Source organism: Trichosurus vulpecula, chromosome 3, assembly GCF_011100635.1.
Source record: "Trichosurus vulpecula isolate mTriVul1 chromosome 3, mTriVul1.pri, whole genome shotgun sequence".
Taxonomy (NCBI): domain Eukaryota; kingdom Metazoa; phylum Chordata; class Mammalia; order Diprotodontia; family Phalangeridae; genus Trichosurus; species Trichosurus vulpecula.
Genome location: NC_050575.1, coordinates 201227249 through 201299337, shown reverse-complemented (window position 1 = coordinate 201299337; position 72089 = coordinate 201227249).

Below are 72089 nucleotides of genomic sequence, written 5' to 3'. Positions count from 1 at the left end.
AGTGCTCTATCCACTGTGCCACTTAGCTGCCCTTAATCAATCTCATTAGGGCAGGATTAACAACATTAATCCACATCTCTACAATCCCCTAAGGTCAGAAAACACTTTCCTCACAACAACCCTGTGGGAGGAGGCATTACCAGGGCTATAATCCCCATTTTACAGGTAAGCACTATTGAGGCTCAAAGAGTTAAGTGATTTGCCTGAGGTCACACAGCTAGTAGTGTCCCTAACAGGATTTGAATCCAGGTTTTCCTGACTGAATGAAGGCCACCCCTTATCCACTCTGCTGCCCTCCTTCAGGTAGACAGAAGGCTCCTTACACTCTGCTGCCACTCAGAAGGCATCATCAGAAGTCTGAGAAGCAGCAGCCAGTGATGAGCACAGCGGGACCCACACAGCTTGCCATCCTGGCAAGGAGCACGTGCGGCAGGTTTGTTTGCCTTTAACTAAACCTCAGAATTTAAAATGCCGACAATACCCTTTGCAAATAGGAAAATTGCATTTCTGAACTACCCAGGGTGTAATTATATCATTTGGGTTTTAAGACAGGCTAAAATGTGTCCTCCTAGCAGGAAATGAGCTATGCTAACCCTAATTATGGTTCAACACAATTCACTTAATTCAGGCAAAGAAAATTACCCAGTGTGGTGATGGGTTAGGCAAGCATCTTCTGGTAATGATGGGCCACCAAGTCAGAGGGCACAAATTTAGACTTGATTTAGATTTAGAGAATCATAGGGGGAAAAACCAATGGAAAGGATCTCAGAGACCATCTAATCCAATCACTGCTAAGTGGTGGACAAACTACTTCTCCTCTGTGGGCCTCAGTTTCCTTCTCAGAAAAATTAAGGGTTTAAGCAGTGCACTATAAAGTCCATTCTGGCTCTAACATCCTATGATAACAACTCTGCTTCATTTTGCCAAAGAAAAAGAGAAAATCAAGACAAGAAGTGACTTGAACGAGGTCATAAAGAAGTCAAGTGAAAAGAAGTGAAGCCAGAGTTAGAAATCAATTGCCGGGACAATAGTCCTTCCAATGCACCACAGAGAGTTCCCCGTGGCTAACGGCACAGGGTCTTTTTTTTTAGTCTCTGCCTAAAAACTTATTTTAGTGAAAGCTTCTAAGAGATAAAAATTACGATTTAAATGAAGTAGGAGTTCTTAACCTTTCTTGCACCATGGATTTCTTTGGCAGTGTGGCTAAATCTATAGACTCCTCAAAAAAAACTTAAATGCAAGAAATGAAGTACATAGAATTATAAAAGGAACCAACTTTGTTGAAAAAGTTATCAAAATATTACAAAAACAAGTTCCTGGTACCCTTTTTTATTTCTTAGAGCAATGAGAGATTAAAGCTAGGAAAGACCCCAGGGATCATTTGATCCAACTTCCCTACTATACCAGATAATGAAACTAAAGGTCAGAGAGACAATGCTCAAGGTCACCAGAGAGAAAGTGATGGAACTGGGAGTAGAACCAGGTTTCCTGCATCTTAGTGCAGAGCTCATTCTAGTATGATGCACTGTCTCCCTTCAACTTTCATGGGGATTGTTGACCAGGAAGGTTTGTCTTAGATGGTAGATCTGACTAGTAAACCACTGTGAGCGATCTTTGAAAGATGTAGCAGACAGAAGGGATGTTATAAGGGTGGAGAAAGGCAAACCCCCAGATTTCCAAAAAAAGTGAGGAAGGACTCTGTAATACAGGCAAGTGACCTTGACTTCAATTCCTGGGAAAATTCTAGCACATAATATTGAAGGGATGGTTGGTGAACAACAAGAAAAAGGAAGCTGTGATCTAGAAGAATCAAAATGACTTGGTCAAGAATAGGTCACATCCAAGTGGTCTAGCCTCACAGGAAAGCAATTTGGACCCATGCACCAAAAGTAGACATCAGCTATGTATATCCTTTGACTCACTGATACCATACATCAAGCCCGAAAAGATCAAAGAAAGAAGAAAAGGATCCATATATACAGAAATATTTGGAGTGGTTCTTTTTTAAAAATTATTTATTTAATATTTTTAGTTTTCAGCATTGATTTTCACAAGATTTTGAATTACAAATTTTTTCCCTATTTCTACCCTCCCCCCCACTCCAAGATGGCATATATTCTGATTGCCCCATTCCCCAATCAGCCCTCAATTCTGTCACCCCACTCCCCCCCATCCCCTTTTCCCTTATTTTCTTGTAGGGCAAAATAGATTTCTATGCCCCATTGCCTGTGTATCTTATTTCCCAGTTGCATGCAAAAACAACTTCTTTTTTTGAACATCTGCTTTTAAAACTTGGAGTTCCAAATTCTCTCCCCTCTTCCCTCCCCACTCACCCTCCCTAAGAAGGCAAGCAATTCAACATAGGTCACACATGCATCATTATGTAAAACCCTTCCACAATATTCATGTTGTGAAAGACTAACTAAATTTTACTCTCTCCTATCCAGTCCCCCTTTATTCCATTTTCTCCCTTGACTCTGTCCCTTTTCAAAAGTGTTTGCTTTTGATTGCCTCCTCCCCCTATCTGCCCTCCCTTCTATCATCCCCTCTTTTTTATTCCCTTGCTCCTTCTTTCCTGTGGGGTAAGACACCCAATTGAGTGTGGGTGTATGTTATTCCCTCCTCAAGTCAAATCTGATGAGAGTAAGATTCACTCTTCCCCCCATCACCTGCCCCCTCTTCCCTTCCAATGGAACTGCTTTTTCTTGCCACTTTTATGCAAGATAATTTATCCCATTCTATCTCTCCCTTTCTCCCTCTCTGAATATATTCCTCTTCCATCCCTTAATTTAATTTAATTTTTTTTAGTTATCATCTCTTCATATTCAACTCACCCTGTGCCCTCTGTCTATGTGTGTGTGTGTGTGTGTGTGTGTGTGTGTGTGTGTGTGTGTGTGTATTCCCTTTAGCTACTCTAATACTGAGGTCTCATGAATTATATACATCATTTTTCCATGTAGGAATGTGAACAAAACAGTTCAATTTTAGTAAGTCCCTTATGATTTCTCTTTCTTGTTTACCTTTGCATGCTTCTCTTGATTCTTGTGTTTGAAAGTCAAATTTTCTATTCAGCTCTGGTCTTTTCACTGAGAAAGCTTGAAAGTTCTCTTTTTATTGAAAATCCATATTTTGCCTTGGAGCATTATACTCAGTTTTGCTGGGTAGGTGATTCTTGGTTTTAATCCTAGCTCCATTGACCTTTGGAATATCGTATTCCAAGCCCTTTGATCCTTTAATGTAGAAGCTGCTAGATCTTGTATTATCCTGATTGTGTTTCCACAATACTCAAATTGTTTCTTTCTGGTTGCTTACAGTATTTTCTCCTTGATCTGGGAGCTCTGGAATTTGGCAACAATATTCCTTGGGAGTTTTCTTTTGGGGATCTTTTTCAAGAGGCAATTGGTGGATTCTTTCAATTTCTATTTTACCTTCTGGCTCTAGAATATCAGAGCAGTTCTCCTTGATAATTTCTTGAAAGATGATATCTAGGCTCTTTTTTGATCATGGATTTCAGGTAGCCCAATAATTTTTAAATTATCTCTCCTGGATCTATTTTCCAGGTCAGTGTTTTTTCCCACAAGATATTTCACCCTGTCTTCCATTTTTTCACTCCTTTGGTTCTGTTTTATAATATCTTGATTTCTCATCAAGTCACTAACTTCCACTTGCTCCAATCTAATTTTTAAGGTAGTATTTTCTTCAGTGGTCTTTTGGACCTCCTTTTCCATTTGGCTAATTCTGCCTTTCAAGGCATTCTTCTCCTCATTGGCTTTTTGGAGCTCTTTTGCCATTTGAGTCAGTCTATTTTTTAAGGTGTTATTTTCTTCAGTATTTTTTGGGTCTCCTTTAGCAAGTCACTGACTTGTTTTTCATGGTTTTCTTGCATCACTCTCATTTCTCTGTTTTCCTCTACTTCTCTAACTTGCTTTTCCAAATCCTTTTTGAGCTCTTCCATGGCCTGAGACCAATTCATATTTTTCATGGAGGCTTTTGATGTAGGCTCTTTGACTTTGTTGACTTCTTCTGGCTGTATGTTTTGGTCTTCTTTGTCACCAGAAAAGATTCCAAAGTCTAAGTCTGAGTCTGAGTTCGTTTTCGCTGCCTGTTCATGTTCCCAGCCAACTACTTGACCCTTGAGCTTTTTGTCAGGGTATGACTGCTTGTAGAGTAGAGAGTACTTTGTCCCAAGCTTGAGGGGCTGTGCTGCTATTTTCAGAGCTACTTCTACACAGCAAGCTCTGCCACACCAGTGCTCCTTCTCCCCCAAGAACAGCCAGCCAGGATTGCCGCCCAGATCCAGGCAGGGCAAAGCAGGCCTCGAACTCCCACTCTAATCCACCACTTAATTCCTCCCACTAGGTGGGCCTGGGGCTGGAAGCAACTGTAGCTGTAGCTCTGGAAGCAGCCTCAGAGGTGCACCCCCTATGCTGCCCCCCGGGGTGGTGGCCAATGCTGAACTCCTTTCACTCTGTCCCAGAAACTTTTCCCACTAACCTTCTTTGTTGTCTTTGCTGTTTGTAAATTGAGAAGTCTGATAACTGCCACAGCTCACTGATTCAGGGCTCTACTCCTGTTCCTCCTGGCTCCTGTTCTGGCTGGCCTGGCTCGGCCCACGCTGGGCTCTGTTCTGCTCCCAGCTCCTTTCAATAGACCCCTCCCAGCGACCATCCAGGCTGTCCTGGGCTGGAGCCCTGCTTCCCTTTGCTATTTCGTGGGTTCTGCAGCTCTAGAATTTGTTCAGAGCCATTTTTATAGGTGTTTGGAGGGACCTGGGTGGGGGGAGCTTAAGCAAGTCCCTGCTTTCCAGCTGCCTTCTTGGCTTCACCCCCAGGTTCTTTTTCTTGTAGCAAATAATTGGGAACAAAGGAGTGCTCACTATTTGGGGGGAATTTTCTGAACAAATGAAGATATACAAATATAATGGAATATTATCTGGCAATAGGAAATGATGAAAGAGACAATTTTAGAGAAACCTGGGATATAAAGTGATGCAGAGTGGAGTGAACAGAACAAGGAGAACAATTTATACAATGACAACATTATAAACAAAACCAACTTTGAAAGCCTTGAGAATATGATGACTCATGAGAAATACAGAGGAGGGATAAGAGAGCATGCTACCCACCTCCTGACAGAGGAGTGATAGACTCACAGTACAGAATTAGACATACATTTTTAGATGTGAAAAAATGTATGGAATTATTTTACCTGACTATACCTATTTGTAACAAGAACTATATTTTTCTTTTCTTTTTTTTTTAATGGGGAGGGAGATTCAGGGAGCAGATAGGATTTAGCAATCAGGTCACCTAAAAAAGAAGAAAAGATGGTCATTGAAACATTTTTAAAACAGAAGAAAAGTGAAGTTCAGAAGAAAACAGACGGAAAGGGCATCTTTGAAAGTATTGAATTTGTTGAATGAAATGAACAAAAATTGAATGAAAAAAGAATGAAAACTGAATGAAAAAATGTTGAATTTATTATATACTTTTTAAAAAGAAGGTTGTATATTAACATTTTACATTTTCGCAGATAATCCTCTTTCTCTGTTTCACTTTCTATATGGAAATGTTGTTTTATGGTGTTAAATTTAGAATAAAAAATTGTACAAATAATATTATATATGTATACATACATATATGTGTGTGTGTGTGTGTGCATACACACACACACACACACACACATTTATTTGTAAAGAACAGGTCACACCAGATTGACCTCTCTTCTCTTTTTTGACAGAGTTAGTAGCCTGAAGCAGGCCTGCATAACCTGCAGCCTGCTGGCCTCCTGAGAGCACACCAAAGGATTTTTGGTGGCCCGGGAAAAACGTAGAAAATGTTTTCCTCTACATTTTTTGTGGGTCGCCAAACATCCTTTGGTGGGCCACAGGTTGTGCAGGCCTGGCCTGAAGGATCTGGGAAATACTATGAAAATAATTTACCTGGAATTTAGAGAAGCATTTGACAAATCATTTATGCTTGTGGATAAGATGGAAACATGTGGGCTAGATGATAATATAGTTAGGTGGATTTGGAACTCATTGAAAGGCTGGACCAAAGAGAGGTCATTAGCTGTTCAGTGTCAATTTGGAAGGATGTCTCTAGTGAAGTGCCCCAGAAATCTATCCTTGGGCCTGTGTTAGTTAACATTTTTAACTATGACTTAGATAAAAGTAGAGATGGCTTGTTTACCAAGTTTGCAGGTGACACAAAGCAGATGAGAGCTGATGTTATATGACAATATTAGGATCCAAAAAATACTGGCAAGATAGAAGACTGGGCTGAATCTAAAGATGAAATTTACTCTCATGCTCGAATGAAATGAGTCTGTGATCTCTTTGATTCAGGAGTTCCCTCTGGTGATGCAAATTACAACCCATCCAAGACTGCCGATTTTATGAAAGTCTCTCCTATGTTTTCCTCAAAGTTCATTACAGGGGAATCTACCCAACATGCTCTAAGTCTTCCTTGTTTCCTTCCAGCATTCCAAGGACACCAGTAGGGCCGTCTCTACTATTCATTTGCCATGGCTCAGTCTTATCACATGAACAGACCATATTCTCTTCCTGAAATGTAATAGGGATAAATAGAAAATATTATACTTGGGTTCAAAAATACAACTTCACAAGTTGATAGTGGGGTGTGGCTAGATAGTAGTTCACCTGAAAAAGATCTGGAGGGTCTTCTTCTTGCCTCTGTCGCCCTGCTCTGTCTTTAGGTACTTAGAACTCCCAGTGGAGAAGGTAACTTTGCACTTCTTTGGCTATTATGCCTTTCCCTAAGTCAAGCCAGGTAGAGCAGGCAGCTCCCTGCCCTTGGGGGTGTGAATTGGGTTTTGGGGAAATCTTGGGATCAGAGAAGGAAGAATACAGGAGGATCAGCCAAGACATAACATGGCAGCTGAGAAGAGATAAAGGTTTGGGACCTCTTGAAGCTCAAGATGACATTTTACTTTGCGTCTCATAGTTTGTAACGTGAATTGCAAGCTTCAAAGGAGATGAATTTATGGCAGAGGCCAAAGAGATGGGTTTATGATTTAGGAAGTTTTACATAGTGGAACTCACGGCACACCCCACAGAGCCAGTGGGGGATGGGGAGGGGGAGAGAAGAAGATCCCAAGAGGAAAAATTTCCCTAATGATTAGTGCTATTCCAAGGTAGAATATGCTGGCTCAGGAGAGGATGGGGTCCCCCTCACTCAAGGTCTTCAAGCAAAAGCTGGATGGCTTCATGCCTGCCATGTTTCGGAAGGGTTTCTTGCTCAAGTATAGATTAGACTGGATGGCCTTTGAGGTCTCTTCCATCTTTGAGATTCTGTGACTGTGGGTACAGCCCCCTGGCTACACTCTCTCTGCTAAACAGCACACAGTCAGCAGGGTTAACGTGATTACTGTGGGTAGGCAAACTGGACAAAAGTTAATTTGGACACCTGGCTCATTGGGTCTGGTTGTTGACACTGATCACGTTAACTGGATAAATGCCAAATGTCCAATTCACTTTGTATAGAGAACACAGGCACCTTGTTGTCTACCATGCGCAGTTTCTTTACACACAAATTCCTGTTCATTTGAACAAGGAAGACAATCAACCCAGGGGAGGCACCGTGCCATGGTGGAAGTTGGAGTCAGGAGAACTGGGCTCCAGTCCCAAGTCTGTCACTAGCTTGTTATGTGATCTTGGGAAAGCCCCCTCCCACCATGGGTCTCAGTTTCCTCCCCTTCAGTATAAAATGAGGGTTGGACTAGATGATCTCTGAGGGCCCTTCCATCTTGAAATGTGAAATTCTATAATTCTATGACATTCTGTCTAGAAAAATCTGCCTGAGTTACCTTGTTTGACCATCTGTACTGATCAAATTAACCAGATGACCGCCAAATGTGCACTTTGCTTTATGCCTTGCAAATGCAGCTCCTGCCCATGGACAAAAGTAGTCAGAGCAGCAGAGCACGGGGAATGCAAGTGGCCAGTTTAAGCAGAAGGACTATTTTAAAGCATCAACAGCATGTGATGCTCTGTGTTAGGCACTGGGGGAGATGAGAGGGTAAGGAAGAGCTTATACTCTAGTAGGGGGAGATGAGATGTGGCCCCAGTTCAATGCAATCAAATTAAAATATAAGTGTATAAGAAGAACACGAAGTACCAGTATTGGGCTGGAAGAGAGACAGATCACTTCCAGCGGAGGATGGAGGAGGGAGGAAGACAGGAAAAGTTCCTTGAGAAAGGTGCCATTTGAACTGGGTCTTGAAGCATAGGCAGAATTTCAACAGGCAAGGAGAGGGAAGAATAGGTTGGAGGAGTGGGGTGAAGCTCTCTAGGTACAGAGAACAGTGTTAGCAAAAATGTAGAAACAGGAAAGCATGAGATATGTTTGGGGGAGAGTTTGTTGGATTAGGAAGTATTCCAGAGTCAGGCAAAAATATTCATTCTCTCTGGCTGGCTTAAATGTATAGGCATCTCTGAGGCTTATAGTGAAATGAGCAATTTCTCAGGAGTAAGAAGACCTGGGTTCAAATTCTACCTCTCACAACCTTAGGTTCCTTAGGCAAGTCATTTAACCTCTCTGGAACTCAGTTTTCTTCTCTGTAAAGCAAGGGGCTTATAAAGTAGAGGATATTTGAGTTCCTTTGTGTATCTCTGTGAATCCTAAGTTTGTTTTTGTTTTAAAGTTTATATATATTATATATATACATATATATTATATATATACACATATATATTATATATATACATATATATATTTAAAACCTCATTAATTAAAATTCACTAATTTGGAATTTGTGAGTGTTTCTCTTGGGGAAACGGTTGATCCAGCAACTAATAGTGCAAATAAAATTGGGCTGGAGCATGTTTAAACTTCTTAAGAGGATAAATTGTGTGGAATGGCTTAAGCAGCATTCACTGTATGCTGTTAACCGAGAACAATATGAAGCTTTTCACCAAAGCAGACTTGGTATGGTGTCTAATGAGAAATATTTTGTTAGCAAAAAGTTGGCATTGGTGTGCCATGATCATCATCAGTGCCTCAGTTCTGTCATCTGCCAAACACAAAGTGGGACCAGGTTATAGAAACACCAATTTAGAATTGCTAAATTGGGGGAGGGGAGGAAACCATTAGATTATCTAGTCCAACCTTTTCATCTGGCAGGAGAGACCCAGGAAAGTCATAGGATTCACAAAGATTAAAGATGGATGATCTCTGGGCTCTCTTTTAGCTCTGGCATTCTGTGTTCACGCAGTCATAGATTTAGAGCCGGCGGGATTCTTAGAGGGTATCTAGCCATCCAACCGACGACGATTTATTAAGTATGTAATTTGTGCCAGGTGCTGTGCTAAGATGCAGAGAAAAAGCAGAAGCGAGGGACTCCTATTCTAAAGGGACAGCCACCCCTTAAATTTTTTAGATGGGAAAACTGAGGACCAAAGAGGTTAGTTAAATTATTTGGCCAAGGTCACAAAAGCAGGAAGTTGTAGAGCTGGGATTTGGTGGCCTTTAGCTAATTAGTTGTTCTACCCTTAGCTAAGCTGGTGCCCAGACAACAGACACACCGTCTGTCACTGGCCCATAGGAAACATTCCAGCTTGGTGAGACCTGCCAAAGATTATCCCAGGCTGCCTCGACTTTCAAGGACTTTGGGTCACCCCCATGTTATGATGAGGCAGTAGTGTAGGAAATAAATAGAAGTGCTTTTATCACATCTGGGTTAATGTTGCTATTTATTTCATGCTCAAATGTCTTAATGTTTTTAGGACTCTGCTAACAAAGTATAGGCTCCTGAGGGCAGGGAAAATGTTGTACACTTCTTTTGCACACTCCACTATATTAACTAGCTGACTACACAGTAGATATTCAGTTGGAGGCATTGAATTGAATGGAAATCAAAAGTGTGGATTGACCACTTCTCCTGCTCATTTCAGAATTTGCAGAAAGGAAGGAAGGAAGGAAGGAAGGAAGGAAGGAAGGAAGGAAGGAAGGAAGGAAGGAAGAAAAGAAGGAAGGAAGAAAAAAAAGGAAGGAAGGAAGGAAGGAAGGAAGGAAGGAAGGAAGGAAGGAAGGAAGGAAGGAAGGAAGGAAGGAAAAAAGAGAAAGAAAAAAAGAAAAATGGTGCCAGGTCAGAAATGATTGGCACTGGACTTCAAAGTCCTGAGCTCATCTGCTTTGAAATCCAAGCACACACACAGCATGTGGCCAGGCTGAGAGAAGCCTGGCTTTGTTCTATTCTCTCCTACATATTCTGCTGATCCTTCCAAACTCCTCAGCCCTTCAGGATGCAAAGTGTCTGCTATCCTCCTTTTTTTTTCCTGCAGAGGACTTGCTGAGGCATTTAAAACATTCCTTCTACCCAGGGGATCTGTCATCTCCCTCTTGCAACTCTAGCCTGGATCCAGTCCCAGAGATAAACCATAACTCTTGAAAAAACCAAGGTGGCCCATTATTTCTGTTAGAAACCACCTCTGGGTCTTAACTCGAGTGTTGACTTGATAGACCCCGGCTGTCATGTGGGGCGCTGCGTAAAATAACCGTCAGTAGGTTGACTTTTGTAATGTGTAAGCTGGGACTCATCAGACAGAGTCACGTAAACCCTTTCCTGGGATCCTGTATCATGCCAACGACTCAGTGAGAGCAATATTTATAAAAGCAGCAGTAATGTTTTACACGGAGGCATGTTTATACCCATGGCACACTTTATATTTTGACTCAAGTTAAAATGTCAGGAAGTCAAATGCACAGCTAGACCAGTGATTCCTAAGGTTTTGCAGTGTCTCATGTGCCTCCACTTTGACCCAGGCAACTGGAATTGCTAAAAACACAAAAGCAATTTCAGGCCCCAAATTTAAATCACAGCCCCAGGTGCATAATCGTGCCTAATAAATATTTGTTGGATTGGACTTTAAAAAGAAATAAAGGATTTGGAGCACAGGGAATAGAGCTGAGGGTAAAGGATGATGAATTTACAATCCAGTCCACATCTTAGCTGGGTGGCTTCTGGTAAGTCCTTCCCACTCTGTGAGACTCAGTTTTATCGTTTATAAAATGGAGTTAATAATCCCTTCCTTGCCTACTTTATAGGGCCATTGTGAGGATCAGCTGAGAGAATGCATGTAAAGTGCTTTGTAAATTGTAGAGAGCTGTGGCTATGGCAGCTTTAGAGAAGTTTTGTGGCAAGTGGGGATCAAAAACATCAAACCAGGATAGGATGTCACAGCTTTCCAAAGCTTGGATACCACTGGTACAGAAAGTGGGAGAGAAGGCAAAATGGTGAAATGGAAAGACTTGTATCAGAAGGCCCAAGTCCAAACCCAGGTTCTGCTGCTCATTATCTGACATTGGATGAGTCACTCTCCATTTTGGAACCTCAGTTTCCTCATCTGTAAAAACGAGGGGGCTGGGCTAGATCTCTAAAGTCTTGTCCAGTTCTAAATTCTATAAGCCAATTACATCTCCTTAAGAAGAAAAACATGAGCTCTCGAGTGAAGGCAAAACCAGTTTTCTGTACCAAAATGAAACAACCTCACCTACCACCCCCCCCCACCTAATCCTGGTAGGGCTACTTCCTCAAGGTCTCCTGTCTCCCCCTCATTAAATGTAAATAAAAACCTTTAGTCACAGCTCCATGGAAACACTCTCTCATGCATGAAAGACTATTAAGAATAGCAATATAACAATGAACTCACTCAGGAATAGAATAAAGTTGGTTTTGCCACAAGCACAATTACTTGAACAATTCAGAAATTAGTTTTTATTGCAATCGTCCAGCTAATTTTGGTCAGGTAAGTAAAATAGCAGAGACCCTGAGGCTTAAGTGAATAGAAGACAGGCCTTGGAGAAGGACGACCTAGGTTCTAGTCCTATCTCTGACCCACTCTAATTGTGTAACCATAAGAAAATCACTTAATCTCCCACTGCCCTAGGCAATGTTAAAATGATAAATTACAGATGAGTGGCCAATCTGCATGGTGTGGGGAATTTCCACACCAGAACTTCCACCGATGAACCCAGAGGTCCAGATCCTTGCATTCCAAAATAAAATCAAAGTAAACCATTGCAAAAGATAAAATAGATGAGTGTGATTTCAAGAAACTGAAAAGTTTCTTCCAGTGAGTGGCTGAGGCAGGAGGGTCTTCCTGATGTTAACTGCAGCACTCTATTACACAGAACCACCTAGCTGTTTTAGAACAAAGACCCAGAGCTCGAGCTCTGGATAGGACATGGGAGACCCGGACGCTTCCTTCTACTTTATCATTAAATTGCTATGTGACCTTGGACAAGTGCTTAGCATCTCTCCAGCTCAGTCCCTCTATAAGCCTCCTATCTGCCTCGCCAGTATGTTTAGAGGACTAATTAAATGAGTGAGATACAGAAAGTGCTTTGGCAAGCACTTTGCACACAGGAGCGATCATTATTGCAGTCAGTGCCATAAGATTTTAGATAATTGTAGATCTTTGTGTTCTCACCTGTCTTTCAGAGTAAATCATAGCCTTGTCACTGATCTGCCCATGCCACTTTGGAGACCTCTCTGTCCCTAGATGCTCTCTGAAGTTGTCGCCACGGACTGCCTTTCTTCAGGTGATCCAATCATTTCTTCTGGCGACCCAGTCCAGGGTCTCTGTGGCACCTAGGACGGAAGAGAAGAGGCATTTAAAAATACTCCTCAATTTCTGTTCTTCCAAGCATGAATCTCTAGAGGGATAGATAGTTGAGGTAGCCTCAGTTACTTCTGAGGAAAAGGACCATAAATTATTATGTCTCTACTGATCTCTCAAAGCATCTTTAGCAAGAAGGACATTAGCCTTCTACTGCGTTGATGTTGCTTGTCCTTGTTCTCAAAGAGGACCATGACATCAGGAGGATGGTTTCTTGACTTGCAAATGAATTGGATTTAAATGAGGCAGACCTGTCAAAGTCAACAGGCTCCCTCTCTCCTCCAGAGTCGTTGAAGTTCAGTGGCAAGAAGAAGGTCAAGACGACTGATCATGGCCAGGATGTAGTGGGTGACCTTGGCCTTTCTAAATTGAGGTGTTTCCCAGGAGTCAGTCTGTCTGAGGCCACACCCATTCAATGACTTAAGGCTGGGTAAGAGTTGAGATTAAAAAATGATTCAATGGAAGAGGAGGAGGGGGAGGAGGAGAAGGAAGTAGAGGAGGAAGAGAAGGAGAAGATTCCCCAACTTTTGCTGGAATTGGCAGGTTGGGTCCCAACTACTACTACTCTCAGATAATATGGTTACTCCTTCCCACAAATACACATAACATCTGTGGGAGGAGTAAGCTTAAACATAGACTATAATAATGGTGTCTAGGGTCAGCTGGTAGATGGAGTGGACTAATTGGGCTGGCTAGTTTCCAGGGAAAGGGAAGAGATATTTAAAACATTCAGTTCCTCAAGTTTTTGAATTTCAAATTTTCTCCCTCTCCTTCTCCTCCCCATTCCCCACCCAAGATGGCATGCAATTCAATATAGGTCCTACATATACCTTCACACTAAACATATTTTCACAATAGTCAAGTTGTCAAGAACTATAAGCAATGGAATGAACCATGAGAAAGAAGAAACAAAGCAGAAACAAAAACAAAAGTGCTTACTACGTGTCCAGCACTGTGCTAAGGGCTGGGGGATAAAAGACAAGCCAAATAGAGTCCTTCTGCTAAGTGGTGCTTAGCCAGCGGAGGCCCAGAGAATCAGTCTGACTTTCCCCAGGTCATAGGAATACTTAGTAGGTGGCAGAACTGAGATTCAAGCTCAGGGCTTGTGCTTCCCAAACTAGTCCTGTTTTCTACAACCTCTTCCCACCATCCTGCCCGGGGTAGAGAGAAGCCAAAAAGGAGACTGAGGAGCGGGGAGCTAGAGCTGAAAGGGACCTTTGTGGCCAGCTAGTGTAACTCCTCTGTTTTACAGATGTGGAAACTAAGGATCCAAGAAGTTAAATAAGACACAGCTAGCATCAGAGAGGGGATTTGAACCAGGTCTTCTCCCTGACTCCAGGTCCAGCTCAATCCACTATGCACTGTTACCTCTCATTCTGAGTCACAGTAAAGAAGAATGTCCTAGCAACTAAAAGATGTTCAGCATTGGAAGGGACTGCCTCAGGAGGTGGTGAAGTCCCCATTCCTGGGAAGGTTCAGTATGAGCATCTGTCAGGGATATTACCAGACCAGATGAGAGGGTGACCCCCAGGGTGCCTTCCATCACTAAGATTATATGAAGAAATCAAATAAACTCCATACCAGATAGAAAACACAGAGCCAGAAAAGCAACTGATGTTCCTTTATCTCCACATCTAGCCAGAGAAGGGTTTAAAACATCTCTCAGGGTAAGGAGAGTTTAAGGCAGTTCGGTGGCATGGTAGATAGAGCACCTGGGCCTGGAGTCAGAAAGCTCACCTTCCTGAGTTCAAATCCGGCCTCAGACAGTTACCCACTGTGTGACCCTGGGCAAGTCACTTAACCCTGTTTGCCTCAGTTTCCTCATCTGTAAAATGGGCTAGAGAAGGAAATGGCAAAACTACTCCAGCATCTTTGCCAAGAAAACCCCAAATGGGGCCATGAAGAGTCAGACATGACTGGAAAAGACTTACGAAGGAGAGTTTAAAGACAGACAGGAATTATAGTAGAAAGAGTAAAGTGGATGTTGATAAAGGCCATCTAATTAGCTTAGCTTCAGCGCTGGCATGCCTGCAAGGCTGAGAGACAGATGGTGAAATTCAAATGTTTATCTAATAATAGTCAGCAGTGAAAACTCTTCTTTTTCCAAAAGTTTTCTTTTCAGAGGTCAGAAAACTCAGGCTCTCATCCCAGCTCTATCACTTAGCTGTGTGACCTTGGACCCATCACTTTGCTTCTCAGTTGAAGTTTTCTCACCTATGAAACAAAGCTAACAAAACCTTCCCTAACTATTTCACGGGGATATTGGGAAGATGAAGAGATAATGTGTATAAAGTGAGTCACAGAATCATTAAAGTTAGAAGTGACCTGAGAAGTCATCCAATTCCCCCTCCCCTCATTTTACAGATGAGGAAATGGAGACCCAGAGAGGTCACATGATCGGCCCAGAGTCACACCATTAGTAAAAGTCTGCAGCAGGATTTGAAGCTAAGGCTTTCTTTTCTTCAGGATTTCAATTTTAATTTTTCTTATTCAAAATTTGACAGTCATCAATAAAGCCAATCATTTCCATATATAAAGAACAGAAAAAGAGGATTGTATATGAAACCGTGAATCTCTATGTTGTTGCTGCTGTTCATTGTTTTCAGTCATATACAACTCTTTGTGACCCCATTTAAGGCCATCTTTTGTCTCAATTCCTCCCTAGCCCTTAATCGCTGAATGGGTGTTTTCCCAGACAAACATACCTGGGAAAGACCTTAGTTTAAAAAGGCAACGCCTCCTCCTGTATCCCAGGCGATCGCCAGTCCTCCTGACCTATGTCTTGCCACCGGACTCCAAGGACTCTGGAGGAGAGAGAAATCCAATTCACTTGCAAGTCAAGACATCACCCTAGTGATGTCATCGGTTCTCTTTGAGAACAAAGGATTAACCACAACAACAATCTCATAGGGTTGTTGTAAATAGAAAAATAAATCACATGTAAGATCTCTTAGTTAACCTTAGAGTACTAAATAAATGTTAGTTATTGTTATTATTATGTTAACTCTCTAGAAGTATCTGTCCTATCTGGCTTTCTGTTATGCCAACAAGGTCTACTTTATGAGAAACCAAAATCTCCCTGAATCCCTGGTGCCAGGTATGGACAAATACCTTTTCCTTTTTAATTTTTTAATTTTCAAAATTTTATTAATTTTTTAAACAAATACACAATAAGAAAAGAAAAGGAAACATTGCCACGTGCACAGCAGAACATTAAGAGAAGATTCAAAATATACAGCAATATATTTCCATTTCAAGAAAGCCTATAAAATAAATACTACACATCATGTCCATCTTTTCTTTGCTTCCTTGTAAGTTTTCTTTTGTTCTCTTCTGTGCACTTTTAACTTTGTTCATCCCCCCCCCCTTTCTTCCCATCTCCCCTTCCCCCAAGAAGGCTACAATTAAGCATGAATATATTTATATGTGTGTGTATATACACACACATACATACATAAATATATACACAAAGAGGTATACATGCATATATACATACATACACTTATATACATATATACTTAGATATCTATAATCGTATTCATATATAGACATAACACTCATATGCATCTATGTAAGCCTGTATTATACTTATTTTTCCTTGGTTTCTCTGGGAGTAGATGACTTCATAAGTCCAAGTATTTCCGCATTTTTCTAAGTCCACCAACTCATCATTTCCTATACCACAGCAATATTCCAACCTTATACTGTCTAGTTATTCTAAACAGTCTAAAATAATCTCATGATATGGTGGACATATAGTGTAGTTTACCTATTTTTCTCTATTTTAGTTCCAAATTCATCTGAGATCATGATTACTACGTCTACTTTTTCCACTAATAAATTCTACTCCTGACCTTTATTTTATGTTTGTGTGTATCTCTTATTTCCTATCCCTCCTGACTCCTCTACTTTACTTCTACCCACTACCTTGCCCTCCTGTTACTCCTTCTCCAAGAATCCCTCCCTTATCTTCTTATTCCTGTCAATCTAAACATCTTTCTATTATTCCCTACCCCCTTTCTGTTCCCTCACCCTTCCCTCTAAAAATCCTTCTCTTATTCTTTCCCTACTCCCTATCCTCTTAGCCTTTTATTTCTTTCTGAATTTAGAAGACTTTTATACCCTTCTAAGATATGTATATATATATATATATATATATATATATATATGTATATATGGTTCCCTCTTTAACTCATTCCTGATAAAAGTAGAGTTCCAGAGCTACTAGCCCTCCTCCACCATCTAATTCTTCTGTGTTTCTTCCTCTTGTACTTCATTTGTATAAAATAATTACTCTCTTTACCTATTTCTAAATGGTTTTGCTTTTGAAATCATATCATACTCATATACCAATCTTTCTTATGAACTACCCAATTACTAATAATAATCTTAGACATATGATTTACATTTCCTTATATAAAAGGTAAACAGTCTATCCTTACTGAGTCCCTTGTAATTAGTCTTTGATACGTATCTTATATTTCTCTTGGATCTTATATGTCAAATCTTCTATTAAGCTCAGGGTTGTTGTTTTTTTTTAAACAAAATCTTTAAAGTCTGACTATTCATTAAATATTTATTTTTCTTCTGTTCAGGATTATGCTTAACTTTGCTGAGTGTAATATTTTTGGCCACAACCCCAGTTCTTTTGCTCTTCAATATATAGTGTTCCAAGCCCTGCGGTCTTTTAGTGTCACTGTTACTAGGTCTTGTGTGATTCTAATTGTGAAACCTCCATATTTAAATTATTTTTTCTTGTTGCTCATAATATTTCGTCCTTGAGCTGCGGGGTTTGGAATTTGACTATGATATTTCTGTAGCTTTCCCTTGTAGAATCTCTTCCAGGTGGTGTTTAGTGAATTTCTTCTATTTCTACTTTCCCCTCTTGTTTTAATGCTTCAGGACAACTTTCTTTAATTATTTCTTGTATTATTGTATCAACATTCTTCTTCCCCCCACACTTAATAGTGTTTTATTTTTTCCAGTTACATGTAAAGATAGTTTTCAACATTGACTTTTGTAAGATTTTGAATTCCAAATTTTTTTCTCCCTCCCTTTCTCTCCCTCCCCCTCACAAAGACAATCTGATATAGGCTATACATGTACAATCATATTAAACAAATTTCCACATTAGTCATGTTGTGAAAGAAGAAAGTTTGTTTTTTTGATTGTAGCTTTCAGGTAGCCCAATTATTCTTATGTTTTCTCTTCTTGATCTGCTCTCTAGATCAGTTGTTTTTCTTATGAAATGTTTAACATTCTCTTCTATTTTTTCATTCTTTATATTTTGTTTTATTTTTTCTTGGTTTCATATAACTTGGCTGACTTCGCCTTGCCCAATTCTAATTTTCAAGGTGTCATTTTCTTCCTTAAGATTCTGTATCTCCTTTTCTAATTGGTTGACTTTCTTTTCATTACGTTTTTATTTTTCTTGAATTGTTCTTTTTTTAAAAAAAAAATTTCCTCAATCTTTCTCGTTTGATTTTTAAGTTCTTCTACGAATTCTTTTTGGGCAGGCGACCATTTGATGTTACTCTTTGGGGTAGGAGATGATTTTTTTGCTTTGGTATCCTCCTCTGAAGATGAACTCCAGTCTCCTCTATTCCCATAGTAACTTTCTATGATTGGATTCTTTCTCCTTTACCTGCTCATTTTTTTTTATTTGTAGTAACTTATTTTTTGTAATCACCTCTAGTCCTGGGGTATGGGGGATGGTGCCTCTGGCCTCCTTCAGTTCTCCTGAACCAAGAACTCCACCTGCCTGTAGGTGCCGACAGCCAGCACATCCTCGTCTCACTGCCTCTGCACTCACCAGGCATGTTCTGGTTCCTTCTCACCCAGGGCCCCATCTTGCAACACAGCTGGGTCTGGCATTTCTTTTCATTGGAGGTTTCCTCAATCTCCCCAGGCTCAGATGCTGGACTCTCCACACTGTCTGGGAGGTGAAAGTTCCTGTGGCTGGGGCCAAGGATACCTCCTAACCCAGCTAACCCCAGGGCTCACTGCACGCTGTTTAAGCAGAACTAGCCTAGAGGTGTTTACTTTTCATAGGGACTGACCTCAGTCCTGAGACTTTTCTTCAGATGTTCTGCAATTGTCCCGGGAGGAACACTGTTCTGCCCTAACTCTTGTTTATTTTTACCACTATATGTTCACTCCAAGGCACTATTTTTCTTGTTTGGGGGGTGGGGGGTGGGGAGAATCTGGAGAGCTTGTATTTTTCTGACCTACTCTGCCATCTTCCCAGAATCCTCTCCCTCCCTTTTTCTCTTGATTCAGTGACACACAGTTGAAATTTCCTCCCCAGATAACCAGATAAATAGGAGATGCAATGTGTCATAATAGATAAAGAGCTGGCCTTGGAATTAAGAGCATCTGGGCTTTAAGACCCTGCACTTATTGGCTGGCTAAGAAAGTCACTTACCCTCCCTCAAAGCCCTAGGCAAATTTCTAAGGCTACAGAAGCTGCAGGGCCTACTTTGGTAGGGGAAGTTTCCTCATTGGAAGTTCCTTCTATCAACTCAGTCACAGGTTGGGTCTGCCCCACCCCCAATGAGATAACTAAGGGACAAAATAAAATTAAACAAAATTAACTAATGCAAGGTATAGAATGGAGAGTTACCAGTGAGAAGATCCAAAGCTCACTTTTTTATGGGCTACATTAGGCCACATCCAGTTACTTTGCAACTGTTCAATTAATTAGTACTGCCATATGATTTATTTTTTGTAGAGTGTTTAGCCAACTAAAACACTATAAAAATGTTAACCGTTATTTTTATTCTGTTATGTGATCCTAAAATAACCCCATGAAGTATTAATACAAGTAGTATCACCTCCATTTTACAAGTCATCAAGTTAGAGCTTGGTGGGACCTTCAACACCATCTACTCCAACCTTGTCAGTTGGAAGATGAAGAAATAGGCCAAGGGAGGTTAAGTGACTAGCCCAAAGTCACATGGTTAGAGCTGGGATTTGAATCCAGATCCAGGGTGCTTTCTACTTTACCAGGAGGAAAGTAAGGTTCAGCAGGGTAGAGGGTTGGTCCACGATCAGAAAACTAGTAGTTGGTCTCCTAGTTATTCTTAATCAGTTAAATTGGGAGAATAGGATAAGAAATGGACATTTTAACTGGCAAGACCAGAAAACTTGGCCATTTTCCTTCCAATTGACACGGCACATTAAGACCTAATTATATCACCAGGCTACTGCAAACTCAAATGAATTAAAGCCAGCAAAGTGGCTTTGAACTCTTCCGATGAAAGGTGACTGATAATTGCAAAGCACTTTTAAAAAGAGGCTTTTAAAACACAATTGCCCTCTATTAATCTGAACTCCAACAGACCTGTAGTTCATGAACAGTTAAAACCATTTAGTAAATATGTGTTTTTTTTTTTCCTTTTCTGTGCTGTCCATGTATGCGGCATCAGTTCCCATAAAGGTGTGGTTCAAACAGCTGCCATCTGTTACATCCTGTTTTCCTACCCTGTATCTTAAATCACTCAATGGGATTCCAATTACTTACAAGTCACTGAATACAAAGGTATTTTTAAAGTTTTTTCAAAGTGGGGGAGAGGGGAAGAGAACCTTTACCTATAACAATGATAGCAAGTATGTGTTTGACACTCTAATATTAAAAAGCAAGTCATTTTTTGCTGTTCCTTCCCCACCCCAAATCTCACTATTAAAGTTATCCTTACAAAGCAATGTAGGGTACTGGATCTAAAGCCAGAAGATTTGGGTTTCAATCCCAGGTCTATTGTGTACTGCTGGTGTTACTTTGGGCAAGGCTCAGCTTCTTTGAACATCAGTTTCTTCATCCGTAAAAGGAAGGGGTTGAGATCCCTTCTCGTTTGGAATCCCACGATCCTGCGGGATTAATGTAAGTAATAATTAAATGGGTAGCTAGGTGGCACAGCGGATAGAGCACTGGCCCTGGAATCAGGAGGATCTGAGTGCAAATTCGACCTCAGACACTGACTAGCTATGTGACTTTGGGCAAGTCACTTCACCTTGTTTGCCTCAGTTTCCTCATCTGTAAAATGACCTAGCGAAGGAGATGGCAAACCACGCCAGTATCTTTGCTATGGAATCACACAGAGTCAGACATGGCTGAAAACAACTCAACAAGAAATTAATAATATACCCTATATGTTAATCAGATATGAGATATTAAACAATATATGATACGTTACTTACCTATAATACAATAAATTATAATATATGACAATACATAATAAATAAAAATTTGCTCCCAACTATCCTCTAAGGCAGGAAGGTGTTACTATCCAAATCTTGCAGATGAGAACCCTGAGGATCAGAGAGGTGAAGACATTCGTCCAAGGTGTTACTAGGTGCTAAGTTGCAAAGCCAAGGCTCCAGCCTTGCTCACAGGACTCTTTCCATGACAACACACTACCTCCCAGTCAAGATAACTATTCTTTATTTTTCTTTTTATCACTCAATCTGCATTATAATCTTGTTAAGGAGGGAGGGCAGGGTTTACTATTCCCATTTTATGGATGAGGAAACTGAGGTTTAAAGAGCTAAAGTTGAATTGCTTATGGTTGAACAGTTAATAAACAATATAACCCAGAAAAGAGGCTAGGTCCAAAAATTATCAGTGTCACTTCTGAAGGTAGAGAGGTGACAATGTATACCCCTTTCCACTTATCAAGTAAGTCCTTCCTGCCAGTAGCTGGGTAGGTACCAGAAGGATAATATAAAATACCATTTTCCAGGGGCCCAAAATGGCAACAGTATTTTACCATAAAAATGCTGCATAACTGTCATTTTAACAGCTACTGAGAATTTAAGAATCCACTATTCTACCATAAAGGGAAGGGTCAGACTGCATGAGGCCCTGGTAGCTAGGAACTCATCAAAACTAGACAGTAAAAAAGCCAACTCAGAAAGTCTATAATCCCCCTACTACCAGGATGTAGTGTAAGGCATAGTGAAAGCAACACAGAAATTCTGGGAAGCATAGGTGTTATTCCAGGAAAGACACTGAAACTGTCCATTGCTTTGACCCAATGATTCCATGACTTGGCAGACACTCTAACGGAGGTCAGTTACAGGAGGGATGGTTCCAGATCCGCCAATTAAGCCAAGTCAATCTTCCCTCTGCAACGTCTCTACTCATGGACTCATCACCTCTCCCCTGGCATCTCTTCCATGGCAAGAGCCTCCTAATTATTCTCCTTGCCTCCAGTCTTCCTCATCTTAAAGCTATCCTCCATCTGACTGCCACATGAAAATTCTTAAAACAGAGATCTGTCCATGTCAGCCCCACCTCCCACCACTTAGAAATTCATAGCAGTTTTTTATTGCCTCTAGGAGAAAATTAAAACAAAAATCTTTTTAAAAAAGTTTTTAAAAGTTCTTCACAATCTGTCTTTTACTTCCCTTTCTGTTTCTATTTAATTTTGTTCCCTTTCATACTCTCTCCATTCTAGTCAAATTGAACTATTTATTTTTAGTTTTCAACATTCACTTCTTTAAGACTTTAAGTTTTGAATTTTCTCCTTCCCCTGCACACCTCTCCAAGACGGTATGCAATCTGATATAGGCTATACATGTACAATCATTATAAACATATTTCCACATTAGTTATGTCATAAAGTAGGATTAGGGCCACAAGAAAAAAAACAGAAAGGGAAAAATAATCTGCTTCCATCTGCATTCAGACTCCATAGTTCTTTCTCTGGATGTGGATAGTGTTTTCCATCATGAGTCTTTTGGAATTGTCTTTGATCGTTGCATCGCTGAGAAGAGCTATGTCTATCAAAGTTGGTCATCGCACAATGTTGCTGTTACTATGTACACAATGGGTACACAGTACTGGGTACTGTGTTACAATGTTCCTGGTTCTGTTCACTTCACTCAGCATCAGTTCATGCAAGTCTTTCCAGGTTTTCCTGAAATCTGCCTGTGCACCATTTCTCATGGAGCAATAGCATTCTATTACATTCACATACCACAACTTGTTCAGCCATTCCCCAATTGATGGGCATCCCCTTGATTTCCAATTCTTGGTCACCACAGACAGAGCTGCTATAAATATTTTTGTACGTGTGAGTCCTTTCCCCATTTTTGTGATCAGAGAGATTAGTTTCAGTGAAATAAGAAGGTCAGAAGCCAGTTTGTTAAGGGGTAAGAAGAAACTGAGAGCAGAGAAAGTGGAAGCATTAGTAATCTTGCAGTCGGTCATTGTTTACTCTTCTCTATCTATAATCTCATACAACCAATCAATATCCAAGCCCTGTCATTTGTCTCTCGGTAGTGATTCTCAAATCTAGTCCTTTATTGTCTTTGTTGCCACCATAACTCTAGTCCAGGCTGTCACCTTTTCTTGCCTAGACAATTGGAACAGCTTCCTAATTGCCCTACCTGCCAGTCTACTACCTATGTAATCTTCCTAATTTACAACTATGATCATGACATGCCTTTCCTCAAAAACCTTCAGTGGCTCCCCACTGCTTACCAAATAGTTTAAGCTCAAGACAATCCAAAATATGGCTGCAACTTACCTGTGCAGCCTTACTTCATAATACTCCATGTATTCTATATTCCAGAAAAAAAAACTGGGCTGCTCTCCTTTTTTCTTGGTCTCTCCGTACTATCACCCACCTCTAAACCTTTGCTCCCATTGTCCGCTCTTCTTGGAACAGATCTTTCCCCCAACCTTCATTCTAGATCTCTCTCTGTCGAAGTTTCTTCCTTTTTATTTCCTATATATTTTATTTAATATTTTAGTTTTCAACGTGGATTTCCACAAGATTTTGAGTTACAAATTTTCTCCCCATTTCTACCCTCCCCCCATTCCAAGATGGCATATATTCTGATTGCTTTGTTCCCCAGTTAGCCCTCCCCTCTTTCACTCCATTTCCCCACCCCCATCCCCTTTCCCCATACTTTCTTGTATGGCAGGATAGATTTCTATGCCCCATTCCCTATATATCTTGTTTCCCAGCTGCATGCAAAAAAAAAATTTCTTTTAAATTTTTTTAAGCTTCTGCTTTTAAAACTTTGAGTTCCAAATTCTCTCCCCTCTTCCCTTCCCACCCACCCTCCCTAGGAAGGCAAGCAATTCAACATAGATCACACATATATCATTATGCAAAACACTTCCACAATGTTCATGTTGTGAAAGGCTAGCTATATTTCCTTCCATCCTATTCTGTCCCCTTTTATTCAATTTTCTCCCTTGACCCTGTCCCTTTTCAAATGTCTTTGCTTTTGATTACCTCCTCCCCCTATCTGCCCTCCCTTCTATCATCCCCCCCCCTTTTTAATCCCCTTCCCCTTACTTTCTTGTGGAGTAAGATACCCATTTGAGTGTGTATGTTATTCCCTCCTCAAGTTGAATTCAATGAGAGTGAGATTAGCTCATTCCCCCTCACCTGCCCCACTTCCCTTCCAACAGAGCTGATTTTTCTTGCCACTTTTATGTGAGCTAATTTACCCCATTCTATCTCTCCCTTTCCCCCTCTCTCAATATATTCCTCTCTCACCCCTTAAATTTATTTCATTTTATTAGATAACATCCCTTCATATTCAACTCATCCTGTGCCCTCTGTCTATATTCCCTTCAACTCCCCTAATACTGAGAAAGGTCTCCTTGGTTACACACATCATCTTTCCATGTAGGAATGTAAACAAAACAGTTCAACTTTAGTAAATCCCTTGTGATTTCTCTTTCTTGTTTACCTTTTCATGCTTCTCTTGATTCTTGTATTTGAAAGTCAAATTTTCTGTTCAGCTCTGGTCTTTTCATTGAGAAAGCTTGAAAGTTCTCTTTTTATTGAAAATCCATATTTTGCCTTAGAGCATTATACTCAGTTTTGTTGGGTAGGTGATTCTTGGTTTTAATCCTAGCTCCTTTGACCTCAAGAATATCATATTCCAAGCCTTTCAATCCTTTAATGTAGAAGCTGCTAGATCTTGAGTTATCCTGATTATGTTTCCACAATACTCAAATTGTTTCTTTCTGGCTGCTTGCAGTATTTTCTCCTTGATCTGGGAGCTCTGGAATTTGGCTACAATATTCCTAAGAGTTTTCTTTTTGGGATCTTTTTCAAGAGGCAATCAGTGGATTCTTTCAATTTCTGTTTTACCCTCTAGCTCTAGAGTATCAGGGCAGTTTTTCTTGATAATTTCTTGAAAGATGATGTATAGGCTCTTTTTTGATCATGGATTTCAGGTAGTCCAATAATTTTTAAATTATCTCTCCTGGATCTATTCTCCACGTCAGTGGTTTTTCCAATGAGATATTTCACATTGTCTTCCACTTTTTCATTCCTTTGGTTCTGTTTTATGATATAGTTTCTCATAAAGTCACTAACTTCCACTTGCTCCAATCTAATTTTTAAGGTAGTATTTTCTTCAGTGGTCTTTTGGACCTCCTTTTCCATTTGGCTAATTCTGCCTTTCAAGACATTCCTCTCCTCATTGGCTTTTTGGAGCTCTTTTGCCATTTGGATTAGTCTATTCTTTAAGGTGTTATTTTCTTCAATATTTTTTGGGTCTCCTTTAGCAAGTTGTTGACTTGTTTTTCATGGTTTTCTTGCATCACTCTCATTTCTCTTCCCAATTTTTCCTCTACTTCTGTTTCTTGCTTTTCCAAATACTTTTTGAGCTCTTCCAGGGCCTGAGCCCAATTCATATTTTTCTTGGAGGCTTTTGATGTAGGCTCTTTGACTTTGTTGACTTCTTCTGGCTATATGATTTAATCTTCTTTGTCACCAAAAAAGGAGTCTAGAGTTTGAGTCTGAGTTCATTTTCATTGCCTGTTCATGTTCCCAGTCATCTGCCTGACCCTTGAATTTTTTGTCAGGGTATGACTGCTTGTAGAGTAAAGAGCACTTTGTCCTAAGTTTTAGGGTCCAAGCACTGCTGTTTTCAGAGCTACTTCTACTCCACTGTCACCCCAAGGTCTGTCAAAACAGCACTCCTCCTCCCCCAAGAACTGCCACCCAAGAATACAGTCAGCAAGATAATCTGCCTTTGTGCCCACAAAGCACTCCTTGCACTCCCGCTCTGAGCCACTGCTAGATTCCTCCCACAGTGTGATCCAGGGGCTCAGGAAGCAGCTGACACTGGAGTTCTGGAAGCAGCCTCAGGACATTCCTGCTGCTGCTACTGCCACCACTGCACCACCTCCTCCACCCCCAGAGCTGACGGCCGGAACGCTCTGAACTCTATCCCGCAGTTTCCCCCTAACCTGCTCTTTGGCGTTTGTGGGTTGAGAAGTCTGGTAACTGCCATAGCTCACCGTTTCATGGCCCCAAAGCCTCTTCCAGCTGGTTGACTCCGGGTCTGGTCTGTCCTGGCACGGCCCATGCTGGGCTGCCCTCCACTCTCAGCACCATGTGATAGACCCTTCCCAGAAACTATCCAGGCTGTCCTGGGCTGGACACCTGTGTCCCTCTGCTATTTTGTGGGTTCCACAGCTCTAGAATTTGTTCAGAGACATTTTTACAGGTGTTTGGAGGGATTTGGTGGGGAGGTTAAGCAAGTCCCTGCTTTCCTGCCCTCTTCCTTTTTTTAAGGTCCATCTCATATGCCACTTTCCTGACATATATTACATTCCATATGAAAATGATCTGTCTCCTAAATTACTCATAGGCCTTTTTCCTTCCTGGCTCCTTTTAATAGAACTCATATTCTCATACTTGTTCTTGTACGTGTTGTATACACCTTTTCCCTCCTTTCTCAGCACTTAGCATAGTGCCTGGCACATAAAAGGCACTTAATAAATACTTGTTAACTTGACTTTTCCCAATTAGACCTAACCTTTGCTCGTTGAGAGTTTTTCATTTTTCTTTCTTCATTGTGCAGGAAAAATGTATTTCACACAGTAGGTACTTAATATATATTTGTCAGCTTGAAATGAATTAGAGCTTAGAAAGAACCAGAAAGCACCAAATAAATGTTAAAGTTGAGGGGTCTCAAAACATAGAACATAAAATGTTAGAGCTGAAATCGTAGAGTCAGACTGAGAACTGAAAGGGACTTTAATAATAATAACAACATATATATGCACATATACACAAAAATATGTGTATATGTATGTATATATGTGTGTGTGTGTGTGTGTATCATCTGCATCTATCATCTATCTATATTTCTCTATCATCTATCTATATCTATATGCGTATCTATCTATATCTACATCTCTTTATCATCTATCTATGTCTCTACCATCTATCTATATCTATTATCTATCTGCAGTTATCCCTTCCATCATAGTTTTGATATATCACCAGTCAGTATAAGAAACTAAATGGGAATTTTGGGGAGCTTTGTGGAAGCTGCAGATGACATGTGAAAGCCAGCAGACAACACTGAAAAAATTTAGAAACTCAAAAATGCATAAAATATATGTATAGTATTATATAATATAGCCTGTGACCAAATACTTAGCCCAAATTTTACAATAAGGTACTGTAAATGCCCCATAAAGAAAAAAGAAAAAAATTCAGACTTCTTTGGTGTGAAGGGTGGGTCAAAAAATTTTACACAGATATTCCAGATCACAGGGGACTGTGCCCCTAACCCGTGTGATGTGGAAGGGATAACTATATCTCTCTACCGTCTCTCTATGTCTGTCTATCTATCTATCCATCTATCTAATCTATCTGTGTTTCTGTCTGTCTGTCTGTCTGTCTTGAAGGTCTGCAAAACACTTTATCTCCATTACCTAATCAGAGCCTCACAATAATCTAAGAAGATAGGTCTGGCAGGTATCGCTGTCCCCACTTTTCAGATGAGGAAATAAAGGTTGAAGTAAAGGTGGTTTGCCTAGAGTCACACAGCTAGTGTCAGAAGCAATATGGGAAGCTAGATATTGCCTGAGTCTATGTCCAAATCCTCTTCACTATACCACATGGATCTTAGACCACATAACATGGAATGGTACAGCTGGAAGGATCATTAAAAAGTGGCGGTTAGTCTAACCCTCTCACTTTATAGAGTAAGTGAGGCCCAGAGAGTGGGATTAACTTGCCCAAGGCCATAGATTTAAGAAGAGATAGGATTCAGCCAGGAAGTCACAGAAGGAAGGGGGTAATCAGATTCCTTCCAGTAACTCTCAAAGGATGATGGGTTTGCACAAGGGCTGATGGGAGCCCCTGGCCCTCAGTTTTGATACAGAGCAGTTCTGCACTTCGATGAGAACCCAGGGGCTTCTCTCTGAAAGAGGACAGAGTCAGCAGGCTGTCAGAACAGGAAAAAGGAGTCTGACTGTGTGGTTCAGGCATTGCAATCTGATTAGGGCCTGAACTTTTCCAACTGGCCTGTCAGCATGCATCAAGTTAACAGGAAAGTAATTTATGAAATGTTATTAAGCTACACAAAGCTGATGGAAGAAAGGAAAACCCGTTAAAAAGTAGAACTGTGGCTAATGGCTAATTTACAAAGTTAAATAGCAACGCTATTTAAAATATTTATGTTTCAATTACTTAAAAGGAGACTTCTTAAGGATTCTTATCTCTGCAAAACGGGCTGAGGTTAAGACAAAGAATTTTATCTTATTTTTTAATAATCACGTGGAGAAAATGTTGAAATCAGCTCAAGTTATAGTTTCTCTTTCTGTTCTGCAAATGAAATAATTCCATTATCAGTCTCCATTTGGCTACACATCTATAGGCAAAGTTCCCAACCCAGATATCTGAAAACTGCTGAGACCCTGAAATACAAAAATAGATGTTTATCCCAGAGCCAGGTCTACTTTTTTTCAGTGAAATGTAAGCTATGGTGATGTAACTGGTCCCTTAGCTGCAATTAGAATGAGTTCACCCTCTTGCCATTCTGGGAGAAACCCAAGAATGTGCTTTTTTTTTTCCCCTTAAGTTTAAGCGGAGTTACATTTTACCCAATAAATCAGTGGTTAAGCTCACTGTACTGGGAAAGTCACTGACCTGGGGGTCCGGGGTCAGAGGTTGAATCCTAGCTCTGCCATTTTTTAGCTACAGGACCAAAAGCAAGTCACTTCTTCTCCAGGATCCTCAGTCTCAAAGGAAGGTTTGGAATTGGTACATTCAAAGTAAGGTCCCTCCCAGTTTTGAAACTGTGTGTTCTAAAAGTCCACTTGAAGGTGTGATATTCTATGTTCTGTATCATAAGGACCTTCATAGCTCTGACACTATGATGACGTTCAGCAAGTCACTTAACCTCTGAGTCTTAATTTCCTCATCTGGAACATGGCCATAATGATTCTTGTGTTGTCTAACCTCAGGAGATTGTTGAGTGAGGAAAGAACATTGCATATTAAAAGGTGCCACAGAAAAGAGTGCTATCATTACATAGAATGAGATAGTATTTGTAAAGCACTTTTTCAACCTTAAAGAATCATAAAAGTTCTGTTATTGTGATTATTAGTCTCTAATACCAAAAAACTCTAAGAAAGTAATAAAGAGGGCTTCTGACCCACTTCTAAGCCATATTCATGAGGGGAGGGGGAGGGAATAAACCATTAAATGGTTTTTCTGGGTATCTATGCTAAGCCCAGCCGGAAGGCAGCCTTTGTGAGAAACTCAAAAGGAGGAGGAGACACGGTCTTACCCCTCACAGAGGTTACAATACACTTGGGGACATACAAAAAACATACATAATTTAATATGAAATAGTGCAAAATTAAGAAACACGGAGTAGGTTATGGGAAGGGGCACTGAATTATGAGTCAAAGAATTATAGAAATTTTAACAAGTTTCTAGGGACCTTCCAGGACAACTCATCAGATCATAGATTTAGAAACATTTATTTCTGACAAACTTTGTTAGGAAATTGTTAAGAAAAATTTCCTCACAATTAGAGCTATTCAAAACTGGAACAGGTTCTCAGGGTCATTGATCCTAGATTTCAAGCTAAAATGGAACTTAAAGTTCATTCAGTCCAAATCTTTATGTATCTATCTATCTATCTATCTATCTATCTATCTATCTATCTATCTATCTATATATGTGTGTGTGTGTGTATGTATGTACGTATGTATATATGTATTAAGGGAATTGAGACACAAAGAGATTAAGTGGTTTGCCCATGGTGCCACATGAGTGACAAAGTCAGCATTTGAACCCAGGTTCTCTGACACCAAATCTGTCACTCCCTCCAGTCTATTACCTAGTCCAACCTCGGCTTAAACAGGAAATGCTCCACCCTCCACCCTCCACCTACTTAGAGACAACTCAAAGGGCTTGAAGAACCGATTTTTAAATTTTCAGTATGAACACTTAGACTTCTGAAATTGGCAAATGTTACAAATCAGGCCTTTATTAATTGTTTTATTGATTGTCTAGATTTAAGACGTGATAGAAAAAATGTCAGTAATGCCAATTAAGCTTAAAAGTGTGTCCTGAGTACCTTTTGTTTTAAAAAAGCAAGGTGGTTGTTAACGATTTGCAGCACGTACCTACGCCTACCTTCACAGCATCCCCTTAAAATGATCATCTAACTTCTTCTTGAGGAACAACAGTGAGGGGAAGCATACCACTTTATCATCATTATAATGAAGGAGTTGAAATAGATGACCTCTGAGGTCTAAATCAATAATAATAATAATGGTAGCTAGCATTTGTATAGTGCTTTCAGGTCTACAAAGTACTCTCACAATAACTCTGGGAAGTAGGTACTATTATCATCCTTATTTTACTAATGAAGAAACCGAGGCAGACAATGGTCAAGTGACTTTCCCAGGGTCACATAGTAAGTGTCTGAGGCTTGATTTGAACCTTGGTCTTCCCAACTCTAGGTTCAGCATTCTATCTACCACATCGTCCCACTGCTTTCAAGTCTATAATCAATGATCTTGAGAGATTCCACTCCAGTTTTGGAGAATTAAGATATTCTTTCTTCTATACAATTTAAATCTGCCTCTTTGCAACTTCTCACCATTGTTGTCTTTTGCCTTTCTTTGGCATTCCCAGTGTTTAGCACAGTGTCTGGCATATAGTAGGTATTTAATAAATGTTTATTGACTAACTGGTCCAATGGAACAAGTTGAATTCCTCTTCCATATGATTTCAAATACTTTAAGAGAACCATCGGTTCTCCTTTTGGTCTTCCCATCTCCAAGCTAAGTACCTCTAGTTTCTGAGAATGATCATCTCCAGTCCTCACAACCTCCTGGTCTCCCTCCTCTTAATGTGTTTCAGCTTTATGCTAACATGTCACACCCACATCCATCCTGCCAAAAAACTGAACATTGGTCTGACCAATGCAAAGGACAGAGGAGCTCTCACCTCCTTCCTTCTGAATGCCATTCCTGTCTTAATACAGCCCAAGATTGCATCCTCTTCTCTGCCTTCCCTTCACAAGGGCACACTTCACTAAACCCCCACATCTGTTTCACACCTGTCTTTTAGCCCCTCCTTCCCCATTCTCTACTTGTGCATTGACTTTTGGGGACCTATGTGAGGAACTCTATACTCCCATGCTACCCAAGAGACAAGGGGTCGAATTTCAGCTCTGGCATCCTGTGTGACCTTGACTGACTTCTTAATCAGTCAACAAGCATTTATTAAGTACCTATTATGTGCCAGGCACTGTGCTAAATGCAATAGTTCTGCTCTCAAGGAATCCACAGTATAATAAGGGAGACTACACGCAAAATACATACAAACAGGATGTACAGAGAGAAGGTGCCAAGAATAAGGTCCGTCCAAGCTCTGACTCTGTATATTCTATCCTCCATAAATCCATAAGTGGATTTCTTTCTTAACTACATGGATGCTGAATGTTTCAATTGATCATTAATAGGAGAAAGCCAAGGACATGGGTTCAGTACTGATTAGCAATACCAAGACCTAGTCAAGTGAAGCTCTGGGCTTCTTTCTCCCAGAATGCCTTCCCTTAACTAGATAGAAAAAAAGTCCCAATACAACAAAACCCAACAGAAAGACAAATGAAGATGTGTCTACGTATGTAAAGCAGTCTCCAGCATTCTTCACTAACTGAAAGGAATATAATGAAGGCGTCGTTGCTTGGAGGGGAACATTTTTTTTCCTGCCAAGGGACAGATTTACAAAGAATGATATTTACATTCTCCTGCAACCTGTAATTTTCTCATTTATCATCTGTCAGGGCCCAAAGACCTTCCACTGCACATGGAATGTTTGCATATGTCTAATGATCCCTTTTTTACCAAACAAATGTCACCGTCTCAACCAGGAAATTAGTTAATATTGCTGAGGCTGCTAATTTGATACCATTAATGTCACACTGTGCACATCAACATGCGTAGAGATCTCACGGCATCTTCTATCATAACTCGGCTTTGCCGTTTGCAAATTTGTTTTCCCGCCGAGTTCTTCCCAGAAAAAACAGGACCATAAAAGCCCATCACATGCAAGGCAGTTTCATAACAAGATTAGAAGAGATTGCAGATCTTGCTGCCACTGTTTAAGTGTAAATGGAAACTCATCTTTCAGCAGTGATTCAGCCTTGCTTCTTGGCCTAAATCTGCACCCTTGTCCTGGCAGGACATCTTGGCTTACTGGAAATCATCTATTTTCCATCAATCCCAACATGCTGCCGGAGTCACCATTCTAACACCCCATTCCGGCCTCATCACTACTGCCCTGCTCAAACATCTCCCAGGGTTCCCCATTTGCTTTCAGAAAAAATACAAGGTTGAGATTAGTGGCTAGACAATAGTCTCTAGAAAACTGGACTCAAAGTCAGAACAACCTGGGTTCAAGTGATGCCTTTGACATATACACACATATGTATGTATATACACTTACATGTATTTATTCACATATGTATATATATGCATATATGCTTATGCACACATATGTATATATTGAATTGTCTTAGGAAGATTCTGAAGATCACCTGGCAGGATAAGGTACCAGACATTGAGGTCCTTTCTTGAACTAAACTGCCAAGCATTCAAATTCTGCTTCAGAGAGCGCAACTCCAATGGGCTGGCCATGTTGTTCGAATGCAAAACGTACGCTTTCCAAAAAGACTATTTTATGGAGAACTTACACGGGGCAAGCGTTCACTTGGTGATCAGGAGAAGCAATACAAGGACATTCTCAAGGTCTCTCTCAAGAACTTTAGAATTGATTTCTGACAGGGGAGGCATTGGCACAGGACTGCTCGGCATGGCGTGCCCGCATCAGAGAAGGTGCTCTTTGAGCAAAGCAGAATTGAAACAGTTCAAAGGAAACACAGGATGCACAAGTTTGGAGTATCCACCCCAAATGTTCACACGGACCATTTGTGCCCAGCCTGTGATAGAGCATTCTGAGCTTGTATTGGCCTGACCAGCCACCCCTGGACACATTGACTCTTGACTCAAGCACAGTGAGGTCATTTTGGTCCTCTTCCAGAATGAAGGACAACAACCAACTATGTGTTAGTTGTTGTTGTTGTTGTTGTAGAGTCATTTTCAGTCTTGTCTGACTCTTCATGTTCCATTTTGGAGTTTTCTTGGCAAAGATGCTGGAGTGGTTTGCCATTTCTTTCTCCAGCTCATTTTCCAGATGAGAAAGCTGAGGCAAACAGGGTTAAGGGACTTGCCCTAGGTCACACAGCCAGTAAGCATCTGAGGCCAGATTTGAACTCAGGAAGATGTACGTATACACATACATATGTGCGTGTACATAAATTTCAAAGCAGGTACCTATCTGTGTTGGTAGGATAGTATCCTCACCAGGAGGTTCCCTACATCAATGAAATCACAGGTCCCAAACTCTCCCTTCCAAAAAAGTACAAGTTCCTGATTTGGTCAACCTTGTTAGCTTTATCATATGTATGTATATGTGTATACATAGGTGTATATTTGTGCATGTGTATATGTATGCATATGTGTATATGTGTATGTATGTGTATATGTATTCATGTGTGTATGTGTATATGTATGTGTGTGCATGTGTGTGTGTATATATATAAACACACACATATATTCATATATATCTATATACACATATTTTCCATGCTCTGGTAAAAACCAAATGATTCACCAACTCCCAAGCTTGTCCTATTTGTACTGCTTCTGTGTCTTTGCTCATGCTGTTCCCTATGCCCGGTACATCCTCCCCACAATCTCTGCTCTTGAATCCCTTCAAGGCCCAGCTCAGATAATAACAGTATGGAATACAGAATAGGATGAAAATAGGCACTTCTGTTGCCCCTCTTAGACATTTACTCTATGTTTCATTCTCCCATTTGCCAGAGGAGGAAAGTGAGGGGCAGACAATGGAAAGGAAGGAATTGCCCGGTGTCGTACAACACATTATTGCCAGGTCTTAGATTCCAAAGGCCAGACTATACTCAGCTATCCCTAAAATCCATGTCACCCAGGAAACCTCCATGATTTCTCCAAGCTGAAATGGTTTGGGAATTGGTCCCAGATTATTTTATATTCCTCTTTATGTGCTAATCATATACCTAATTTAAATTATATTTATTTATTTATTTATTGGAGGGGGAAAGTCAGAGCAATTGGGGTTAAGTCCAAGGTCACACAGCTAGTAAGTGTGTCAAGTGTCTGAGGCTGGATTTGAACTCAGGTCCTCCTTACTCCAGGGATGGTGCTCTACTCACTGCACCACCTAGCTGCCCCTAAATTATATTTATTAATGTATATGTCTCTATCAGAGAGAAGGTTCCTTGATTTGTACCTAGAGACCATCTTGTGCCATTTAAAGCGTCTGTGATGATACCCTTACTGAAAGAACACTGGCTCACATTTCCAAAAGTGATTTCTTGCTGATAAATCTCTTCCTTTAGTACTTCTGAATAATTGTCATAGAATACTAGAATAAGAACTGCTTGGGATTGCAAAGGTCATTAAGTCCAACTCCCTTATTCTACAGAAAAGGATCTTTGGCCCAGAGAGGCTGTGACTTGCCTAAGGGTCGTGGAGCAGCCCAACCAGCATTTGAACCTTGATTCAAAATTGGAGTCTCTTGGCTCCAGATACAGCACTTTTCTTCCCTACTCCACGTTGCCCCTTATGAAGCAGTCTGTTATGGTCTGTAAAGTGCTTTACATGCTTTGAATCTCATTTGGGCCCTTGTGGGGCAAGTGCTATGTGTAGTATTATCTCTATTTTATAGATGAAGACACTGAGGCTCTCCAAGGTTAAGTGACCTGCCTACAGTTTTTGACGACAAACACAATGCGATAAAGAAAGGACTCAGACTTAGGTCTTCTGGTCCTGAGTCACTATACCACATTCCTTCTCTGAAAACAGCTTTTGTCTGTCTTGTTAAGACTCGGATTACTCTATCTTCCCTGTTATTAGAGCTCCTTCCTTCTTGCCCCTCCAAAAAAAATCAATGATCTACCCAGAGACTAGGAAGATCTGTTAGCACCAAGCATGCCCCCTGGCTAACTTTTCCTGGGTCCTAAAGCATGTCCCTGAATTCTGGTCCTGTTCCTTTCCTGAACAAAAGGGGTGTGTAGAAAAGCCAACCTCTGTGTCAGTCCTTCATTCTAATGCAGCTCGGGCTGTGACAGACTGAAAGGCTTCATTATTTAATGAACAAAACTGCTGCAAATAAAAATTCCTTGAGCTGAGCTCATGAAAGCATGAACTGCACATAGCAAACTAATTTTTGTTAATGACATGGGAGTCCAGTTTATTTGACATTTATTGAAACCAGCATAAAGCTAGGGGTCTAGACAATGGAAAAAATTGGAATAAATCCCCACCCCCTCACCCTCCTACAACAATAGGAATCAATAATTGTTCACAGATGGGTTTTAAGAGGCACATTGTTCATTAAAGGAAATAATTGCAACATATTTATTTTATGCACAGCTCAAAATCCTTGATTCTCACTGGAGTTTGGTAACCTCTCCTCCCCTCTCTTAGGATGTTTATTTACACAGCACAGAGAAAAGCTACAGCTGAATGCAAGGACTGCTTCCAGGCCCTCCTTGGAGAGGCGAATCAAGGAGTTGGCCAGGTTGGTTTCATTGTGTGCCCAAAGGCAACAAGAAACTTCATGTCATGGATACTTGATCATCCACCCTCTCTAGGCTCATGGTGAGTAAAAGCAGAGACCACCATGAAGATAGTTGTGGCTTAGATGCCAGCATTGTTTGCAGGGGATCAAGAAACAGAATAATTTTACACATAACTTGACATTGTCCTCCAAATCAAGTCAGTGACCTCAATAGGAAGTGGGGGGAAAATGCATTGGAAAACAGTTTGGTATTAAGAAATGAAAGTGGCCCAAGCTTTTTAGACAAGCCTCCAGCATCTAGATCATGAATACTTTCTACAAGGGGGGAAGTAGAAAGCACTGGATCTAGAAAACACCAAACTATGATATAAAGAATAAAAGGAAATGGCTGGATACTGGTGGGGGAATCATTTCTGAATGAGCTGTTCGCGTGCGGTCAGGGAGGGCTATTGACCAGCTAGGGCAAAAATCAAAGTCAGCACCAAACTATAAAGATGGGCAAAAATTGGAGGATATTGTATGCAGTCTGCTAAAGAAAGCCTTAGCCTAAGCTATTCAAACAACTGACTGAGGTTAAAAAAAGGGAGAAATGGACAAAGGAAATGATAGGGAATCTGATTATTACCAAAATGGGGTAGCCACGGCTAGAAGGTAATTTACTTGAAAAAGATGTGGAGATATCAGTAACTGCAAGCTGTACAGGAATCAATCTTGAGATATGGCAGCCAGGAAATTAATATAGTCTTGGGCTACATTTAGAGGAGTACGGCATACAGAAATAAGGAGATGGTAGTACTAGCATGTTCTACCCTGATCGGACCACATCTGAAATACCGTGTTCATTTCTATGTGCCACATTTTAAGAAGGAAATTATCATTTACAGTGTTTAGAGATGGTCAACCAGGAGGGTAAAAAACCTCAAAAAGCCTCAAAAGTGAAAACTGGCTAAAGAAACCTCAATAATGGCCAGGAGTTGGGACGATTTAGCAGGGAAATGCCTTCGTGTATTTGAAACTCTGTACTATGGCAAAGGAATTAGAATTGTTCTGCTTGTCCTCAGAAAGCGAAACTAAAAAAAAATGCTGGGGGCTGAGAGGAATTGCAGGAGGTAGGTTTAAGTATGATATAAAGGAAAACTTCCTGAAAATGAAAAGTATCCAGAAATAGGACTAGTTATCTCTGGGTTCCCCTCACTGATACTTTTCAAAGAAAGGTGGGATGACCTCTTTGTAGGTGCATTGCAGAGAGTATTGTCTTCCAAGTACGGATTGGACCAGATAGTAACAGAAGCCTTTTCAACTTTGAAATGACTGCTAAAACAAAGAGACCAAAGATGCATGGAAACCACATTAACCAGCAAAAGCTGGATTTCCTCACCAAGTGGAGAAATGTGCTAGCAGAAGGCAACAATGATTTAGGACAGCAACTCATTTGTAAACTGTTACATTGGGAGGAGAGTGGAAGATTATGAACAGCATTTCTGTGCAAACTAGTGATGAAGGGTGCAGAAAACCATGGCAGGAGATATGTAACTAAGCCATTTCATCTCACATGCATTTATAAATTAAACTGGAAGGAAGACAACAAACAGATAAAAAATGAACCAGATCTGTCAGTGTTTTTGCAACAAATGATTTTCATTTTTGATGACAGTGGAACCGTCGCATTTGAACTCGAATCTATTATTCCTTGACATAGTACATGAGCAAGTAGAAATGTCACTAAAGAAGATAAAGGTGGAATGAGCAACCAAACCAGATCAATTACACATGGAGGAAATACATGCCAGAGGAGATACAATTATGAAAGAATTGAGGATTAATTTTCAAAATATTTAAAATACAGAAAGATGCTGAGCAACTGGAAAAAAGTAATGAACTGTGTTATAACCAAAAGTAGGTAACTGAGAAGAAGACATCAGCATTTACTAGCTCCTATGCAAATCAATCCAGTATCTTTCCCAAGAAAACCCCAAATGGGGTCATGAAGAGTTGGACACGATTGAAAATGACTGAACAACAATGCCTAATTTCTTATGTCTATAAAATCTTTATGAGAAAGATCTACCTATTTATCAAGGGCATTTTTGATGAAAATATGAAAAAGAAATAGGCTTTCACAAATGATTTTCTACAACAGATTATATCTTCACTGTCACATAATTGGCAATGCATTGGACACAAGATCCTACTGTGTACTTATTTGTTGACTATGGAAAAAAATAATTCAACAGCTAAAAATACAGTTTTAAAGGCTTTTGTCTAACAAGGAATCTCCTTTGCACCTTCTGAGGTCATAGAGGACTTCTCAAAAGATTCAACAACATACATAATTTTGTTCAACGATCCTCTGATTTTTTAATTATCAAATGAGACATGTAATAAGGAAATGAATGATTGCTAAATATGTCTAACTGTCTTGGGGACTATCCCGCAAAGGTCCAAGTGGAAGATGGATTTCCTAGAAAGGGCGAGTTCCTCTAGATGCTTCTATTTATGCAGGTGATATCATAACTGCATAAAGCACCTAAATGCAGCAGGGCTCATTCTATGAGGCCCATGACCATTCAAAAATACATCAGTATAATTATCCACCAGGTAGAAGCAAGGTGATTATCCAAATGATGATGCGCAGTTAGATAAACAGCTCATAGAGCTGGGCTATCAGTACATATATACATGTACGGTACTTGTATCTTGGACAGATATGGCAAATGGACATGAACTTGGACCAGGATTAAAAAGGAGAAAGGGAGTGACTCTTCTGCATTTGGAAAATAACACATGTCAAATCAAAAGGCAAATAACATGCCAAGTCGGCAAGCGTTTATTAAGTACCTACTATATGTCAAACACTGTGTTGAGTGCTAAGGATACAAAGAGAGCCAAAAGACTGTCCCTGATCTCAAGAGGCTCACAATTAAATGGGAGAGACAACATGCAAACAACTGCATACAAACAAGACATATAAACGATAAACCAGAAATAATCTCAGAGGAAAGGCACTAAGATTAAGGAGGACCAGGAAAGACTTCGTGTAGAAGGTGGGACTGAAGTTGAGTGCAGCATGTTCCCTGAGTAAAGGCTGCTGGGTCCAGACTGGGCATCTTCCCTCTGCACATTTCCTGCTGCCACCTCATAGCTAGCCTCCTCAGGTGAAAAGTCCTCAAACCACATGAGCTAGTGCCTTGAGCCTTCGTCTCCTGCTGGTCTCCTGAGGAAAGGTCGTTAGGGCCTGGGCCTGGGCCGGGCATCTTCCATATCCCCTAAAGCAATCATTTCCATCTGTACCAGCACAAGGCATCTTCCATCTCCTGCTGCCAGCTCATTCTGCCAAATGGGATGTAGGGAATCTTCAGTGCCAAGAAGAGCAATCCTCTCTTTGAGTTCAGGCCTCTCATCTCCTGCTGGGCCTGTTCTTAGAGGGTACGGGAGTGGTGCCCTCTTCTCAGTGATTAACAGTCTAACACCTGGTCATACCCTCACATCCCAATGTCTCTGAACTCCTGTAGATCATTAACCAAACTCAGTTCCATACCCCCTACTACCTGATTCCTCATTCCTATTCCTTTCAGCCTTCCCACCCCAGCCATCCTAACTCCAACTAGCCCTTCCATTGTACCCTCTGTCATGCCTCCTCCATACAACAAACTTCCTTCATTTTACATATTTTTCTACCCTCTTCTTCCATCTACTAGCTCTTACTGAAACCTAGCTTCTCCAGGAAGACACAGCCTCCCTGGACACCCTTTCCAGCACTGGGTTCATCTTCATTTTCCTTGGCTCACTAGTTGAGATGGAGGAGTTGGAATATTCTTTGCTCCCCATTGCCACTTCCAGGTCCTCCCCCTTCCTCTATCACTCCATCACCTCTCTTCCTTTAAAGTTCATGCTATTCATATCTACCACCCAATCAAAATCCTAGTAGTTACTGTCTATAGACCCCTAGGTCACTCCCTTTCCTTCCTCAATGAATTTGATGTCTGGCTTATAATTTTTCTTTCTTCCCCAACTCCTGTTCTCATACTAGAAGACTTCAATAGACACACTGATTCTCCCTCATATTCCCTGAGCATTCAGACCTACTCACCTCCCATGAGCTACTCCTCCACCCAACCTCAGCAACACACAAATATGGTCATACCCTTGATCTTACCATCAGCTACAAATGTACCTCTATATTCAAGAATTCTGAAATCCCCCTTTCCAGCTATAATCTATTGGTTTTTCACCTTGCCCTTTGCCTTCCTTTACATAACCCTACTCTTCATTCACACTGCAATGTCCAATTTCAGCTGCTCAATTTTCTTCCAGACCATCTTCCCTGTACTAGCCTCTCTCTTCTTTTCTCCCCATCTAGACTCCTTGGTGAGTCAATTCAACTCTATGCTGTCCTCTCGGGAATCTCTAGCCTTGTAATGTTAATGAGTTAGGAAGATCTTCCCCATCCATTAATAGGCTTACTGTTTTGAGCTCAGGCTCAGCTGTGATACATCCTGAGTCACCTAGAGCCCATTAGGGGAGGAGCTTCCTTAGGGGGAGGCTTGCTTGTAGGAAGGCTTTCATACTTTCTGCTAATTTCTAATTAGGCACTGAGTTACAAGTGTTGTGATGACTTATGGCTCTGAGAAGTATATATATATATATATACTCTGAGTTGGTGTTTTGCTTTAGGGGCTTGCTTGTGAAAAGGACTTTGTGATTCCCTGGTCGAGACTCTGAGTAGCCATATGTTTAGACCCCCGACTGCTCAGATGTAAAGGTCCTCTCAATCCAGTGGTGTAAGTAAAGTGTACAGCAATACTGCTTTGGTTCAGGCAGTTAAGAGCCCTGTCTGTTGGTCTTTGTGCTAATTTCTCTGCTTGTATTTTCTCTTATGTTCAGGGTGCTGACTTTTCCCCTGAACTAGTGAATGTGATTAAAGATGGTTGACCCCTTTTTGAGCAGTCTTTCCTAGAAAAGCAGATCTAAGAATCTGTGCTAGCAGCCATCCTGGGCATGCCAGTGTGGTTCCTGTTACAAGCCCCCTTTTCATATTGCGATTATGCCTAGCCAAGCCTCAGTCTTGGATCACTCCCACTGTTCATTACACCCATGTTGCTGAATGAAGGTGGAGAAAATCATGCAACCATTTTATAAGTTTATGTTATATAACCTCAATTGGCCCCTCATTGATGCAAGACAATCCTTTCATACTTCCCTTATTAACTCACTATCCCATTCTATCCAGTAGCTTTTTCAAATCTTTCCATACCTTCTCAGATATCCCATGGCTCTCCCTCTCCCCCATTCTCTAAGATGAGAACCTTGCCCAATATTTTACAGAAAAATTGATGTCGTTCACTGTGAGTTTCCCTTTTCTCCCCTATCCCTCGTCTCCTATCATTCATATGCCTTCTGCCACTCTCTCCTCCTTCACCCTTGTCTCACATGATGAAATGGACTTAATCCTTACCAAGGCTGCCCCCTGTACTTGTTCAAGCAATCCCATTCCATCCCATCTCCTCCAACAGATTGCCTCGTCTGTCATCCCCACTCTTCCACTTATTTTCAATCTCTCCCTCTCTGCTGACTCATTTCCCACTGCTTATGAACATGTCCATATCTACCCTCCCCTGAAAAAACCTTCACTCAATCTTTCTATCCCTGCCAACATCCTATATCTTTTCTGCCCTTTGTAGTTAAACTCCTCAAGATGGCCATGCAATAAGCACCTCTACTTTTGCTCCTCTCACTTGCTTCTTAACAAAACCTTACAATCTGGCTTTGAGATCTCATCATTCCACAGAAATCACTCTCTCCAAAGTCACCAATGATCTTTTAGTCACCTAGTCTAACGGCCTTTTCTCAGACTCATTCCCCTTGACAACATGGATGATTCTTCCTTGACATCCTTTTCTTGCTAGGTTTTTAGGACACTTCCCTCTCCTGGTTCTCTTCCTATCAATCTGACCACTCTTTCTCTGTCTCCTTTTCTGGATCTTCCTCCACATCATGCCTTCTGCCTGTAGGGTGTCCTTCTGGATGCTGTCCTGGGTCCTCTTCTCTTCTCCCGGTATACTGCTTCACTTGGTGATCTCATCAGCTCCCATGAATTTAATTACAACTGCTATGCTGATGATTCTCAAATCCACATATCCCACCCAGTGTCTTTGCTCACCTCCAATCTTGCCTCTCCAACTGCCTTTCAGACCTCTTGAACTCAACATGTCCAAAATGGAACTCACTATCTGTTGCCTTAAACCCTCTCCCCCTCCTACCTTCCCTATTACTGCAGAGGGTACCACCATCCTCCAGTTCCTCAGTTTTACAACCTAGAAGTTATGCTAGATTCCTCTTTCTTTAATCTCCCACCTCCACCCCTATATCCGAGCTGTTGCCAAGACCTGCAGATTTCACATTTGCAACATCTCCGATGTATGCTCCCACTCTGGTGCAGGCCCTCATCACCTTACACATTAATTATAGTAATATATTAGAGCAAGTATTTATTTACATAAATATTATATATTATAGCAATTGATTATAGCAATATATTATAGCAATTATATATTTGTATAGATATTATATATTATATAAATTATAGCAATTGATTATAGTAATATAACACCTGACTCCAATCTCTCCCCACTCAAATCCATTCTGCCACTAAAGTGATTTTTTAAGGTGCAGATTTGGTCATGCCACCTCCCTGCTCAATAAACCAGTGACTCCCTATTGCCTCCAGGATGAAATACAAAGGCATTCAAAGCCCTCCATAACTTAGCCCCCTCCTACCTTTCCAAGCCACATACTCTTTAAATCAATGATACGGCCTTCTGTCTGTCCCATGAAAAAGGCACTTCATCTTCTGGCTCTGGGCATTCTCTCTGGATGTCCTCCGTGCCTGGAATGCCCTCCCCTCTCTGCTCCAACTATCGACCTCCTTACCTTGTTTTAAGTCCCAGCTAAAAACTGTCTTCTGTGGGAAGCCTTTCCTAAGAGATCTTAATTCCAATGCTTTCCCTCTGTTAACTATTTCCTGTTTATCCTGCATATAGCTTGCTTTGTATATATTTGTTTGCATGCTGTCTCCCCATTAGGTTGTAAACTCCTTGAAGACAAGGACCGTCTTTTGCCTCTTTTTGTATCCCCAGCACTTAGCATGGTGCCTAGCACATGGTAGGAGCTTAATAAATGTTTATTGTCTTATTGATTGATTGAAGGAAGCCAGGGAAGCCAATTCAACGATCACACACTTTTTTCTGATTAAAAAAAAATGCCCACCTAACACCAATATTCTTCTGCTGATTCTGTATAGATATATATCACGGAACAGTACAATCTCCAAAGGATAAAAAAGACAGCTGATTCTAAGGCCAGTGGATAGACACGTAGTACGTGTAAGTAAGCTGCTGCACATCACCTTTGAAGACATGTGAGACAAGTGGCACAAAAGATATTATCCAAGAAATGTAAACTAGAAAAGGTGGGTGGGGTAGGCCAGTTATGTAGGAAGTGGAGTAAGAGATGGCAGGTACAGAGCCCAAGTACTAGTGGAATATCCACTATAGTCTGCAGATGATCCTCTGTGGAGGCTTTATGGAAGAACACAGACAAGACTTGCACATGACATAAAGGCATCAATGTCTGCATCAGTGGAGGGAGTACATGCACCAAGCTCCATGAAGCACTGAGACCCATTTAAATACTGAAGTATGAGCGGTTAATGTGAGAGTCAGTGAGAGGGACTCTGGACATCAGGGAGGTGGCAGGTGTGGCAGACTGGGGTAAAACCTTCCCTTAATGAGCAGAACCAGGGGGACATTGAACACAGTAACAACAACATTATATGATGACAAACTTTGATAGACTTAGCTCTTCTCAGCAATATTAGACAATTCCAAAAGACTCATGATGGAAAATACTATCAACAGCCAGATAAAGAACTATGGAATCTGAATGCAAATTGAAGCAGACTATTTTCTCTCTTTTTCTTTCTTTTTTGTGGTTTCCCCTTTTGTTCTGATTCTTCTTTCACAACATGACTAATGTGGAAATATATTTAATGTGATTGTACACGTATAGCCTGTATCAGATTGCTTGCTGTCTTGGGGAGGGACGAGGGTGGAAAAAAACCCCGTTAATTTAAGTTATCTGGAAAGGACACCGGAGAGTGGCTTATGAGCCTTCCATCTCCCCCAACTCCACCCTATCAAATATAACATGACACTACAAATATATATTTGAAAAACTGTGGGCAGAGCACTGTGCTAGGCACCAGGGGAGGTGCAACATTTAGATCATGGCATCATAAATTAATGTAGAGGGAGAAGGGACCTTAGAGGCTATCTAGTTAAACCTGTAAGGAAGCTGAGGCCCAGAAAGATTTTAACTTGCCTAAGGTCACACAGGTTTAAGCGGCAGAGCCAAGCCAATGTTCCTTTGACCATACCATGCTTCTTCTTAAGAAGACAGTCATGAGCTTCCAGTCTAGTGGAGGAATAAGATACCCACACAGAGACCTGCTACAATGCACAGTATTATGTAAGTGCTTTAGGGCCACAAAATGAAATACTGGTTTGAGTAAATATAAAATAAAAAAATTAAAAAAAATAAAAGCCCAAGGGAGAACTCAGACTTCAAATGTGAAACCAAGGGTAATCAGGGAAGGCTTCCTGGAGAAGTGAGTGCTTGAGTTGCACTTTTAAAAAGTAGAAATTGAAAAAGCAAAGAGATGGGGGAAAGGCATTCCAGGCAAAGACAAGCCTAAAAAACAGTTTGGCTAGTGTTTCCAGCATGCGAAGAGAAGTAATTTGAGATGAAGTTGGAAAGGTAGAGGGTGAGGGTGCCCAGCTATGAACAGCCTTAAAAACTTAAATGCTGCAATAGACAGAGTATGGACTTTGAGTCAGAAACACCCAAGTTCAAATCCTCCCTCAGACACTTACCAGCTACGTGATCCTAGGCAAATCACTTCACCTCTATTTGCCTCAGTTTCCTCATTTGTAAAATGGGGGTGATAATAGCATCTGCCTCACAAGGTTGTTGTAAGGCTTAAATGAGATAATGAATATAAGGTGCTTCAGAAACCTTAATATGCTTTATAAATCATCTGACTGCCACTATTGTTATCATACTTAGGAGGAGAGTTTGACCTTTCCTCAGTAAACAATAGGAAACCATTGAAGGTTTTTGGGCAACAGATCAATGTGATTACCTCCATAGACACAAAAGCCTTCTGGCAGCTGTAGAAAAGATGGATTGGAACATGGAGGGCTTGAGAGGACATTGAGAGTGAAGAGCCGTCAGGACATCATGGCAATAGTCTGGGTGGATGGTGCTGGGGTCGTGGCAGTGATGATAAAGGGGAGGAGGAAGATTTAAGAGACGTTGCAGGGAGAAGAGGAAGAGGTACTTGACATTTATTAGATCTCTTAAGAATCATATAATTTAGAGGTAGAAGAGAACTTGGAAATCACCTAGTCAAAAAAAGTTTTAAAAAAGAAACTGAACGGCTTGTTAGGTATAGTTTGGGGTTTAAAAAATAGAAATTAATGTTGTTGAGTCATTTCAGTCACCTCCAATTCTTTGTGACCCCACTTGGGGTTTTCTTGGCAAAGATACTGCAGTGGTTTGCCATTTCCTTCTCCAGCTCGTTTTACAGATGAGGAAACCACGGCAAACTGGGTGAAGTGACTTGTCTAACGTCACACAGCTAGCAGTATCCGAGGCTGGATTTAACTCAGGAAGACTCATCTTCCTGACTCTAGGCCTGGCACTCCATCCACTGTGCCACCAAGATGCCCCCCATATATATATACATATTATATATATATATATATTTTAACTTATTATTTTTAAGAAATATGTACTGTTAGGCAGCTAGGTGGTACAGGGGATGGAGTGCTGGACCTAGAGTCAGGAAGACTCATCTTCTTGAGTTAAATCCAGCCTCAGACGCTTGCTAGCTGTGTGACTCTGGGTAAGTCACTTAACTTCTGTTTGCCTCAGTTTCCACATCTGTAAAATGGGGATAATAGTAACACCTATCTCCAGAGTTTTTGTGAGGAAATTTTAATATATAAAGTGCTTTACAAATTTGAAAATGTTTTAGAAATGCTAGCTATTATTACAATTATATTAAATTTTATAATATGATATAGATAGTAAATATTATCAAAATTTATTTAATAAACATTAAAAACATCTGTTTCAATAATTAATATTAATATTTATTATAAATACTATAAATAAATATCAAATAATAAAACATATAAATAATAAAGAGAAATCACCTAGTCCAATTCTAACCCCCTCATTTCACAGATAAGGCAACAGGAACTCTGAGAGGTCATGCGGATAGCAGACCTTGGATATGAGGAGTGGTGGAGAAAGGGAAGAGTGAAATATTGCAAGCACAGGTTATTCCAAATATGGTATCAATACAGTCAGAAAATGAGGTCTGAAGATATTATTTTGGCAGGGAAAGAGTAAGGTCGGAAGGAGGTACAGATTTAGGAGAGTGAGATGTATTTTAGACTTGTTGAGTTTGAGGTGTTAGGTTATGTAGGATGCATGTGTCTTACTTCTGTGACCTACCCTACCAGACCCCACCAGGGATACCCACTTGGAGCTGTCCAGAAGGTACCGGGATATATGGTTTGGGAGCTCAGAATAGAGACCAGGATTAGAGATAGAGATGTGTAAATCATCTTTGAGGCATTGAGGTGGTAAATGGAATCCAAGTACTTTCTAGTACTTGGAGTCCTAGGAATAAAAAAGATTTACAAAGGTAAGCTCATAGGGAAAAAAGGCAAGAATAGGTGCTTAGATAACACAGTCAGTTCATCAGTCAATGTGCATTCATCGAGCACTCCTTACATGCTAGTCACTGTCCTAAGCACCTGGGATATAAAGATCAGCAAAAACGTGGTCCCTGCCCTCAAGGAGCTCATATTTTAATATATCCCTATTAGGTGGTCTGGAAGATGGTGAAGAGAAAACAAAGGAGACAAGGACATCATGGTTAGAAAGCTAAGAGAAGGAGTGGGAAACTCTAGTTGAGAGAGTACCATATCAAATAGGAGAAAGTGGTTAACAGTATCGAAAGCTGTCCATTGTGGGGGGGGCGGGGGGGAAAGGCCGTTGGACTCAGTGACTTTAGAAAGAATGGTTTCAGGAGAGTAGCGTGGTCAGCAAGCTGTTGAGAAAGTGGGGAGTTGGGAAGCAGAGGCATTTGGGGCAAACAACTTTAAGAAGTTTAGAAAATAGTTGTCGTAGAGAAACAGAATGGCAACTGGATAGGATAGAAGCCTCATTGGAAGGCTTCTTAAAAAAGAACGAGTGAGACCTGAACAAAGTGTACATAAATGGGAACGAGCTGGTGGAGCCAGAGAGATAGAAGATGTATGAGAAAGAGGGCATGACTACTGGAATGCAGTCCTGGAGGAGATGGGAGGAAACAGGATTGAGGGCTGAGGTAGAGGAATTAACTTGAGTAAATCAGTAGAGGCATCTTTTCTTTTCTATGACCAGGGGGAAGGAGAAGAGAGGCCAAGAATGTGTCAAGGATAGCAGTGGGAAGTTGGGGATGTCAGGAATGTATGTCAGTATCTCCAGCGGTCCTGATGATATCAGGCCACTGGACCCAGATGGCTCTGGAGGAGAAAGTGAGGCTAGTGACCTTGCACAGCTCTTCCTCACTCAGATCAAAGTCAATTGTAGGTCATGTCATCATCTCCCTGATGTCATGGTCCTCTTCCAGAACAAAGGACAAACACAACAACAGCAACAAAGTGTGTTGGTAACAAGTGATTAAAATAAGGCTAAAATCAAAGAATTATGTAGGACTCCAGTGTCTTGCCTACTTTCTTTAACCTACCCTTGTTGGTGTTCAGTCCCTCTGGTCATGTTTGACTCTTCATGACCCAATTTGGGGTTTTCTTGGCAAAGATACTGGAGTGGTTTGCTATTTCCTTCTCCAACTCATTTCACAGATGAGGAAACTAAGGCAAACAGGGTTAAGTGACTTGCCCAGGGTCACACAGCTAGCAAGTGTCTGAGGCCAGATTTGAAGCCAGGTTCTCCTGACTCCAGGGTCAGTACTCTATCCACTGTGTCACCTAGCTACTCTATGACCTGCCCTACCAGAATTTATATATTTAACATTTATTAAGTGCTTACTGTGTGTAGGACACTATGCTAAATTCTAAGGGAGAAAAAAGTTTACACCAAATGTTAACCCTGGCCACACAGAGCTTATGGTCTAGTGGGATAAGACACAACAACAGACAGCCATAAAACACAACATCGCAAGGTAAGTACATTAGAGAGGACAAAACAAGGTATGAAGAGGAAGGTTGTCACTGACAGAGAATCAGGGAAGACTTCCTGAAGGTGGCACTGGAGACGCTGGACTTTAAGAGAAGAGTATAAAGTTGATAGGTTTGAAGGTGGAGAGAAAGGGCATTTCTGGCTTAGGGAAGGCCATGTACAAAAGTTTGGAGGCAGAAATGTTGTGCGGGGTGTTTTTTTTTGTTTGTTTGGTTGGTTTTTGGTGGTGGGGGGGGTGGGGGGGGAGGGCTGTCTGATGGCTAGACATGAAATAGCCCTGAGAGAGGAACCCTAACTATCTAGGTATTTTCCTTCGCTCGGCACATACATCAGTTGGGGTTTCCCTTGTTTTTTCCCCTCCCCCCACCCTTCGGCAACTCTGATGGCGCCTCATTTCTCCTTTAAGAGATGAGCTAGCTTGTCTCTTCCACAACCGTACCCAAAGATACATTTCAGAGTAGCAATCAAACCTAATCCATACTGGCATTGTTGGAAATGAATAATTCATGAAACATTCATTCCATTTAACCGAGATTTTAGCTTTCTTTTGAAAGTTTTTATTTTTTTAAAAAAATAAAACTTCTGTGACTAATTACTAAACAGGGTAAACTCTGAATCAAATTTCTCTTTCTAGTTAATTGAATCTATAATTCTCTTACAAGGCCTAGTACTATACCCAGAACTCCCTGTAAAGTCATTGAGCTTTATGGGCACATAAGGTCCTCAGATCAGACTTAGATTTTTGCCATGTTATATTACTTCAACTGTGTTTAATATTCAACACCTTCAAGAGAAAGGTATTTAATTCACCACTGGGCTCTTTGATGGGAAAATTAAATCACATAGAACTGTTTTATAAATGATTAAGAATCCTATTAAATTGTTTCTTAATTATTTGAATTGATATTATAAATATTAAAGTAATCTTTAAAAAAAGATACATTTCAGCTCCTTCCTATTTGAAGATGTATGCTAAAAGAATGTCAATCCCCAGTGGATTTTAAATCCCTTAAGAAGGGTACAGCCTTTGCAGAAGCCCCTTGGCCCCTATAAAAGGTTATCCATCAATAAAGCTTTTACAGATCATATTATAAAATTCCTTACAGCGCTAATATTCCATATTCTAAAGACCCTTCCTGCTCTGACATTCTGTGTTGTAAGGTCACTTCCAGCTGTAGCGTTTAAGAAGGCAATGTTATGCAGTGGAAGGGGTGCTGACTCTGGATCTGAAGGATCTGGGTTCAAATCCTACTTGTGACTTTTACTACTTAGGAAGAAAATTTTATATCTCTGAGCCATAGTTCCCGCATTTGTAAAATGAGGAGGTGGGACTAGATGATCTAGAGGGTTCCTTCTAGCTCTAGATCTGTGATCCTATGATGTCCTTCTGCCTGTGGCAATCTGTATTCTGAGGACTTTTCCAGCTCTGGCATCCCCTTATGATCTCATGGGATAAGGAAAGAGACTAGATAGGGACTCAACCTGCATTTCATTCAAATAGAAACTTCCAGGTGAGGAAACTCCCTCTATCTAAGTGGGTAGTCACCTTCCCTGCAACTTAAAGTCTTACAGAGTTTTCTAGAGCACTGAGAAGATAAGTGATTTTTCTAGTGTCATACATGCAGTGTGTATGAGAGACAAGACTCGAACCCAGGCCTTCCTGGCTTTGAGGCTGGCCCTTTATGCACCATGCTATACTATCTCTCATACTATCCCAAAACATATCGTTGTTGAGTTGTTTCGGTTGTGTCTGACTTTTTGTGACCCCATTTTGGGTTTTCTTGATAAAGATACTGGAGTGGTTTGCCATTTCCTTCTCTAGTTCATTTTACAGGCAAGGAAACTGAGGCAAAAAAGGTTAAGTGACTTGCTCAGGGTCACACAGTTAGTGAGTGTCTGAGGCCAGATTTGAACCCAGGAAGTCTTCCTGACATTAGGCCAGGCACGCTATCTACTATGCCACCTAACTGCCCTAGCCTAAAACTAGTGGGGAAAAAAAATGAATAGGAAAGGGAAAGTCTTATCAGAAAATTAAAATCCAGTCAAGTGTCTTTCAGGTTTTGTACTTTCAGTTTATCATAAAGGAAAACACCAACTAATTCTAAGTCTAGTTAAAGCAGATTAAGTATTTACTCCAACTAAATAACCGGGTCCTTTTCAGCCAATACAACATGGACCAACAAATAAACTCTTTTGCAGAAAAGGAGATTAGGAACTCTGATGACAGTCACGAAATACAACATCTTTTTGAAAGCCTCCAATAGAAAGCCAAAGCTTTCCCTGCTCAAGGAGTTAGGAGACATAGGTTTTTGTTATGGTGCTATGTCATGAGCAATCAGAGGCAAATTATTTCTCCTCTTTTGGTTTTCTCCTCTATAAAATAAGACAGTTGGGCTAGAGAATGTTTAATGGCCCTTCCAGATCTAATCCTCTTTTTTAAGCATTTTAAAATTTTTATTTTTAACTTATAGAATAAAACAAGCATTCCTATAACACAATACAATAAAAAATGTGATTGTACATGAAACTGCAAATCTACTATACACAACTTGCTATTCCTTTCAAATACACAACAACATTATCCTGTAAATCCCTTTTCTTTTCTTCCCTGTCCCTCTTCCCACCCTAGAGATAGCTACTATTAGACACAAATAGGTATATACATAAAATTACTCCATACATACTTCTATTTATCAGTTCTTTTTCTGGATGCAGGTAGTGTCTTTCTTAATCTATCCTTTATAGTTAATTTGGATATTTATAATAGACAAAATGACTTAGTCGCTCAAAGTCGTTCTTAAAACCATATTGCTGTCACTGTATACAATGTTTTCTTAGGTCTGCTCATTTCACTCTTCATTATTTTGCACAAGTCTTTCCATGTTTTTCTAAGACCACTGAGGTCATTCTTTCTTATTAGCACAGTAGTATTACGTTACAATCCTGTATCACAACTTGTTCAGCCATTCTCCAATTCATTTCCCATTTACTCTCCATGTTCTAAGGGCCATTCTGCTTTTACTTTCTATGATTCTAGGTCTCTAGGTCAAAGATTCTATGATTGTAGATAGGTAATTTTTCACTTCATCCATTTTTCACCTTACCCATTGACAATCTGTATCAGCTAGATAATGCACTGATCCTAGAGTCAGGAAGACCTGAGTTCAAATCCAGCCTAAGATACTTACCAGATGTGAGAGCCTAGGCAAGTTACTTAATTTCTTTTTGCCTCAGTTTCCTCAACTGTAAAATGTGGACAATACTAGTATTTACCTTGCAGGAGTGTTGTGAGGATCAAAGAAGGTAATATTTATAAAGTACTTACCCCAGTAGTTGACACGGAGGAGATACTTAATACATGTTTGTGTCCTTCCTCCCCTTCTTTCATGGAACCATGGGCTAGAAAGAAAGGTACTTTCTCATAGGACAGGTCCTTGCTGGTACTATCATGAAGGAATATATAAGCAGTCCCAGAAGACATGTTTATAAAGCTCCCTTCTATCATGTTGGGAGTAAAATGAGAAAGTCCAGTGGTGGGCATCGAAGGAGTCAGGGTAAAGGAATGTTTCACAGGCTTTGAGATCAGAAAAAGTACTTGGTAGGGAGTATTTGGTAGGCAAGGTATTTGGATATTCAAAAGCCTCTAGACCAGGGGTGGGGACCCTGTGGCCCTAAGACCTCATGTGGCCCTTTAGGTCCTCAAGTGCAGCCCTTTGATTGAATCCAGAACTTTATTCTGTGAAGTTTGGATTCAGTCCAAGGGCCATACTTGAGGACCTAGAGGTCCACGTGTGGCCTTGAGGCTGCAGGTTCCCCACCCCTGCTCTAGACAGACATATTTTAAGCACTAGGTGCCTCTATGTTGTTCAAAGCAGAATAAAAACATAAGTACAAGGTGATCAAGGAAAGCTGCAGTAGCAGACTTTCACTACGGTTCCAACAGATCTTTTCTTTTCCATCAAACAATTGGATGAGGGGAGGGGAAGGGGAATGAGGGATGGAAGGAAATGGAGAATAAGGGAAGTCAAGGAGAGAGATGGAGGCAGGGAAGGAAGACAAGAGAAAGGGACAGAGGAGAGGAGGAAGGAGTAGAAAACAGAAAGAAGGAGAGGGAAATAGAAAAAAGTAGAAGGCAGAATGTGGCTACGTGCTGGCATCCAGTTGAGTATCACAACCCAGAAACATCTGTACAGCATATTGTAAGTTTCACTGTCATCCAAGTGTGTGGACACAGCCCGTGCTTGCTAAGGACACCAGAGTCAGACCATACTTCAAATGGTCGATTGCATCCTCAAGTTGCCACATTCTGGAGCGATTAGTTTACATCTGTAATTTAGTGTCTGTGTTATGTAGGGGATATAACATGAAACCCTCAACCAAGAGTCTGCCCATCAGAATACTGGCCCGAAGTATCCTGGAGTAATACGCTACTAACTCAAAATGAAGCAGATAAAGTTTCTCCGACTCATCTGAGTTATTAAAAGACAAAATACCCCGAATTTCCCTCCCCCTGCCTGTAAATATCCTTGCCTCTAAATTATAATGGAAACCCCAAGTTTACGAAGCCATCATGAAAAGGCACAGTTTATTGCCACTCAGAGACATATCGCCCATTTCTATTTCTGCCGAGGATGTTTGTGGGAAATGGTGATAACGGAGATAGTCTAGAGTATTAAAATAGCCAAGATATGTCAATACATTAAAACCAAAGTCACAACTCCAGGCTGAACATTTAGCTAAGATTCTCTTCCAACGATGGCAAGAGCAATTTATAACAATAACTTATTTATCATTTATAGGTTGAAGAGTTCCTTTTCCTACTAAAAAATAAAATAAATTTTAAAAAATGATTTTGCACACGTGACAGCAGATTTTCCAGGGGCTCGCATCTATTTTCTGGTTCTATTCTACTAACAGGCATGCAGCAAAATCCTTACAGCTGGATAACTTGGTTTAAAATGTCACTGAACTAAAGGACAGTTGGGAATCTGTTGGAGATAAGCAACTAGCTTAAATATCAATTTAGCAAGCAACCAGTTATCTTTCCTCCATTTACTTCTATGCTCCAGCCAAACTGAATCACTCACTCTCCCCCGAAACACATCAGCAAACTTCGCCACCTCTCCCTTTTCAATTTCATGAAGCCAACATTTATTAAGCCTACCCACTAGGCACAAGGCATTGTGCTAGAAGTGAATATACAAAGATAAAACAAAAACTATCCCTGCCTTCAAGAAGCTTACGTTATACTGGGGAGGAAGGAAAGGGAGGAGCAACACTCTTGCAGATAAATAAATACTAGAAAAATTAGAGAAGGGGAGAAGAATCAAGCACTGAGGCATCCTATAGCGCCAGAGTTGATCCTGGAAAGAAGCAAAGGATTCTTAGAGGTGGAAATGCTTTCTAGACATCCAGATCTCTACCAGGTTTCTTTTGGAGCATACAAATGGACAGCTTGTGCAAACAGAGGAGGGAGATAGAATTCTAAGCTGCACAATTGGCCTGTTTGGCTAGAAGGGAGAGTGCCAGAAGGTGAATAGTATGAAACAATTCCGGAAGCTGGGCTGGAGCCAGACAAGAGCTGTAAGTGTCAGGATGAAGAGTTTGTGTATTTTGTCCTAGAGGCCATAGGGAGCCATTTAAGTTTCTTGAGGAGTTTAGATGCACGGTCAGTCTTGTACTTTAGGAAGATTATTTTGGCAGCTGTAGAAGGAAGGATCTGAGAGAAAAGGGATGAGAGGCTAGGAGACCAATTAGGAGGTTAATGTAATAGTCCAGGCAAAGGTAATTAGGTCCTAAACTGGAGTGGTGAGTGACCATGTGAGCAGATGAAGAGAAGAGGCTGCATGCTAAATATATTGTAGAATTGACAAGATTTATAAAACTATCTGTAGTCATATGAAAAAAATGTTCTAAATTGCTATTGATTAGAGAGATGCAAATCAAAACAACTCTGAGGCACCACATCACAGCTATCAGATTGGCTAGCATGACAAAACAGGAAAATGATAAATGTTGGAGAAGATGTGGGAAAGTTGGAACGCCAATTCATTGTTGGTAGAGCTGTGAGCTGATCCAACCATTCTGGAGAGCAATTTGGAACTATGTCCAAAGGGCTGTAAAAATGTGCGTACCTTTTGACCCAGCAATATTGCTTCTAGGGCTGTATCCCAAAGAGATCATAAAAATGGGAAAAGGACTCACATGTGCAAAAATATTTATAGCAACTCTTTTTGTGGTGGCCAAGAACTAGAAATTGAGGAATGGCTGAACAAACTGTGGTATATGAATGTACTGGAATACTATTGGGCTATAAGAAATGATGAACAGGCGGACTTCAGAAAAATCTGGAAAGACTTATATGAACTGATACTGAGTGAAGTGAGCAGAACCAGGAGAACAATGTGCACGGTAACAGTCACAGTGTGTGATGGCTGACTTTGATAGACCTTAACCCTTCTCAGCAATGCAAGGACCTAAAACAATTCCAAGGGATTCATGATGGAAAATGCTGTCCACATCCAGAGAAAGAACTACAGAGTCTGAATGCAGAGCAAAGCAGACCACTTTCTTTTTTTGTGTGTTTTGTTTTTCATGGTTTCTCCCATTCTTTACAATTCTTCTATACAACACGACTAATGTGAAAATGTATTTAATAGGAATATATATGTAGAGCTTATATCATATTGCAGGCTGTCTCAGGGAGGGAGGGAAAGAAAATTTAAAACTTATGGAAGTGAATGTGGAAAACTAAAAATAAATAAATTAAATAGTTTTTTTTAAAAAAAACTTTTAAAAAAGAATTGACAAGATTTGGCTACCATTTAGATATAGGGAATAAGAGAGAGAGAGAGGAGCTGAAGATTTCTACAAAATTGAGAAACAGGGTGACTAGAAAGATGGTATCTTCAACAGAAATTGAGAAGTTTGGAAGAAGGACAGGTTTATAGATAAGATAAGGAGCTCTGTCTTGGGCATATTGAGTTTGCATTCCCTATGAAACATATAGTGGAGATGTCTAATAGAGAGGTGATGATGTGGAACAGAAGATAAATTAGGGCTGCTCAAAGTCCAATTCAAATAGCATCTCTTCCATTAAATGTCCCCTACTCCTTCCAGTCAGAAATGGAGAACAGATATGGAGCTATTATTATTGTTAGTCAACAGACATTCATAAAGTGCCTATTAGGTGCCAGGCACTGTGCTAAGCACTGGAGATGCAAAGAAAGGCAAAAGACAGTCCCTTCCACAAGGAGTTCACAATGTAATGGAGGAGACGAAAAGCAAATAAATTTGCACAAAGGAGCTCTATGTATCTAGGGTAGATTGGAAGTAATTAACAGAAGGTTTAAGTTCCACCATTGTGGGCATTCATGTTTGTTTGTTTGGTTTTTAATCGACTAATAAAAGGCTCACCATGTCGCATCCTATCCAAAGGATGAACATTTTCAGGAAATATAGTCCTGGTTCATGTTTTATTCTTCTCTCTCTTTCCTCCTATGAAAGCTTGTCAAATTCAGTATTTGCCCTTTCTCAGAGACAAGAGAAGATCAGAAAGATGTGGTCTGTCTGCTTGAGATAAATGATGGTTCCCCACCCCTCTCCCTCATCGTGACTACTTAATCAATCAACAAAGGTGGCAAGATGTAATGGACAGCAAGGGCACTGGACTAAAGAGTTGGAAAACCTGGGCTTGAGTCCCAGTTCTATCAGTTACTATCCCCCTGGATCTTGGGCAAATTTGAACCTGTTTCCTTATCTGTTAGATTGGAATAACAGTGTTTTCTATGAGCATCAGATGAAGAAGATCGGGCGTGATCTCACACATATGGAGGTTCCCAGCAATGACACCAAATGAAATCCACTCATGCTCGCCCATCTTGTATGACTCTTGTCTATTTCTTCCCATAAATTCAGCACAGGCCATTCACCCTATATGTTCTGTGCCTTCATTGACTTCTTACATTGATGGTAACATTCTGGCAGCCACCAGCTCCACTGCCCTTATCATATAAGCAGCCCATCTTCCTTTTTTATTTTTTCCTTGGAGGCAATTGGGGTTAAGTACTTGACCAGGGTCACACAGCTAGTAAGTGTCTGAGGCTGGATTTGAACTCATGTCCTCCTGACTCCAAGGCCAGCACTGTATCCACTCTATCCACCTAGCTACCCCTCATCTTCCTTTTTGTTTATACGTTTCCATAATGACATACTTTACTCTAGTTGTTTGTTCTCCATTCCAGCCTACTCACGACAATCAGTTAACACCAATTTACTAAGTGCCTACCATTTATTTATCTGAAGGCCCTGTGCTAGGTGCCACAAAAAAAAGCCCTAACTTATATTCTATAGGAGGAAACGACATGGATACCAAGTGGACATCAAGTGTGTATAATGCAAGTGCAAAGTAAGTTCTGGGTGGGAGGGAGGGGCACTAGCACCTGGGGGAATCAGCAGATGCACCATAGAGGAGGGTGCTTGCCTTGAGCTTTGAAGAGAACTTGGGTTCTCAGAGGCAGAGGTGAAGAGGAAATGTATTCCAGATATGGTAGACAGACCATACACCTGCCTTGTACAAATGATACTCATTTTTAATTCTGTAGAGACTATAGTGTTTCATAAATCACAGCCAGACAACATTACCAGTAGAACACCAACATTAAGAAAGATGGGCCTTTGTCTACGGGAGAAATTTCGGGGAATTTAAAGGATCTTTGCACTATCCCTAAGGCAATTCAAACTGGTCTCCTGTTTAATTTTAAGCCCACCTCTTTGTTCAGGTGTACCATATGTAGTCTATATGTCATACACACAATATGTATGTATATATGTGTTTGTATATGTATGTGTATATATATATATATATATATATATATATATATATATATATATACACATGTGTATGTGTATACATGCACAATGTTGGAAAAACTTCCTAGGTTTTCCACCTAACTGCAAATCATAATTTAGTCAATAAACATTTTTATTCACTTAAATATTTCTGTGTAGGTAATTAGGCCAAACTCTTTTGAATGGTTACTCTTTTAAGAAGCTCTGCCATGGTCCAAAGCTTGAAGTACCCTGTAGGATGTCATCCATAAACAGGGGCATCTGGAGGCCCTCATCCTCCATAGGGAATCCCCCTTCAACTTGGACTCTGCTGGATCTGTCTACTCCATGGCAGTGGTGAACAACTTTGGCAGGCACGTCTCATTGTTTTCCATTCTCTCCAACACCAAAGATAAGAGCTTGAAAAGATTTATCTCTGTTGTATCCTTCACCCTCCAATATCGTATATAACAGAGCATGACCTCTGTTATACCTAAGAACTTTGAATAATTCTGATATATGAATGGGCGGCATCTTATTGAAAGAAACTTTAAGGGGATGGAATTCTCTACTGAATCAAATGCTGTTTTTACAACTAAGAAGAAATAGGATCTTATATCTTCTACACTTTTGAGTCAATAGTTTGATGATAAAGATGTGCTTTACTGTAGAGTTTTACTTGCAAAAGCCTTCCTGTTTCCCATTAATACCTTCATTAAGGATGTCCTCAATACATGTATAGATTATTCTCATAAAAATTTCATATAGATGAGAAAATGAGCACATAGGTCAGTAGTTAATGTTTTTAGTCACCTATTTTTTTTTTAGTATTGAGGTATCTTCCTCCTTCAGATAATTTATGACTTGTTTTCTTGTTGCTATCACAATTATACTGCCTCCAGTACAGATGCCTTCTGTGTGACTTGATCTGAACTGGCTGCTTTTCCCTTCTTTGTCCTGTTTAGCTTTACTTCTACCTCCTTTATAACCACATGCAACCCTGTGATGGTTGGGTTTAAATGTGGTGACTCTGATTTCTTTTGATAGCTAAGCAAAAAGTTTGCTGAATAATCTTTGCAGAGCTCATTGACTTTTCATCTATTTGTTGTCCTCCTTCTGTGTTCATTCTCAAATGGTTTCATTTAAGGGGGTTTCTCACCAACCTTTCTTTGGGATTGAAAGAAAGGGAGAAGTCAAAGCCTTGTAGGCTAAACACAAAAGGATCACGTCTGAGTTGGAAAGTACTGGTAGGAATGACTCATTACTAATGTGGTGGCATCATGGCATAATGAGCAGAGAGCTAATCTAGAAGCCAGGAAGACTTGGCTTCAATGGTCTCAGATACATCCTGACTGAGTGACCTTAGACAATTCAGTCAACCTCCCATTGCTCTTGGCAATCCTCTAAGGATATAATTATCAGAGACTAAGGAGTTCCTGATAGCAGTAATATCACATGTCTACGCCCTATCCCTTATTGTAGTGTGCCAGGAGGCAGCTGGTTGGGGCAATGGATAGAGCGCTGAGTCTGGAGTCCAGAAGACCTGAGTTCAAATTCAGCCTCAGACACTGGCTAGCTGTATGATCCTGGGCAAGTTACTTAACTTCTTAACCTCTGTTTGCCTCAATTTCCTCAGCTGTAAAATGAGAATAATTATAACACCTATTTTGCATAGATATTGAGCGGATCAGATTAGATATATGTAAAGAAAAATCACTTAGCAAATAGAAATGCTTCCTTTAATAGCACAGTAAGGTTTGCAAACCCTTGAGGCCATTCACTGATCCAACTTTTGCTGGGTTGGGAGAAGCCGATGTTCCCACTCAAAGGCATGTAACTGTGGGCTTACTGGGGGCCCAGTAGGCAAGGGGTTACCATGGGGAAGCAGGAAGCTGGGAAAGTGCAGAGTGATCTGAAGGTCTGGAAACGATTCCAGCCCTCCCGGTTCCCTTGAATATTGGGCAGACCCCTCCGGCAGATGTAAAAGGTTTTTTACAAAGCAGTCCACCCCATGGTCATCCTCAGCAGCTCCAAGAATCTGATGGTGTAGCCAGAATGGCCTTTGTTTTCTTTGAATGACTCAGCTTACCTCATTGAGCCTCTGGACACTGTGGCTTGCTCTTCCGGGGCAGGAGGCCCAAGGAGCATTCCAGGGAAGCAGACAACTTCCTGTGTGAGGAGTCATGGGGCTGGCTGAGGGGAGGTGTTAACGGCTATGCTAGGGGGAGGGGCCAAGTCAAGAACCAATCGGCCCTGGTCGTTTAGGCGGTGCTTGATGATGTCAAAAACTCTATAAGAGGGGAGAGGACAGCTTGAAGAGCTCTCTTTCCTTTTCCGGTTTGAGCCAGCGACAGTTACATCGTCAGTTACAGCGACAGTTACATCGTCAGTTACAGCGACAGTTACATCGTCAGTTACAGTTGCAGCTTCAGTTACAGACACAGACACAGCTGAGGCAGGAGCTGCCAGTAGCAGAGCTGATCTACGGGAGGAAGCTGAACAAAGACTTCAGGCCAGTGGGTAATCTTATTACCATCGAGGGGGAAGCATGATTTTGCTTTACGCAATCATGCTTCTCTGTAGCCTCCTGGTTACTCTTGCAAGGCGTACTTATTGGGCCTGGAAGATTTTGATCAACATATCAAAATGGGGCTTCTGGTTCATGGGTTGGTTACTGTGGAGCCTAAATAAATGTTTTGATTCTTCTGCCTTCTACTTTGAGAGTTTCTTATATCCGGCGGTTCCGAACCTTTCAGACATGTTTATGATCCTCTTTGAGATTATAAACTCGGTCCTCCTGATACATTTGGCGTCACGAACAGGATCGCTAGGTATAAGATCTCTATTTAGAAGCAGAACAATTTCAGAGGAAGAGATGAATATCCCAGGATGGGAGGATCCATTTTATTCCTCCCTAGCAAAAGAATTGGCTAAAAAAGCTGGACCCTGTGAAAACTGGGAACCAAGGCTACGGAGAGGAGATCCTAGGGATTTGGAAAAGTGTTTACGAGAAGTTGGGATTCAGTCAGGGGCATCACTATCTAGGCAAAGCTGGATAGTGTTATCAGCCTACCGGCTAGTATACGAAAGATTGAGATTAAGTGAAAGACATGGGGGCACTCCTACCCCACAGGAAGAAGAGGAATCTCAGATAGCAGGAGACCAAACTGACTCAAATGAGAACTTTTCTATTAATGTGGCTAAGAGCAACAGGAGACCAAAAAAGCCCAGAGTGCATTTCAACCCAGCCCAGAAAGAGCCTGACTGCCTGCTTCGTCCTAGCCATGGTGGCAGAGGAAGTGAGTGGGGAGAGAATGAGACAATGTTAGGGGCTGAGGCACAAAACACTACTGGGGTTCAGGATGTGCCTCACACAGAGAATAGGAGATGGTTAAATGATCAGACAAGGGCTCGACCCATACAAAGGAGGAAGACAGAAACCCGAGGTGAAGATTCAGTTACAAGGGAAATTCAGGAAGATTTCTCACCGCAAGAGGTCACAGATATTTTGAGTAGATTCAGCCAAAGAATAGGAGAACCATTGATATCTTGGATGGTAAGACTCAGTGATCAAGGGGCCGGTGGAATATCAGTAGATGGGACAGACTGCATGAGATTCATAGGTATCAGCCATGATCCTCTAGTTCAACAAGCTTTTAGGGAACATTATCAGCAAGGAGATGGTGATAGCAGGACTACTCTGTTGGCATTAGCCGCTGTGGGATGCAATAAGAGATATGCTACTGATTCTATGTGGCCCACTGAGCACAGACCCTGGTATTCACTTAGAGATTGTATCATGAGACTAAAGGAGGAGGTAATGAAGACTGCCATTATGACAGGAACTGCAGACAAATATTACAATGATTCAATGGAACTGCCTCATAGGAATTTAATAATTAAGACAGCTCCCCCTGCTTATAAACAACTAATTTTGAATTTATTACTTGGAGAAGTAGGGAGCCGTCTTACAACAGTGATAAATAAGATTTTACAGTTATATGACTTAGGTGACTGGGGAAGGGATAGATCTCCTCAAGAGAGAAGGGTGAATAACCAGCAAACTTGGCGCCAAAGGAGAGTAACAAGGAAAGAAATGTTTACTGCTTTATTGAGAGCAGGAGTAGGTTTTGAAATGATAGATGGAATTCCAACCAATGAATTATATAGAATGTACAGAGATAAAGGCCTTGATAACAGGAGAGATAGGGAAATCAGAACTGCTCCTGCAAATGCTACAGATGTTGAACCTTCATACCCAAGTGAATCACATGAAAGGGAATACTAGGGAACAGGCCAGGCCCCAGCCCAAATTAAGGAAATACACAGGCTGGATTGTAGACCTCACATTAACTTGACCATATATTGGAAAAATGGGTCAAGTACGGTAACTGAGGCATTAATAGATACTGGGGCCGAGGCCACCCTTATTTATGGAAATCCAGACAAGTTCAGCCATGGAACTCCTATTACCATTACAGGACTAGGAGGGACTGAAATATCAGCCAGACAAGTTAAATTAATGATGAAAATTGGACAGTTGCCCAAGAAAGAATATAGTGTGGTTATTGTGCCTATTCCTGAATACATCATTGGAATAGACATTTTGAAGGGTATGACCTTAAATTTACCTGAAGGGAAATACCAATTTGCTGTGAGGAAAATAGGCATTAATGCAGTCTTAGTGGGGAAAATCAAGATGGATCCAATCACTTTGCCCAAACCTTCTGAAGTAATTACTTTGAGGCAATATCGTGTGCCAGGTGGGCAAGATGAAATTGCCAACACTATAAGAGAATGTGTTGAGGCAGGAGTGTTAGTCCCTACAACTACTCAATGGAACAACCCTGTCTGGCCAGTCCGAAAGTCAGATGGAACATGGAGGATGACAGTAGATTATAGACAGCTGAACAAAGTGACTCCTCCCTTGTATGCTGCTGTCCCAGACACGGTTACTTTAATAGAGAGAATACAAAAACATGAAGGGACTTGGTATGCAGTTATTGATTTGGCCAATGCCTTCTTTACAATCCCAATAGACCCCAAGCAATGGAATCAGTTTGCTTTTACTTGGCAAGGCCGACAGTATACATTTACACGCCTGCCGCAAGGATATATTCATAGCCCAACTATTTGCCACAGGATTGTAGCTGAACATTTGGATGAATTAAAGTTACCTGGTGTACAGCTTACACATTACATAGATGACATCATGATACAGGGAAAGAATATAAAGGAGGTGGAGGAGAGTTTAGCATTATTAATTGACCATATGAAAAGCAAAGGATGGGAAATCAACCCCGCAAAGGTTCAAGGGCCAGCTCAAACTGTAAAATTCTTGGGGATACAGTGGAATAGAGGACTGCGAGAAATTCTCCACAAGCTCGACAAAAAATCCAGGATTTTCCCACCCCTACCAATAAGAAAGAGGCCCAAAAGTTCATAGGGCTGTTTGGTTATTGGAGACACCACATCCCACATTTGGGACAGATTTTAAAACCCTTGTATAAAGTCACCAGAAAGAATATGAATTTGACTGGGGACTTGAACAAAGTAGAGCTTTTGAGGAAGCAAAGGCTGCTATTCAATTAGCTCTAGACTTATGGCCTATGCAAAATGGGCCAGTGGAGTTACAAGTGACTGTACAAGATGACTATGCAAATTGGAGTCTGTGGCAAAAACAACAAAGCCGAAGTGTACCTTTAGGCTTTTGGTCAAGGAAACTGCCCTCATCTGGAGTGCAATATACACCTTTTGAGAAGCAGCTGTTAGCTGCATATTGGGCTTTAGTAGAAACTGAGCAACTAACTCTGGGTCATGAAGTGGTATTAAGGCCTGGAATTCCAATTATGACTTGGGTAATGAGTACCCCAGCTTCTCACAGAATTGGACATGCACAAGAGGCAAGCATAATCAAATGGAAGTGGTATATTCAGAATAGGTCCAGAGCAGGCAAAAATGGAGTTTCTGCTCTACATGAATCTGTGGCGAACATTGATACTGAGAGCAATGAAAAGCCCCTTGAATCTAAGCAACAGATGGTACCATCCTTAGTGAAATGGAATAATGGATATGACGGACTAAATGAAGAACAGAAGAAACATGCTTGGTTTACTGATGGACAGCAAAATATTTAGGACAGAAGAGACATTGGAAAGCAGTAGCCTATAACCCCTGTACAAGGAGAACTCTGGAAAGTTCTGGGATAGGTGGAAGTAGCCAATATGCTGAACTGATGGCAGTGCATCAGGCCATCAGAGCAGAGAAAGGAGGACAGTGTCATATATTTACTGACTCGTGGGCGGTAGCTAATGGATTAGCTACGTGGATGCCTATATGGAGGAATCAGAATTGGGAGATTCATGGCAAACAAGTTTGGGGTAAAGAGTTATGGGAAAATATATGGGACATGTCTTTGGTTACAGATCTGTCAGTTTTTTCATGTTGATGCTCATGCAACCCTGACCACACCAGAACGTGAGTACAATGCACATGCGGATCGACTAGCAAAGATTGCTACTGAATGTATTGTCCCTACTCCGACTCCAACTGATGACCCAGCCTTAGCAAGATGGGTCCACCAGACTGCTGGCCATTTAGGGGTCCAGGCCACCCATCGATGGGCACAGGATCGAGGTATCAGTATTTCTCATGCGTTGTTAAAACAAATAACAGAGGAGTGTTGTATATGCCAATTAGAAAAAGAACGAACTCTTCCTAGGATAGTTACTGGAGAAATAGCAAGGGGAAAAGTTCCAGCCCAAATTTGGCAGATAGATTATATTGGCCCACTACCCCAGGATAAAGGATGTAAATATGTATGTACGTGTGTTGACACCTATTCAGGTGTACTAGTGGCTTGTCCTTATAAAGACGCAACTCAGAAAACACCTGTAAAACTTTAGATATTGTAAGTTTATATTATGGAACCCCAATGCAGATTCAAAGTGACAATGGGTCACATTTCAAGGGCAAAGAAGTGAAAAGATATTGTGTGTTGAATAATATAGAATGGATATATCATATTCCATATTACCCACAAGCATCTGGGCTAATTGAAAGAATGAATGGATTGTTGAAAGAACAGCTGAGAAAATTAAGCTCAAATAATTCATATCGACATTGGAAGGATAATTTGTCTATTGCCTTACGTAATTTGAATAATAGGCCCTTAGGGGGAAGTACACCTCTAGCCAGAATGATGACCCCAAATCTGCAGATCAGAGAACAGCAAACATGTGAGATCCAAAACATTGAATTTTGGACTGTGAGGGAAGATGTCCCACTACCAAGTCCAGGAACACCTGGTTCAGCAGGATATGATTTACATTGTATAGAGAATTTTAGGTTAAATAGGAAAGAGATAAGAAAAACCCCTACTGGAGTATGTATGAGAATCCCCAAGAATCATCTTGGACGGATATTATCTAAACCAGGATTAGCGGCTCAAGGAATACATGTATTGGCTGGAGTGATAGATTCTAATTATCAAAAAGAAATTGTTGTGACACTCCAGAATATGGGTAAAAAACCTGTACAATTTTGTAGAAATGATAGGATGGTTCAAGTCATTATTATCCCTTGTGAAAAAAATACCCTTTGTGAAAACTGACCCTCTTCCCAAAATAACTACTAGAGGGGCAAAAGGGTCTTGCTCCATTGATAGAATAAAGTCAGGAGCTAAGGTATGGGTAAAACGGAAGCCAGATGATATTCCAAAGGCTGCAGAAGTTATAGCCCATGGGAAGGACAACACTGTAACAGTTGTCTATTCAGGGGAAAATAATTACCAAATCGTACCCCTGAACCATATATTTTACCGTGAATAGGTTATAATAATAGATTCACAGACTATTCTTTTTGTCCTTTGTTTTGGCTAACCTTGTTGCTAGTTTTGTTTCCTTCAGGCTTAAGCACCCTGCACTTTCCGGTGACTGCCTAAGCATGTAGCATTCTTGAAATTCCTGCCAGCTCGTTAAAGAAATGACCTCTGGAATGGGACTTTTTGGGGGCAGGGCCATCTCTACATCCAATTTCAGCATGAAGAAGCTATGGAAAATGAGACCTTCACCCCTCACCCCAAGATTTTGAGCCCCAATCGTTCAAGGGGGGTGGAAATGATGATAGTGTTCTGTTTACTTATTTTGTGTTATCCTTGCTGTGTTGTTTTATTGTTATGATATTATTGATCCTATGTAATGGATACAAGGATTTAGGGGTGGACATTTGAATTATTAATAATTATTTTGGGGATGATTGATTGAAGAGATTATCTTGCTGGGACCTAGGGGTGGATCACATTTGAATCGTAAACCAATATTTAGGAATGTCACCAAATGATATGTTTTGCTTTATAATGAATGATATGTTTTAGTTTCCTTTGTAATTGGATCACAATGTATGTTCTAGGATACATGGCTGATTAGATTATGTATCCTATAACAAGGGGTGGAGTGTAGCCAGAATGGCCTTTGTTTTCTTTGAATGACTCAGCTTACCTCATTGAGCCTCTGGACACTGTGGCTTGCTCTTCCGGGGCAGGAGGCCCAAGGAGCATTCCAGGGAAGCAGACAACTTCCTGTGTGAGGAGTCATGGGGCTGGCTGAGGGGAGGTGTTAACGGCTATGCTAGGGGGAGGGGCCAAGTCAAGAACCAATCGGCCCTGGTCGTTTAGGCGGTGCTTGATGATGTCAAAAACTCTATAAGAGGGGAGAGGACAGCTTGAAGAGCTCTCTTTCCTTTTCCGGTTTGAGCCAGCGACAGTTACATCGTCAGTTACAGCGACAGTTACATCGTCAGTTACAGCGACAGTTACATCGTCAGTTACAGTTGCAGCTTCAGTTACAGACACAGACACAGCTGAGGCAGGAGCTGCCAGTAGCAGAGCTGATCTACGGGAGGAAGCTGAACAAAGACTTCAGGCCAGTGGGTAATCTTATTACCATCGAGGGGGAAGCATGATTTTGCTTTACGCAATCATGCTTCTCTGTAGCCTCCTGGTTACTCTTGCAAGGCGTACTTATTGGGCCTGGAAGATTTTGATCAACATATCAAAATGGGGCTTCTGGTTCATGGGTTGGTTACTGTGGAGCCTAAATAAATGTTTTGATTCTTCTGCCTTCTACTTTGAGAGTTTCTTATATCCGGCGGTTCCGAACCTTTCAGACATGTTTATGATCCTCTTTGAGATTATAAACTCGGTCCTCCTGATACAGATGGGCAAAGGTGAGGGTGTGCTGCCAGTCCTAGAACATAGAGGAGAGTCAGAGAAAGCGCACCAGGGTGATTGGCTAGGCTGTGCCAGAGAGGGGAAGGCTCTGGGACTGGCAAGAGCAGGCAGACGTTACTACTGGGTTCCTTCCCTGACACTTGCCCCAGTGCCCTGACCATGCTGCCTCTGACACCCATGGGCCTCTTGGCTAGGACAAAGGAGTCTCCTTCAAGACCCTAATCCCTGAACTTTCTCTTAGCTCTCCCTCCCCTTTTCTCCCGCCTGAGGGCATCTGGGAGCTTTGAAGATTTGGGTCCACGATGGAAGGGGGCAGAAACTGGAGCATCCAGGAGACCTTCCCTTCCCCCTCCAACACTCTCCCCAAAAGCATGAGGTAGCCAATTCAATGACATCTAAATCCCAGGTGGTCAGGAGCAGAGGGTTGTATCCTTAGAAATTAACCAGCAATTGGTTTGTTGTTGTTCATCCATTTCTCTGAGGCAACACCCATTCAATGACTAAGGGCTAGGTAGGAATTGAGACAAAAAATGGCCTAAAATAGGATTTAAAGCTGGAAAGGACCTAAATGATTATCTAGTCTAGTCCATCTTCCTTAGGTTCAGAGACCAGGGTTACACTGATAGCAAGGAACAGTTGAAATAGAGGCAGTCTCTATAAGGGAAAAGATTTAGAAACAGAGGACCTATGTGCAAATCCTAGGTGACTCTACTACTTGACCCCACCTCCCCACACCACTCCCATGTCATCTTGGATAAATGCACCTCTGCAGGTGTCATTTTCCTCATCTATAAGATGATGATAGTGGACTAGATGGCACATTAGAATGTAGCTCCTTTGAACCGAGTTTTTTTGAATCACATTTTGCTACTTATGTGACCCTGGGCAAGTTAGTTAACAGATATGGGCCTCAGTTTCTCCATCTGTAAAATTAGAAGTTTAGATCAGAGGACTCTTAAGTATCTTCCAGCTCAAAATCTATGATCCTTTGAGTCCAAATGCAGCACTTTTCCCACAACACAAAAGCAGCATCTCGTCACCACTTCTTGTTGTCTATGAAAAGAAGTGACAAAGCTTGGCAGTGTTCTTCATTTAGGGAATGGTACGACCACAAATGAGTAGCTGGAAGAGACCTCAGAGCCCACATAATCCAGCTCCTTTATTTTACAGATGGGGAAAATGAGGCTCAGGGAGGCTAAGTGACCTGTACCAGGTCATAGAGGTAGTAAGTATCAGCAGTGGGATCCGAACCCAGGTCCTTTGACTAGCTTTCTGCTACATCCGTTATTTTACTGGGAACTCTGAATGAATTGCTGAGTGAAGGAGGAAGCCGTGGGAAATGTCCAGATAGCCGAGTCAAGTCAACAAGCATTTATTAGGCACTTACTATGTGCCAGGCATCGTGCTATTAAAAGACCAGTTAGAGGAGGAAGCTGATTGGCACATGTACTCCTGATATCTTTTTTGTCTGTACCATCCACTGTTTTTGGTTTTGGTTTTTATTAATAAATCTTGTAGAATTAAGTTTAAGGAGGGTGTAGCCGTTAGTTTGGGACAGCTAGGTGACATAGTGTCCTCAGACACTTATTAGCTGTGTGATCCTGGGAAAGTCACTTAACCCTGTTTACCTCAGTTTCCTCATCTGTAAAATGAGCTGGAGAAGGAGATGGCAAACCACTCCAGTATCTCTGCCAAGAAAACTCTAAATGGGGTCACAAAGAGTCAGACAAGACTGGAATAATTCAACAACAACAGTCATTAGTTCTAGTCCTTGGCATATGGTGCTAGAGAACGTACAAGGTAAATACAGAGTAGATGGAAGGTGACCTTAGAAGGGGCGACACTAGCATCTGGGGTAAGGGACAAAAGGGAGAACCGCAAAAGGCCTTCTAGAAGAGGCAGCTTGAACCAAGCTTTAAAGGAAGTGGGGGACTTCAAGAATTGGAAGAAAGCATTCCAGGAACGGAGAACAGCCGGAGTAAAAGCGTGGGGATGGAAAATGGATTGTCATGTACAAAGAACTGCAAGTAGGCCAGGGATGCTGGATCAAAGAGCATGTCAAGGAGAGTAAAACATAAAAAAGATTAGAAAGGTCGGATGATTGTTGTTTATTTGTTGTTTGTCTTTCATTCTTGAATAGGACCAATGACATCAGGAAGACAACGTCTGGACTTGCAAGTGAAGTGGATTTAAGTGAAGTGAAGCAGGGCTGTGCAAAGTCACCAGCCTCACTCTCTCCTCTGGAGCCATCTGGGTCCAGTGGCAAGATATAGATGGCCCTGGAGATGGCCCTGAATATAACGGGAGACCTTGGCCTTTTTAAGCTAAGGTCTTTCCCAGGTCTCAGTATGTCCGAGGCAACCAGAAAGGTAGGATGAGGCTAGGTTGTGAAGGAAGAGCTTTGAATGCCCCACAAAGGACTTGAAGTTCCCAGAAGCAATGGAGAGCCGTTGGAGTTTATAGAGTAGGAGAATAGCATGCTCAGACCTATATATTAGAAAAAATCATTTTGGCATCTCCATGGATTGGATGTGGGGAGAGTTGAAGGGGGGAGACCAATTTGAAGGTTGTTGCAGTAGTCCAGGTAAGAAATGATAAGGACCTGATCTGGGTGATGTCCGAGTGGAGAGAAGGGATATATGAAAGAGATTTTATGGAGAACAAAATTACAAGATCTGACAACTGACTGTATAGGGGTGAGCAAGAAAGGGCAGTTGAGGATGACGTCGAAGTTGTGGAGCTAGGTGACTGGAAGGATGACGGTACTCTTTAGAGTGATACGGAAGCTCAGGAGACAGGAAGTGTTTGAGTAGAAGGATAATGAACTCTTTCTTGGGCATGTTGAGTTTAAGATGCCTATGGGACATGCAGTTCTAAATGCCCAACAGACAATTGGTGATGTAGGCTTTGGGCTCAAAGAGAGACTGGGGAGGATCAATGCATCTGGCAATCATCTGCATAGAGATGGTAATTGGATCCTATGGAATGCTAGGCAAGGATTATTTCACTTTTGTCTTTGAGTCTCTGGCACCTAGAACAGAGCCCTGTACATAAGAGTGACTTGGATGCTTGTTGAAGTGAAATGCCCTCTACATGGTGTGACTTTTGCAGGCCTCACACCAAACTTTCTACACACTTGTTTTTCCATATTTCCATATTCCATCCGCTATTTTCCGTATTTTACAAGGTGATAATGCCCCTAATTTTCTATCAAATTCCCCAATCTGACTGCAGCCTATTTTTCCAGATTTATTGACTATTACAATACCATTCTTCATTCATTCTGTAGCCCAGCCAAACTGGCTTACTTACTGTTCTCAGTAAACAATATTCCATTTCCAGGCTCCAGGCCTTTGCATAGGCTGTTTCTCCTGCCTGGAATGCATTTCTCCTCATCAGTGCTTCTTAGAATGCCTACGAGATTCAGCTTAAGGGCTCCCTTCTGTAAGGGGCCTCTCTTGATCCTTCCAGGTTCCTTCCCTCCCACCCAAAATCACTTCGCATATATTTTATATTTATGTGCACATGCTGCTTTCCTCTAAGTAGGATGTAAACAATAGCAGTCACCTTTTTGCCTTTGGATCCCCTGTGCATACACAGTGCCTGGTACTTATTAGGTACTTAATAAATGCTTATATAATGGATGAACGGCTGGATGTATAACTTTGGATTCATTCTATGAGGGAGAGCCCTATGGGTTAAACTGGCTAGAACCAGAATTCATGACAAACTGTCTCTTCCCCCTTCAATTTCTCCCGGAACTTTGAATAATAATCATGGCAACCAACCCTAAAAAGAGAGGCATCTGACAAAGAAAACCAGTGAAAACCACCACCACAAAGAAGAAAATTCAGTTTTAAAAATATCAAGGAATCACTCTAAGTTAGAGAAGAAAGAGGCTTTTTTTGTTGGGTGTTTTTTTTGGCCTCATTTTTGATGAGGCAATCTCTTGGAGCAGAGTGGGCCCATTCTCAAAATTACGGAAGCCCTCTATAGAAACCACAATTCAAGAATAGAAAGTTCTTTTCCACTTTTTTTTTGTGCCAGACTTCCTTCCCTTCCATAGAAATGAGAGAGAGGGAGATAGGGAAGTCACCACTTAGAAAGGGCCACAGTTCCAAAATCAGGTAATTTGGGAGGTGTGGCCTCTATTTGTGAATGCCTGTTCTCAGAAAGGTGACTCAACAGCATTTTCTCATACTAAGCTAAAAAAAAAATCCATGAATTGAAAATAACCCAAATAAGCAGTTTTATTTTTAAGCACAGTTGTTCTATATTGGAGGGTGTAAGTGATGGTTCAGAATGACTGGTTATACTGAAAAGATCAATTCCAACATTAGCTGCTGTGTAGTGTTATCTCGTGGACTCATGGGATATAAGAGCTGAAATGGATCATCTATTAGGAAAAAATAAAGTTCGGGTTCAAATAACACCCCTGAAAACAAACATCTGTACCACTGAATGCTAGCTTGATCTATCAAATTAGAAGATGGTGGAATGGCAAGGAATCTTTGCAACTCCACGGTCATCCACAATTCTTCCCTCTCACTTACCTCCCATGTCCGATAAGTTGCCACATCTTAGTGATTCAATTTCTACAACCATCTTCATGTACATTTAATTCTCTCCATTCCCACAGCCACCCTAGTTCAGGCCCAAACTATTGCAACAAGCTCCTAATTGGCCTCCCTCGGAAACTCATCCCCTCTCCCTGGATCATAGATCTAGAAATGGAAGAAAACTTAAAGGCCATTTACTCCAACTCCCTCATTTTACAGATGAGAAAACTGAACAAGACCTCTGACACCCAGGGAGGTTAAGTTGCTTGCCCAGGGTCACTCAGGAAGTAAGCACCAGAAGCAGGATTGGGACCCAGATACACCCTTTCCCGATTGGTTTCACATCACTACCCCAACCTCCCAACAAATATATCCTATGTTTGAGTCCAGCTGGACAACCTGCTATTCCCTGTACACAGTATTCTCATGTCTATAATTGATCAACCAATCAGTAAACATTTATTAAGCACCTACTATGTGCCAGGCTCTATGCTAAGCATCGAGGATATAAAAAGAGGCAAAAGACAGTCTGTGACCTCCAGGAGCTTACATTCTAATGAGGGAGAAAACATGCAAACACAAATATACAAAGCAAGCTATATGCAGGATAAACAGGAAATAACAAACACAGGGAAGGCACTAGAATTAAGAGTGGTTGAGAAAAGTTTCCTGTAGAAAGTGGTATTTTACTTGGGACCTAAAGAAAGCCAGGGAGGTCAGTAGCGGGAGCAGAGGAGGGACAGTGTTCTAGGTATAGGAAACAGCCAGCGGGAATGCTTAGTCCTTACCTCACCCTCCTAGGCAATATAGCAGACACAGTCCAGGTGATATCTCCTACTTGATGTCTTCAGTAATTCCCCTACTTTTAGTGCTCTCCCCAGAGATACACTAGAGTCACTGTGAGCACTTACACATCACAAATCCACAAATGTTGCAGATAAGGGCTTGAATTACCACTTTGTTGATTGTCTCTAGACTGAAGTGTGAATAATGTAGATGGAATCTCAGCCCTAGACAGTTGTTAAATATTTCTCAGCGTACCCCTAGCTCTTCCTCTCCTGAAATTACTTTATATGTATTTATATGTTCAAGTTTTATTTCTCCAAGTGGTATGTAAGCTCCCTAAGGTCAAGAACTTTTTTTTTTCCTTTGTATCCTCCAGGACCTAGCATAATGCCTTGTGCACAGTAGGCTGGGTTCATAAATGTTATGCACAGAACAACAAGCATGTAAATGCTGGTTGGATTGAATTAGAACGGAAAACCTAGTATGTCAGAGCTGGGAGGGAATGTATCACACAAAACCTGAGTTGGAAGGGATCTCAGAGACTACCTTGTTACATACCTGAACAAGAACCTCCCATATATCAATCTGGCTTCTGTCTTTTGTTTGAATACCTCCAGAGAAGGGAAACTCATTACCTTCTAAGGCAGCCCATTCACCTTCTAGTTGTTGGGAAATTTTTCTTTACGTTGTCTAAATTTACCTCTATGTAATTTCTCCCAACTGCTCTTAGCTCTACCCTCTGGGGCAAAGGAAACAGGTTTCTCATAACTCTTCCCTATGACAACCTTTAAAATTCCTAAAGGTATTTA